This window comes from Falco punctatus (assembly GCF_963210335.1).
Source record: "Falco punctatus genome assembly, chromosome: 3".
In the NCBI taxonomy this organism is placed as follows: domain Eukaryota; kingdom Metazoa; phylum Chordata; class Aves; order Falconiformes; family Falconidae; genus Falco; species Falco punctatus.
Window position 1 is genome coordinate 98,393,705 of NC_137582.1, and position 72,089 is coordinate 98,465,793.

The 72,089-nt window shown below is 45.9% G+C and overlaps 1 long non-coding RNA gene across 1 annotated transcript; it reads right to left on the reverse strand.

Moving 5' to 3' along the window:
- Window positions 1-17,466: 17,466 nt before the first annotated feature.
- Window positions 17,467-49,603, reverse strand: LOC308061190. Its single transcript, XR_013927117.1, has 2 exons — window positions 41,459-49,603; window positions 17,467-40,912 (listed from the first exon to the last, which is right to left on the reverse strand). It is a non-coding gene; the product is annotated as an uncharacterized lncRNA (long non-coding RNA).
- Between the last annotated feature and the right edge of the window lie 22,486 nt (window positions 49,604-72,089).

Consider the following 72,089-nt stretch of genomic DNA (forward strand, 5'->3'; position numbering starts at 1 on the left):
TGCTTGTTGGTTTGCACAAGTGCACATGCCCATATGTTTCTGGGAGATGTAAAACCATAACGTTGCTGCTGAGTAATCCACAACAAAAGCACATGCGGGCTGCATTCCTTGGATTCCTGTACAGTAGACTAATCCACTTAATCTCGCTGCTCGCTTCTCTGGCTGGAATTTCACAGTCTCCTTTGATTTACTGGTTTGTAAATCTCTGATTAAGTGCTTGGGGGTGGGGGGGCATGGGGGATATCATCTTTGAAACTCCCCTCTTTCCTCTCAAATGGTTCTATGGAAAGGAAATGTGAGAGTTGAAATGGGGGTTGGCTGGTCTTTTTTGATCATCGTTTTGTCATCGTCTTACAATTTTTTCAAAATGTTTCTCAGTAGTTTTCTCTGTTCTCTCAGCTCTTCTGTGCTTGGGCAATGTCTCTTTTTTGCCACATGGCAACATTTCTGCTCCCTGACCTTCACAAATTTCTTATGATTTTTTTTTTCCTTTTCCAGTAGTGTTTTCAAACAAAACTGCTAACCAAGATTTGTGGAAGTTATTTTCTTTTCCATTAGCGCACCTATAGTTATAGACAAGGGCGGAACAGGGGAGCTAGACAATTTGTGAAACAAATTGTCAAAAACCTGCTGCCCTAACTAACTGTTAGGAGGCACTCCTATAGCACGGGTATGGATGCAAGATAAATTCCTAGCTAAGCTGGCAGATAAATGAGGGAGCCTGGCCTCAGAAGGTGCTCAGCTGATACAAATATCAATTTAAGACCTGCCCTTGAAATATAAAAGTATAAGTAAATAATAGAGGTGGCTCACCTGACTTAATGAGTCATAAAGGATGGGAAATAAAACACTGTGCTCCCGAAATAAACCCTTCATTTAAAATAATAAATGACCCCAACCCATTGCATCCTCAGCCACCGCCAGCGCCCCGCTTTGGCGAGCAACCAGCGGCGCTGACCCCTGGCAGGCCAACGCTGGCACGCATGGCACCATGTCACGTGCGCGGCTGCTCTGCTCTGCGCAGCTCCGGCTCAGAGCTGCTCCTTCCCCGGCGTGCTGCCTGCTGCCGGCGTGACTCTGTGCCAAAGCGTGGGGGCTCAGCGGAAAATTCCTCTGCAGATCCACACGGTATCTCGAAGGGGGAAGAGCTTTAGGTTGTTGCCTTCCTCCCCCTCCTGCAATCGGGCATCTCACCGAGCAGCTTGCAGGTGTCCCCAGACAGCGCTGCTGGAGGGGAGGACCTGTCAGTGAGGCCAGACGGAACTATCCATCAAGAAATTAATCAGAAAAGGGCTGAGGAAGTGAGCAGGCAAATACACAAACATACGGGCTACCTGACAGTGCAGCATTTGCAGCAGATTTCTCAGGCAGAAAGGATAAAATCTCCCACGCTCTCCAGGGTTGTCCAGAGCCATTTGCAATTAGATCCAAACTGGATTTAGGCAATGGATTTAAGTCTGAGTGGAATCGCCTAGGCTTGGGTCCGAAGATGCCAAATCCCGTGAACTAACCTCTGCCCAAAGTGATGAGAACGGCGCGAGAGCGGCCTCTCTCACAGTGCTCCTGCCATCTGGGCCGGTGCCAGGTCCCAGGGCGCAGAGACGCAGCCCGCTCCCAGGATGGACCACACTGCTGGGATTTCAGCTGCATCCGAATGAGAACTGGAAAACAGATTTCTCTCAGCTTTGGCTGTAAACCAAAGCGAAAGCCACCGGGGCAGAATCAGGCCCTTGGGTATCAAGCTGATCTCATTCAAAAACTTGGAAATTCTTATTTCAATATTTTGGCTTCAGCGTGCCTGAAATGCTCAGAGGAAGCCTCGGGGGTGCTGTGGGTCTCCCCACCCACACCACTTGCCTCCTCCAGCCAACACAACCACAGTTGTCCTTCTGAAGGGCTCCCCAGTAGGATTGCTGCAGCTGAAAGTCAGGAAGATAAGAAGCGATGGGCAGTCAGTGGGAAGAAATAGAATCGTGGAATCATTTAGGTTGGAAAAGACCTTTAAGCTCATCGAGTCAGGATCTCACCAGGCTATTCCCACAGCGAATTGATAAGAAGAGTGATAGCTAAATGCCACCTGAACTTTGGGTTCAAGATGTAGAGAAGTGAACTCCAGTGACTCAAAGGTAATAAATCATCTCTTCCAGACAAAATTAATCCAAGGCTGTCACAGGAGGCTAGAGAGGAAATTTGGAAGCCCCTTTGGAGTGAGTGTCTGCCAAACTGGAAACATATACATTGTGCAATGACCTGTCAGCCCGCGTGAGCCCGTGCTGCTGGGGCGCCAGCCAGTCCCTTTGGCTTTCTGTCCCCGCAGTGCAGGCAGGGCTGCAAAGAAGGGATAATATAGGAGCTCACAGAAAAGTTTCTATCTGGGCGTACAGCTCCTTTTAGGTAAGCACAGGTACAAGTGAGCAAGAGAGGAAATAGGAAAGAGCAAGGTAAGGTTCAGCGTGATGCCAGCCGGTTTAACCAAATCCTTTCTCACGCGTGCCCACAATTAGAAATGAGCGCTTGCTTTCACAATGCTAAGGCTGACCTGTGTGAGCAAACAGCCCATAAAAAAAAATAACCACACCAAAAAAACCTCTGTGCTGCTTCTGGGAGTGTTTTACAGCATCCCAGCTTGCTGGAGGTCTGATGGTCTCTCTTATTAGGACGAGACAAGTCTTTAAGCCCTGTTTGTAGTATCAAGGCAACTGGGTGGTTTGACACCAACTCTTTCATGCCATGCAGCGTTTGCTGGCACTAGGGGCCTGGCCGGTCCCTGCAGTGTGACCCACCGGGTCTTGAGGAGGTTGTGGGAGCTGGTATCCATAGGCTGAAACGAGCCCCCCGCTGCCTCCCCCAACCTCTCTGGCTGCTGAGCAGCACCCACCCTGCACGGCTGGGAAGCGATTTGCAGCGGAAAGGTTATCTTTGCCACTATCAGGGCTAAAGGCTTTGTTTATTTTTAGATTACTCTGTAGAGTCTGGACAGAAAGATGAAAAGAGCCAGCCTAAAGGGGTCTGTGTGGGCCAGATTGTGCTGTGACTCTGAAAACCCAGGGCAGGGAAAATGCGAAGGGATAGGCTCGATCTAGCCAGACTGATTAAAGATGTCTCTGCCCCCACATTTTGAGTGGTGGATGTAATACAGGGGTGGGCTCCAATTCATTTTGGTGCAAAAGCTCTGGCAAATCCTCTGCTTGAGCCAAGGTGGCGGGTGTTGCACTGAAGAGGATGAGACCCACCAGCACAGCCTGTTGTTCTGGCAGCTCGGCAGAGAGCAACGCGTTCCACCTGAGAAGTGCTAAAAACACCTTGAGGGAGATTCAGATTATCTCCAAGTGCCCGGTGGTGGTGGTGAGGTGCAAAATGGAGGTGAGCCTGAGCCCTGGTCTATCTAATGAAGAGAGAGAAACCTTTTTCACCCTCCTGCACTACACATTACGGGAAACATTTAAAAAGTGCATGGTTCGTTGTCATTCAAAGGCCAAATACAAAAGCGATCTGGAAAGATTGTGGCTGGCTGTCAGGCTCCAGTGTTTAGAGCTCACTGGGGATGACGAGAGGGAGCCTGGCAGCTCTAAGCCCTTTCGGTCCTGCCCCTAAGCAGAAAAAAAGAGCGGCACAGGGAGGCAAGGAGAGAAGAGCAACCTTCCCCGTCGTCCCCTCAGGTGTGGTGACAGCAGGTCTCTTGCTGATTGTCAGTGAATTTACTGACTGCTAATGAAGTGGAGGGAGAATTGCTTTTCAGTGACATCCGTACAAAAATATATGTTGCTGAAAACCACTGGCTATTTTTGGAGAATTTTTATCCCCCACCAGATTTAAGCATCATCCTGAGTTTGTTTGGGTTTTTTTTAACGACTATATGTTGTCGTTGTTGGGTTTTTTGCAGCAGTGAAGTTAATAAAGATGGATATCAGCAACAAACTGTCAAGTCCCAAGCTGGAGAGATTTTTCACTGAGTGAAATAGACCAGGGAAAATAAATAATCCAAGAAGTGGTAGAGCTTGTAAATATTGACATGTACAAGCAAGGAAACAGAAGTTGGGCAAAATAAAAAATGGGTTGGGGATTGCTATTTTTCAGATTTTTGCTCGAAAAAAATTCTACATTTACCTGGCATCCTGTCTGGGGAAAAGGTAATATTTTCCCGTTAGAATAGAAAGCTTTAAATGTTTGAAGGGGTATATTGCTGTTTCCCCAAGCCAGAGTCTCGATGTGAAGGTCAGTCTTCCTTCTGATCCAGCCTTTGAGACCACAGTCAGAAATAGCCCTTTTCCCCTGTGACGTGCGTAGGAATATCCATGGAAGACTAAGGAAGAAGGGAAGAAACGCAAGGTGAGAAGCAGAAGAGATCAGAGGGAAACCACTCTTTTCCAACCAGAAAAGGAGTCTTTTTAAGTTATTCCACAAGAATACTTTTTCTCCTCAGCTGGGGTCCAAGCCTGCTGCCCAGGCACTTTGCCAATGCATTGCTCATCCTCAGCTAGCACAGCGAGATGCGGAGCTGCATGGATCCCGTTAGCTGTTGGTCCCTCTTACATACAGGTGACAATTTTTTTTGGCTCCCTGGGGCCTGCCATTGTGATGAGTGGTCGCCACACACCAGCTAGCTAGCTAAAAACGTCTTTAAAACACTTCCTGCTTTGTTTTGTTTTCCTTTGCTCTCTTAAGAGCTCTAAAGAAGTCTACTAGGACTAGCATCTGTAGCTCACCCATCAACCGGTTGGTTACCCACGTCCTCCTTTGCATCGCAGCCCTACTGGTACACGCTCTGCAAAGCCTCTGCACCTTTGAGTAGCGCAACCATACTCAGAGCAAGCCAGCGACGTAATGTTAAAGAGGGTCTTTTTTGAAGTCTTTTAGGGATGGGAAATCTTTTTATTCCACTCTGTTGTAACATAGCGGAGTGCCAGTGGGTGTAAACGGCAGCCGTGTGGTAGCTGGTAGTGTTTCAGCCACTCGTTCTACTTTAGTGGTCAAGTTGCTATAGTTATGTGAGGTGAAAATGAGGTTATTGGGGATGGTGTTCTTACAAGGCAGGCATAAAGTTCTAAATAAAAATTGTTTCCAGATACTCAGTGAAATTAATGGAAAGGAAAGAAGAGTGGTCTTTAATTATTTCAGACCCAGACAGTTAAGGCAGATGTACATCATCAGTCTTCGAAGAATGTCCTGGGGACACAGCCAAGACAGTTGTTTTTTTTTTTTCCCCTGCTATCATTGCTGATTTAATATCTGCACAAGTGCACACGCAAGAGGATGATACGAAACTTGCACTTTTCAGTTCAAGTCTCTGTAAATGACTCCCCCTTGGAGACTGTTAAAAATGTAATGGGGGTTATTGTAGCACACGGGAATCGGTGCTTGAATGCATGTGCCAGGAAGGCAAAGGTGGGCTGACCCTGTCTGTGTTAAGTCAGGGAAACTATGGGGTTGAGCTGAGCATCTAGTGGAAATAAAAAGACAAAACTAATTCCAAGCAGGCCCCAGTGAGCATGTTTTTATCCAAAAAGCAATCAGAGAGAGGAATATGACCTACCAGATGGAATTGCTGAGGCAGAGGTGAAAGTTAGAAACAACAATAACAAAACACGATCAAGTATAATTTTGACAGAACGAAGATATTAGAAAGAAAAGGCCCCAGCGGGCCAGTTTGGCTCATCCCAATCCCAATATTTCATCCATTCTCAGAAGACCCCTGGAGAAGGCGGTGCCACAGCACCGTAAGATGCTAAGGCTGAAGCAGGCTGAGGGCTGCAGTGCCTGCAGCTGTGCGGCACGGCCATGGCCAAGGCTCGCCAGCGGTGGCCTGGCTGGGTTGGTGGGCCAGAGGAGGGGTGGGCCGCTGTTCCTCTTATCCCTACCAAGGCCCCAGGAAGGGGGGCTGGGGGTGCTGGAATCCGAGTCACACTTTAGTTTTCCCTCTCACATTATTCCCTCGCATCACCCATAACGGCTATTGGGAAGCTCAGTGGAGAGACACCGGACACAGACTTAACTCTCAGCTTTCCTTTTGCTATAAAAAGCATTTTGTGTGCTAAGTGAAACTGAGACCCACTTCAAGACTCTGGGTGCTCCCCAACAGATACGAGAGCGCCTGAATGTGAATGAGAATCAGACCCGCTGTGCCTATACATTTTGGTCCATCAGTTAGAGCCATTAATGGTCAATAAATTCACTAGGAAAACTAGAAAAACAAACTGGAGCTGCTGTGAGCAAAGTATGCTGGAAAGAGAGGAGTGTGTTTTTAAAATTTGCCCGGTGTTGGGTTTTCCTTTTTACACCACGTGGCTGGCAATGGGTGCCCAGCACAGCCACCGGTGGGGCTGCGGGAGCGGGGAAGGGTTAGCTGTGCCGGAGGGGATGGCAGCAAGTGGAAGGGTGAAGCTGCAGCAACGTGCAGAGCTCTGTCAGCTCGGTAACGACGGGGTTGTCTGCTTGGGCTTGGCTAGAGACCAAGTCAAGGTTTTATGGTGTGAGTTCATCTGCTGGCTTTTCCCTTTACGTGATGTAATGCTCTCTGTGAGCGTGATATTTATTACACCCAGCTCTGTAGCGGGTACATGTAGTCGTAGCCAGCCTCGGAAAGTTTGGAAACAGCTTCTCAGTCTTATTTGCATCCTTTTGGCTGACCTATGACATAACACGAGGAGGGTCGGTGCTGTGGCTCCCTCCTTTGCACTCCGCCCTTGCCCTCTCCCCCCTCTCCCAACGGTTTGTCAAACTGTCTTGCCTTTATCTCTTCTCGCCGGCTTTGCAACAAGTCACAGGATGATTTATGCCCTGATAACTTCTGCTTTTAAATGCCAGGATAAGAAAAGCAGCCTTTGCAAAAACAACTTTTGTGGGGGTGTGAGGAAACCCGCCCGTCATCATGCTCTGTGGGCGCAAGTGCCATCTCAGGAGGGATGTGGGGAGAGTGAGGCTGGGGGCGTCCCCTCCCCACCCTTACCTGGTGTCCAAAGGGACGCAGGGGGGACACACCGGTGGGAGGAAAGCCTCCCCCAGTCTGAGCTGGCGAGTCCCAGCTGGTGAAGGAGCACAGGGTGTGCATCGCTCTTGTATCTCTGTCCCGATCCCCACTGCTCAGCACCCTGCAGAGCTGGAAGCTGACGTGCTCCTTGGGGGCAGGGGAGGGGGGCCCATGCTGTATGTTTGGGCTGCTGGTGGGAAGGTCTGTGCTTTGCTAAAGGAGGGAAATATTTTTCAGCTATGATACCATTTTCAGCGTTTCACTACAAGCTTCCTCAGCGCTGGGGCTACATGGTAGCCGGGGACCAGGCGGACAGCTAGAGCTGGGATCCTGCCACACTGGCCCCAGCATCGGACACACCAGAGCTGCAACCACGCCGTGGCTCCCTGCCCTTCATTAATTTCTGGCTGTGAGGTTTACCCCAGACCTGCCCCCCAGCACTGCAGCTGCACCAGGGAGGCAAGCAGCGACCTGCCCGGGCGCAGCGGGCCTGTTCCTCGGCTGTGCTGGGGGCACCACGCTGGCAGCAGGGACCTGGCCGGTTAAACGCCACGGGGGCTGCAGCCCGATGGCCATCCGCCAGCGAGCTCAGCCGTGGGCACGGACCTGGCCGTGTGTTTTAAGCACCGTGGAGCGAAACCTTTAAAGCGGCTCCTACTTCAAAGCGCTCTCACTGTAATTATGAGACCAGAAAGGTGAGGTGGGCACTGGCAAAGAGGGAAAGCACAGGAGTACATTTGCAAGATCTAACATATTTTAATTGTTCTTACTAGGTGATTTTTTTTAAAAAAATATTTTTATTTTGCAACAAGGAGAGAGAAGATTTTCCTCTCACTGCCTGACTAGCGTGTCTGAAACCATTATGCCTCCCTGAACAAAAGCAAGCAAGCCGTGCTGCAGCTAAGGCCAGCACACCGAGTTTCCTGAGGGGGAAGAAATCATGAACAAATAAAAATCAGGTGTCAAAATGAAAGCTGAATTCTTACCTTAGCTGAAACCTGTGCAAGTAATACAGTGAACACAGAGCAGGGAACAATTTAGATTTAGGTATAGATTTTTTGCAATTACTTTTTGTGTGGTATATTTGATTTCTCAGAGATTATTTTTTTTTCTCCTGAAGGACATGGTTGTACTTGCCTAAACTCCTAAACAAACTAGTTAGACCTGAGCAGAATGTTCACAGCAAAATATGAAATTAGTTGAAGCTTGCTTGGTTTCAGGTTTCTTTACAATCTCTAAGCTCAGCCCTGGTTCACTGAAAGGTTTGCTAAGGACCATGAACTTTTAGAGGGAACATGGACTGATTTATGAGTCTGCATGAAAATCCATGTGAAATTTGCCTTTCACATGACCACGATGCAAAAATATCTCCTTCCCCCCAGCCCCTTCCTGCAGCAGCGGATAAACAGTGATGGGTTTTATCTCCTGTTTCTGCATCGAGGCTGCCCAGCGCAAGCAACATTTTACTTAATTTCTTATAAATCACCCGTGGTGCTAGCAACAAAATGTTCACAGCTCTGGGGTTAGTTCTTGTGACTTTGTTGCTGCTACCATGAGCCAGGCAGGAAGAAAACAATGCTGGTTTTGATTTATTCCAACTTGACATGAACGCTGTCGTGCACGTTTTGCTCTGCATGACAGCGGCCAAAGACAGACCAGGGGTACACCAAAGTCTCTTGACACACATGCCAGGTCATGGGGGGGCACATCGACGGTGCATCGGCTCCCCTGCTTGGGGAAGTGCCATGGGCTGGGAATGACGTGCCATGTGGGGCCACTGGGGTGTTTGCCACGGTGGAGGCCTGTGGTCCAGTGCAGTGACAACAGCCATGGCACATCCAACACTTGGAGCAGCTGTGAGAGGGCTGGGAGGGGGAAAGGTCACTGGTTTTGTGCTCTTCAGGTGACTTTTGCTGTCAATGTCTGCCACAGGTCTCTATGCTCTCACTGCAGGAATAGTGCATTCTTTTGTTAGGGGTAAGGGATTCCCCGGCCTTTCTTGTTTCCTACATGCATGCAAATGGCTGGATATCGACCTCACACCTTGATGTCTTCTTTCTCCATTTCCAAACTATGTGGGAAAACTTTTCCAGTCATCTGCAGCCACCGAGACCTACCCTGGGCTCAGGGAAGTCCATCCCCTTTCATGCGAAGGGCAGCTCTTCTTCCCTGTGAGCACCACTCACTCCCTACAGCAACCTGTGCAAACGCAGCCGCTGCTCAGGCTGGAGAAGGAGCTGAGTAGCAGCCCATCTCTGGGGAGCCGACAGCGACCTGCAGATCTGCAGCATCAGCCACCGGGGCTCTGCTTGCTCATTTTTAGAGTGGTGTAGGTGGCCCATGGAAAGTTCCCATCTGGCCCGTGTTGCCAGAGAGGAAAGGGCAAGATGCTGCAAATGAAGAGACGGCAGACTGCAACAGCTTCACGACCTCTGGAAAGATATTTGAGGTTAGAAATTCATTGGAAAAATGGCCTGCTTATAGGAAAAGGCCAGGTCAAGTCTACGCCCAAGACACACCTGAATTCCCCTTATCATAGGCAAAAAACACCAGAGAAAGAAAAAGTTGTGGGGTTTTTTTTTGTTTTGGTTTTTTTTTTTTTTATTACCACATGCCTAATTTCAAAACTCAGTTGAAAATTTCTTCTCCGAGTTGGAAATGCCTTTTCATTTCACATTCTAAATTAATTTACAGTAAAACAAATGTGTCCAGTTGTAAAACTTGAGAGGAAACACTTGGAAATCTCCCAAGCATTTTGATTGAGCAACTCTGACTTCTCCCTTTCCCTTTTCCCCATCCTCAAATTTTCACTTCTTCATTTGTTTTTTTCCATTTCTTTATAAGGTAGGATAAATATTAAATATGGCAGCAACTGCAAAGGGGACCAACAACATGATTGTCACTCGGCTCTGCTCAATGGCTACTCCTGCAGCTCGTACATCAGCCAGCAGGATGGCTGCAGTTGCCTGCCCCGTTTCCCTCTGTGGTTTGTCCACACAGATGATGTGGGTTAACCTGGGATCGAGAACTTGGAGCTGATTCTGGGCCCCTCCTGCATGACCCAAGAGCACAGACATGCAGTGCTTATGGGCCAGCTCGCAGGTCATTTCCCTTATTGAGGATCTTTCATTAGGCTGGCCTTGCTCTTGATATATAGCATTTCTTCTGCTTCGGAGTTACTTGTATTACTCCACTGTTTATCACTTTGTGGTTTTATTTTATATTATCCCTGGCCCATAATGACTCATCAGGCTGTGAACACATATAACGAAACTTGAGCTGCATTTTTCTGGCAGAGCTGCAAGCAGAGCTCAGTTCACGAAATTTCCAGCAGCTCTCCTGATCCTGTGTGCTTCATAAAGGTGCGAGTCAATAATTCAAACCAACATCTCACCTGTGCTGAAAATACAATGGCTTTGAGGGCAAATCTGGCTTCAGAAATAAAGGCTTGTAAGATTGCACAAAAAAAAAAAAAAAAAAAAAAAGAACAATTTCAGAGCAGGGTAAGCTGTTGTTTTGTTTGCGTCTACCCAAAATATAGGAGTATTTCACGTTAGAGGAGCTTTCCCCAGTGGGAATGAATGAGAGACTGTAATGGATAATAAATGCTGGGGGTCAGGAGGTTTTCAAACTTCTTTTGCAGCATGTGCTGCCTTTGAATGACTCACAGTCCTTCACCCTTTTCGTTCCAGGCAGCGTGCATCACCTTCCCACCTCTCCCATAAATGAAGTGCAGTGGCAGAGCATTTAAAGTAAGACCCAGAGGGTCTAAGCTGGAGGTTCAAGCCTTCTCTTGGACTCCAGCTGAAGCCCTGGAGATGACCTCGCTGTTTGTAGGTGTCTGGGTGTTTGGATGGGGAGTCAAAGGGATTGGCAAGGATGCAGGCTGAGCATGCCATAAATCCTGCTGGTCTGAGAGGCTTGCTGGCTTAGGAGGACCCTTTATCTTTAACATACAGCTTCCCTCTGGCTGTCACAGCTGTTACTTGATGTTGAGAACATGAGAAGGGATTTTGTGAACAGTGGTCCCAATCACTCTCATAAGAGTTTGGATGCAGGAGCAAGGGGGAACAACCTGACTTGTGCAGTCCTCCAGACCCTCTAAAGCATTCAGCAAGGTCCTGATGAAGGCTTCCATCAGGCTGTATGCTGCAGTTTGGAAGCGCCTGCCCTTACAGCATCAATAGGCTGTGTCATGTATCTTCCACACTGACTCCAGCATCTGCGGTGCTGCAGGGCCTTGTGAGACCTGCAGCCATGCTGCCCTTCCCGTGCACCAGGTCAAATCAGATCCTCCTGGGTGGGTCCTTACACATATCTCAGCCTCACAAGAGCTCCAGGGGACTTAGGGATGATGGAGAGTCATCGGGCATGCCCGGTACCCTCGTGCAGGCCAGATGGTGGATGACCTTGAGGGACCCCAGGTAGATATGTCAGTGCTCCTGGCCATCTCAGGTCTGATCCTTTCCCTATTTCCTTTAGAGGAGAACCATAGTAAGACAGCTGGGTGAAACCAGGCTCTCCAAAATAGAGATGTCCAAAATAAGTAGTCACTTAAAAAAAAAAAAAAAAAAAAAAGATCACAACCTGATCTTTTGCTTCCTCCTGCTCCTACCTGTTAGAGTGAGAATAATAAATGTTTTCTCACTTTACAGAGCAGTTTGACAGTAAATACATTTCCAAAGGTGCTCATGCAACAAGGACCACTGCTACAGGGAGGAGGGAAAAAAAAAGGCTTCCTCATCAGTTTCTATCCCTTTTCTGTAAACTCCCTTAACAGCTATTGAAAAAGAGCCATCAGTTCACACGCCAGCTATCAAACAGGAGGAGGGACCCCATCCTTCGCGGTCCTGCAGGTGTGTTTCCCTCGCAGCCGTGCCCCAGCGGAGCTGTCCCCCCAAGGTAGGGGAGGGGGCCACCCCCCAGCTCTGCATTGCCCTCGGTGGGGGCACAGGCTAACTAGGTCACATCTTGGCGGTCCCCTGGTTCCTCCCACATTGCAGGGAGGCAGGTGGGTCCTCCCACAGTGCTGGGGAGGGCGCTGACAGCAGTGTCCTGAAGCGCAGAAGCCTACGGGGTAGCAGAAAAATAGACACACACACCCCTTGATCAGCTGAATATCACAGGAGGTTTGTTAAATCTGCACATAGTTTTTCCTCTTATGGAAAAGTGCTCAGCCTCCCTCTCCTTTCTGTAGGTGTGAAAACCTCTTCTCTCAGCGGGGTGGTGCTGGGTGGGCGAGCAATGGTGGGCTGCATGCGTGGGGCCATCCGTGCTCGATTCAGCCCGACGTGTGCAAGCAACCCTGCTTCTCTCACATGGCCTTGGTGTGCGGGAGGGAGGGAAGGGGGAGCGGTGCCGAGATGGTAATGTCTTAGTAACTGTTACATTCCTCCTCAGATGGCCCGGTGAGCCATCTTCACAAATTCAATCCGAGAGAAGGTTGCTACATCAAGGAATGAATAAGTAATGAAATGGCCCTCGCTGCTTCCCTGCGCTGCAGCGTTTGCAGCCACGGATCTCGAAGCATCCCAATGCTGCAAAGGCAGGTTAGCGTAATTAGCCTCGCTTAAGGGAGAAGCCGACAGAGGCAGGGGGAGATGTGCTTCTGCAGGCACAGCAGATGTTACCTGGAGATAGCAGAGGTGCAGAGACTGCTGGCCAAGGTCTGGAAGCAGCCTCCTGCCTGCAAACGCAGTTGGGGAACATCTTTGACCTGAAACATGGATGTTTCTTTGTGCTGACAGCCTTACGGGCTGCAGGAAAGGGCAGCAGCCAGCATTCCTGTGGTGGGTCCTCGCCAGAGCGGAGGCTGAGACCCCCTGGGAGCACCGCAGCCTCGTAAGGGTGCTCTTTGGGGCAGCGGGGTCATGCTGAGAGACCCAAATCGCCACGCCACGTGTACCACGGGGCTTGCCGCCCAGAGGCTGATGACAGTTTGGGCTCCTGCTGCAGGGGAGTACCAGCTGGCACCCCAAAGTGGGGCCAACAACCCGACCCGAGGCATTGCCCTTTGAAAACCTGCTGCTGCCGCCACTCGTTTTCATAGTCCTTTCCCCTATGATAGTATAAACAAGCTGTCATCTATTTTTCAATGAAAAATACTTTTGCTTGGCTCGGTTTCACATTGCACTGTTACTATTTGCTGTTGCGGAAGCTGCTGCAGCTATAAATAACCTCACCACAAGCTCCTCTCGTCCGTAAGCTTGAGCGCTGACTTCGGAAGAGGCAGGCGAGATTAGGATCTTGTTTTGAAGGGGATCAGGGTTGTGCTGATGCAATGATGCTGTCCACGGCCCTCGTCTACCCATCTGACCTCCTGCCCCTGAAAAAGCCTCCGGCACTTTACACACAGCTGGGGGGAAACATCCCAGGGAAGGCACAGCCCCTGGTGGCCCTGCGCCCTGGGTGCCCAGGGGTGGGTGAGGACGTATGGGCATGGCTGGCCCCCTCCAGCCCCGCTCGTGCAGGCAAGGCCAGCGGGGAGGGGTACATGCCCTGACGGGGGGGTGAAATCCAAAGGTTCAACCTGTCGTCAGAAAACTACTCACTTCTTGGGCTTTTTTAGCTCGGTTTTCTTCCAGATTGCCAAATTGGACTGGCTCAGGTGAGAGGGTAGGATGAGCCCTAGGTGTGGTGTGAGGGGAGAATGGGGATGGAGGGGGTCAGACCCCAATTTCGGGGTGGCACAGTGCAAGAGGGACATCTTCCCCACATGCACTCGCATCTCTCTAGATGGTTGCAGAGCCCCCGGGCTGCTGAGAAACCAGGCAGCCATCGCAGGCGTGCACTTCGCGGCGGCTCGCTCAACCTCTGGTGCCAACCAAGCGTGAGACACACCAGACAGGTTTCATATGCTCCCCTCTTCCTGCAAGCGATTGCTTTGTTGTCCAGGGCTGTTGTTTTCTCCGTCGGCTGCTCCCTTGCCTTGGCCTCGATCGTGGTGGTGGCTGTACCTTCCCCGGTGCGCTGCTGCTCACCGTAAGCGTGTGCTTTGTGCTGGGGCCATGGTGTGACTGCCCCGAGGTGCAGCAATGCGGTTATGCTCATCCAGACCATTGCCCACACTAGAGTAAATGCTCCGAGCTGATGGTGCCCTAGATCAAGCTGGGAGTGAACTTCAGAGAGCAGAGCTGGTTTTGACTGCAGGCTGAATGAATACGGTGACTCATCTCAGTTCCTAAAAGCAGAGAAGTATTTGTTTCCATACAACAAGAAGAAGCTTTAACTTAACGTTCAAGGTCTCTCGCTGCGGTTTCACATTTATAGCTGGCTGCCACTGAGCAGGGTTGATCCCCCCCCCCTCACCCTCCTGTCCCCAGCCTTGAAAAGTCCTGCCCCTGCCCTGACGCACATCTGACCCCCATGGCAAGCTGACGTAGGGAATCTGACCAAAAGTTATTTTAAAAGTTATCAACTAAAGTTATCTTCTTCCTCTGTATTTTCAGCAGGCTTAGTTTTCTGTGGGCTTATCTCCGGTATCAGGAGTGAGGTGAAGGGGAAGGAGGGCTGTCCTGGGTGGGTGGGTGTGCAACTTTTGGCCACCTTGGCTGTGCCATGTACTGCCCGAGTCCGTGCCACCATCAGCCCCTGCGTGGTGGCCGCAGCGTGGGCAGCGCTGGCCGGTAGCACCGTCCCCCCTTTGCCTGGGGCTTGGGCACAAGGCAAGAGAGAAATGGGCCTACAGATTTATTCCCGAGTCCTTGTGTTTTTGTGATACTTTATTTTCCCAGACAGACAGGATGAGAAACAAATACCACCAAAATACTACGAGAGAGGCTATTCTTGAAGTGTTTATAGCCCAGCCTCGCTGGAGAATGTTTGGCCGCCTCCCAAGACAGCCTATTCTCACTGTGTTTTCAAGCCAGTTTCTGAACTTTCGGGCACTTACCCAAACAGAATCTGGACTTTTTGAAGTTTGCTTATCTCTGTTTATGAAAGCCTCCTGCAAGGGTGAGTCAGGGGAGGGCAGCTGAGGCCAGGGGTGTGAGCAGAGCAGGGAAGCTCCAATGAACTTTGCATGGGCAGCACCTCCGGATGCCCAGCTCGCTCTTGTCTGCCTAAGTTAATGACCAGCCTGACTATCCAACTTGATCTCTTGATTGCAAAAGGCTTTTAAAAGACCTTAAGTTCCTCAAGCATTTTTCACGTATGAAACTGAAGGTCAAACTGATGGGGGGATGTGCCTGATTAAATAAGGAGGGGACGAGCAGAGCTGGAGCTTCAGACCAGCACTCCCCTGCAAACCCCAAGGGGTTAAGGGAGAGCTGTCAGCTCTTGCACACCTCTGCAAAGTAGTGGTTGGCCTCTTCCACTCAGCCTGGCTAAGAAAAGCAGCAGCTGCCCCCCACCTTCCTCTACCCTCTTCTTTTCCAGAAAGTCAACTGTTACTTATTAATCTCGAGGAGATTCTGCCTCATTAGTGCTGGAGAATAGCAAGTGTTTGCTAAATTCTCCGGGTTTTCTTTTTATTCCAGGGTACTTCCTGTGATAGTATCTTGGGATCTCTCTGTTTGCTTTCAGATACGGTGCATGAGAGCTGTATCAGTTTAGAATGAATAAAATCCAAGCCAAAACACGGGTGAGAAATGAGCTGTGCATTTTAGCGAATGTCTGTGAATTTGCCGTCTGCAAAACTACTTTAAAATGACAGTAACTGAAAGCTTGTTTTGCATGTTTAAGGTGAAATACAAACCCAATCAGGGTAAGATTGACTGAAACATATGCTACCATCGAGAAAATCCCAATATATTAAAAAAGTTATTTAATTGCTTGCTCCTATCCAATATCCTTGGTTGCCACTCTCAATTACTGACATTATTAGTCAGCATTATTCTGTTCAAAATGGAATAAAATATTTCCATTCGTTTTGAAGCAACCTAATCACTGAGAAAAAAGATGTTTGAGAATGCACTGAGTGGCCAGGTGAACACAGGGATTTGATTTTATTAATTGGCTATTAGCGTGAACTTCAACATTTTGTAAGCAGCAAGTGATGTCAATGCTACGTTTGTTTAGGCTCATAGCTGTTTGAACTGACCGAGCAACAATAATAAAGCCCTTTGTTTTTAGATAAACACTTTTTTTTCTCCTGCAGGGAGCTCATTTTATTTAACATGTGCCACGAACAAAATTCACCATGTTACTCCTAGTAAAGCATGTCTGTTTAAATCAAGTAAATTAAACGCAATTCCTGAGATTAAGAAGAAAGCGGCTGTATTTTCATTTGGAGCAGCTTGTTTTTTCTAGTTGATTTCGTTACAGTTCCCCAGCGTTATGTAAACAAATAGTTTAATCAGGAACAATGGTGGGGGAATCTTAACTTTCCTTTTTCCTCTATCAGTGGAAATAAATAACACGTAATAAAGACACTGTAATTGTGAAACAATACCATGCCAAAAAAAAAAACCAAAAAACAACCCAAAAAACCACAGTGATTACTTTTGGTTTTAGAAACATGGCATGAACCATGAAGTTCAGAAGCGAGGTTGCAGTATCGCAAAGACTTGAGTGTGGTAACCAGCCCCACTGAAGGCAGAACAGCAACGCACAGGCACGCAGGCTCTTTCCCTGCAAAAACTCCCATTAAGTCCTTGACATAGTTGAGAAACCACAACTGACGTTACAGTCAGCTACTCCTTGGGTTCCTCTCTCCAGCATGAGCAGCGTGGGTGAGCCATACCCTGGCACGAGTGGGAGCCCACGCGCACGCACACGTCGTCCAAAAGGACAGAGTCTCCTGTGAGCACTTCTACCTCAGGGAAAAGATGATGGGAGTAGATACGTGACTGATGTTAGTCATGTTGCTTAATACGCTTGTGGGAGGCAGCAAGATGCTGCTCTGATAAATGCCACGCAGAAACCCATGGATTTGAGCAATCCCTTCAGTTTTGCTCTCGGCGTTTCGTAGGAGCCTCGCGGGAAGGTGCAGTCAGTGCGTCGACTGGTGACAGCAGGAACAGAAATGGATCAATCTGAAACCCTGAAAATCTGAAGCCTGTAACCCAGTTCCTGCCTAAATTTAGCGTGGTGCACTGTGTGACAAGACACTGACTCAGAGGAGTTACTCATATGCTTAAGCCTTTGTAAAGCTGGTACCTTTCTGGGGAACTTCCAAGCTGTTGCCTTAAAAGCTGTCTATTGTTAATTTGTGTGTGTAGCTTCTCTGAGAAGGTTTCGCTGAAAGAATTTTGAATAGAAAGTGCTGTTAACATTCTCATGCCCAGCCCTAATACATCATTTCTGAGTATACTTCATCGCCACTTAAACACTGTGGTTAACTTACAGCTACATCTACAAGTTCTCGAATAAGTCAACTCCTAAATTAAGTAACTTTTTCTCACAGTGTCTTGAATGGGAGAGAAAAAATGTGATTTTTAAACCTCCCACAGAAGTGGTAAGCAGGGCCTGTAAACTTTGCATATGCTCTAAAACAAACAAACAAAAAAAACCTTGGAGAAGGCAATAGAGTTGTTGTTCCGTTCCCCCCCCCCCCCCCCCCCCAGTTTTCTTGTATTGTATTTAAACTTTAAAAATATCTGTATTGACCTGATGTCCTGTGGTTTTGCACTAAGGTTTCAGAGGTGAGCTCCAGGCTTTCTTGTCCCATAATCCAGTGGGGTGCGAATTCTTTATGTGGATGTTTTTGTGGATAGGTGTTTTAGACAAGTTAAATCATAAACAAAGGTGGAGGCTGATGAAAAATTGTTTTCCCCCTGACTCTCACAGTACAGCCTGTTCTCCAGCCATCCATAGAATCTTATGGAGAAATAAGAAAATCTGGTCTGCAAAGCAATAAAAAAGCAGCACATCCATTGTTTTTTTCCTGGCTTCTCAAACCTCTGAAAAAACCCAGGAATTCAGATTTTCTGTAATACAATGAGCAGGGTGGTTTATTTTCCAGATTTTTATGTTTTGTTTGAGTTAAAGGTTTCCTTTAAACTGAGGTGTCCTTAAACAAATCCAGGCACCCCATGTCCAGGGTACGCCCAGGATGCTAGACCTCCCTCACTGGAGGGCACCGCAGAATCTGAATAGCAGCTGTTTTGACTTGTATGCATTAACTCTGTCTTTGAAAGACATGTGCCGCGTCAGCACTCTACTAGTGCCTTCCATCAATTTGTTTAAAGATTAATCTTCCCTTTCGACAAAGGTAATTTTTAAACTTCAGAGCCGGGCAGTCCCTCTGCGCTGTGACGTGATGCAGGGGACATGGGCTGACACCAAGCAGCAGTGGCTCCAAGGGGCTGCTGCTGGTCCTGGGGGCTGGGGGGGACGGGACAGTGGCATTGCCAGGGACCAGCAGAGCTACTGTGGCCCACCCTGATCCAGGAGGGAGCCAACCGGGGAAGCCTGGGGACTCCTCAGTGGAGCCAAGCTGCCGGCTCATCTGAGAGGAGCAGGCAATGAGCTGGTAAAAATGACCCAGTCCTGCTTGAAGCTGCATTTTCACCACTGCATTATGGAGGGAAACAACAGAGAAATGATGGGCCCTTTTCCCTCAGGAACCTGGTTAATTGGTTTTGTTTAAAAAGAGAAAGAAAAGCAAAAAAAAAAAAAAAAAGCAAAGTGCTGACAGGGTATTGTTAGCTGGTGTAGACAGGATTTAAATATGTTTTATATCAGCATAGACGGCGAGGTTCATTCCCTTCTACTTTGTGTGCCCAGGGAAGGAGGGAAAGAAAAACAGCAGGATGAAACTTACTGATAGATTTTAATCCTTCCTGGACTTACTATCAGCTAGGCTCCTGCTACTGTTTACCCAGCTGAGGAGCTTTTTAAATGGGTGTCTCTGTTTGCATGGATCTCTTCCCATTGTGAATAAGGCAATGACTAGACAATGAGGCTGTTACAGAAGAAAGATGAGCTGGCTGCAGCCAACAAATCTTGCACTCTTCATTTACAGGGCTATAATTATCCAAAGTTTTAAAACACAATGCTATCTGCTGAAAGGGACCATCTGGGTGAAGACCAAGACATCCCAATTAAATGATTGATAAGCAGCTCATGTACTGGAGGAGCACACACCACCCATACATTCCAGTTCTAAAAATGACACTTGCATTAACAAACATCTTTAAGGAGTTCACATGCAGCGTGCACTGTGGGAGGGAGGAGATCGAGCGTGTTTGTGTGATTCAAAGTAACGCGGCGTAAATAAGATCAGCCTCAGGAGCAGGGTGGAAAACACTCCCGGAGCACCGTGGTGCAGCACCCGTTAGTGATTCGCATTAGTGATTTGCAGGCTCCCGTGTGAGGGCAGAGTGTTGCTGACCTGCAGGATGTTGCAAGGCAGTGTTAGCATCTGAGGAAGGGGGGGAATAACAAACCTGTGCTCGTGGGAGGCCTTTGCTTGCTAGGCAGGGGAACAGGCTGGCCATCAGCCTGCAGCAGCAGCAGAGCATAGATGTGAGTCTGGGATGGGCGCTGCGGTGTTGGAGAGATCTGCGCTGGTTTCCTCCATCCACCACACACTCCACCTTTGGCCTTGCCCAGCGGTTCTGTTTCCCATCTGCAATGACAAGAAGTCCATCTGTCCTGTTCTGGACCCACCAGTCTTATTGTAAGCTCAGCCCAGCCTTTGCAGAAATGCGTAAAACAATGCCTGACTTACTAGGGCCAGTGTCTCATTTGGCACTTTGTACCACAACAAAAGTGAAGGCAGTTTTGTCCCATAACACCTCCTAGTGCACATCGATACTCTTTTGCATCTCTTCAAAGCAGTAACTTGAGGCATGGACACGTGTAGGGTCAGAAGTCTGACTTGGGGTGCCTGTGGAAAAAATAATGTAACCAGCTGGGGCTGATTTGTGTTACAACAATTGCCCACTGTTGCCATCCCAAGGTTGTAAAGCCAGATGGGATTTTGTGTGATAACCTAAGCCGACCATAAGCCTTGCCTTGATTAGTCATTTTAATTTGCGAAATGCTCTGTCTTGAGTTTTAAGGTATGTTTTAGAAATCCAAGGATACAAAATTTTGTCTCTGTAGCATTTGTAGCGCCCCTGTGCCTAGCCACACCTCCTAGAGTCTGATGTGGCCTGTGGCCTCTCTCGCTAAATTTCTCTTTGACTATTGACTGTTCTCACCCCCTCCACCTATTTTATGCTACATAGATTGAGCCACATGTGTCTTTTAACCAGAATTATTTTCTAATGCTTTTTTCCTTGGCTTTTCTCTGAACTCATCTTGATTTACCAGCACAGTTACCCACAGATGGGCATTCGGATGGGTTGTGGACTTCACTCTCTGTGCCTAAAGAATACATGTGGTGGCATTTTTCATCACATTAGAAATGCAGGCTTGCAGGGGGTACTGTCTAAGTGACTTGTCATCTTCATTTGTGCTTCACTTTCCCGAAATCTTCCTCTTATCTGCAAGCTTTTCAAGTAAGTTTTGTTGTCATCTTTTGTTGTCTTGCCTGTCTGGCAAAAGTCAAATAGAGCAAGGACAGGATTCCAGCTGGGTCTCGATGGAAGCAAACCCACTCGCTGATGTTTTCTCCACTTGTTGCCATTCACGAGCCATGTCTATCTCATGTTTCAAATGAACCATAATAATTCCATTGTTCTAAATTCCTCATGAAAATATTGGTTTGGCATTAAGTTTCACAGAAGCTGAAGTGTGTTATATTACACCAATACTATTACTTTTATAAGCCAAAATGACAGTCTCATCAAAACAAAATTCGAGGAGAGTCAGGCAAGGTCTGTTTCACAAACTTGATTGGCATTTTTAATTATCTTCCCCTTAGTGCTTATTAATTGAATCTTGTATTGGGTTATCCATTATTTTATTTGGGCTGTCAGGATTATAGTTACCTGGGTCATTTCATTTACCCTTTTCTAGCACTAGCACAGCCTTAGCTTTCTTTCAGTCTAACTTCCTTCAGTGTAACAAGGGTCCTTGAAAATTTGCATTACGTAAACTTTTTGAAAATAATCAAATCCCCTTTGTGCCATCCCACTGTGTGTCACCTGTAGAAGTGGACATTCTCCATTGGATGAAGGAGTCAAGTTTGCTTCTGCGTTTCGAGCATCTTTTTAAAAAGTGATGAGATGAAGTCACTTTGAACAAGAGGTCTGGAAGTGCAAACATCCCCAGAACCCACACTGCTAAAACAACCGGGAAGCAAGCTCGTTTGGTGTAACCCTCTACAAGACAGTGCCCAGATGTAGTCAAGAGCTCCAGGACTGTCCTCAGTGTGTATGGAGATAGTATGGGTCAGGCTGTGCCAGGGTGGGCTCCCCCTGACCCCACACGTGCTCCAGTGCTTTGCATCTTAAATGCTTTGCATCCTGGGGGGCTTTGCATCTTAAAACTTTGCTCTGATGTGCTTTCACGCCACACTGTTGTGTATACAGCACCAGCCACACTGGGAAAATATGGCTCTGGGAGGCACCGACACCCCCAGCAGTACAGACAGTTTTGAAGTAATCCTGCCCCCCATACCACCCCCCACCACCTACCACCCCTCAAGGAATTACATCCCAGCATCAGAGGGCCTCCACAAGGTGCCAGCCCATGCCACACAGGTCCCTGACCTGTTTATATGTACCAGCAGAGGTGACAGCTACTGCAGCAGCAAATGAAGTTTAGAGGAGGCAAGTTCTTTGGTAGCCATGTCCCAAATCACTTAGGAGCTTAAATATGAATGTACTTGACTGCCATTTTATCCCAGGAACTGCCAGAAACCCAGGGTCCTCAGACCAAGACTATGTAACACGTTTAGTGTGTGAAACAAGGCCTGATGTCAGTATCAGGTACTAAAAGATGTTTCTGAATGATGACTGAATTTAACAGCCTTTTACGATGCATTGCACTAGCTTAATCTGCAGGTGACAAAGGCATTGATTAAGTGTCATGAGACCAATAAAAAAAGAGATCACACCTGCTTGCCAAGCCAGGTGTAAAAATGCAACCTCATGCAGAGCTGGGGCTTCAAGGTTTGAATGAGCTTTTAGGAAATCCCCTGTGTCGCAGTCTTAAAAAAAGCACGTCAGATCTCCACTTAAGGAAACACACAGGACCGCTGCGGTGTCTCCTAGGAGCTGCTTTCTCCAGCTGCAGGTGGCATTTTCATATGGAAGATACAGCTGTTCCTGTCCTCCCCCCAGCCTTTCCTTTCAGCTTCACGGAGCCGGAGGGATGTCAAGAACGACGAGTGCTTCTAATGATGGAGTAGGCAGGTGCCACTTCAGCACCACCTTCATCTTCAGGTCTGTATATCTTCATGGAGGAATCACTGCAAGCAGATGAACGTTGCTGTGCTCCTTGAGAAGACACTAGCTAGTAGGCTATGGCACTTCTGCTACAGAAAGTGAAGCCTGATTTTCTTAATCCCTAAAATTTTGGTGTCTCTCAAAAAGACAGGTGAAAAGCAACCGTAAAGTCAAATGAAATGCCAGCTATACCTCACTGAAATATTAACATCTTTGCTTTCTGCTTGATCTAAAAGAAACTTCATTTTCTTAATATCAGCAGTAGAGTGGTTGGGCCCATTGGCTTGTTGCTGTTATGGAGGAAAAAATATTTTTCATGTTGATCCAGTTGTTAGACCTTTCTGTTTTCCAGTGGTGAAACCATCTGAAAACACGGCATTTTCCTTACAGTGAGACCTAGACTTAGCTCACAAAGTCTGAACCCTTCCCCAGATTCAAGGTCCAGGTGGTTAACAGTGGGAGCTGGTTATACCCTCTTAGGCACACTGGAGTTTAAGGTGGTCTAAACACGGGTTTCATGTAGCAACCATAGTATTTGGATGCACTCCCTAATTCATGAAAGGCTTGGTGATGAGAAAGGGAGAAGTGCTTGTGTGCCAGCCTTCAGGTTTGTCTAGTTTGTCTTCAGCTCAGACTGGCTAAAGCATTTTCTGAAGGCTCAGCTGTGACCTGCCCATTCTTCATGCATTTAAGACAATTGCAAGGCAATTTCCTTCTCTGTGAAATACTTTTCTGTGCAGATAGACTATAGCTGGAATATATATTTTTTTCTTAGGCTGTTTTCCCAGACTTGCCTCAGATCCTCTCTTTCCTCCAGCAGTCTGTGATACAGCCTGTTTTATCTAATCTGATCTATCTCAACCTTTATGCCATGCTCATCCCCATGGTGCTTGAATGTCCCAACAACCTGCCTTTGTTGCCTTTCTCGCTCCATGAGTCCCACTCCTTCAGTCAAGAAAAACCCAGGGCACCCATCAGATAAGACCAACAAATCCAGCTTTGCCTGATAATTCTAATGTAATCAGCCTGTCCTGCAGCTTGATGGAGAAAAATACCTTCTGAGCTGGGTCCAGGAAAAAAAGGCAATGTCTTTGTGTCCTCCATCTCCTTTGGACAAGTTCTCACATGGCTTGGCTACCCCTGGAGACCGAGGCAGCAAGTAGGCTGAGACCTGCTGCTCTGGTCCACTCTTCTCCACCCTGTCGAAGGTTTGCCATGGACCAAGATCACTGCTGGACCTCCTGAACTTCCCCTGGCAGCAAGGGCTAGTGTTGGCCAAGCACGTGAGCTTGTCTCCCTTTAGTGGCTGGCCAGATCTGGGCTTACTCCGGGGCCATTTCTCTTGCTCCAGGAGTGAGGTCTGGGACAGTTGCTCCAGGGTTTCAGCTGGCTCTGGGATGGAGCCTGTGTTAAGAGCAGGTGGCTGCTGGCTTTCTGGCTGGGTGGCACTGGAGCTCATGAGGACTTTGGGTGCTTGAGTGCGTGTGGCCATGGCTATGCAATGCTTTAGTCCAATGTAGATATGACTTCTCAGGTGATGGGTTCCAGGAAGGTTAAGGCTTCTGAGGTTCTGCCTGGAAGTGGTGCCGAGCTGGAAGGGTCCCCTCGCAGGTGGCTGTCCTGACAAATGCTGATGGAGCATGTCAGTCAGAAACGAGCCGTGTCCATCTGACAGCCCCAAAATCATGGGAATCATTCCATGGGTGCCACTATGAGCATGAGCATGTTTCCACCTGGGAAATCCCTTGCACTTTTGGAGCTGAAGGTCCATGTTAATTGTAATATATGAAAAAAGCCATACAGTCATTTCTGGGAGTCAAGGGCAAAAGCTGAGGTGACAGTTGTCTTTTTCTGAGGTAATTTTTTTTAGGTAATAAACGACAATAAAATGACATAAGCCAAGACACTCTTTAATCTTTTAAGGGGGGAAATGTCTGGCAAGCTTCCCCAGTTGATCTGCTTCTCTTTCCTTTACTACACCCTGCAGCATACATATGTGAGTGGGAAAGCAAGGCACCCAGCGGTTCCTGCATGGAAAGGCTAATATCCCTACCAGTTACCTTCAAGGCCACTCGCTGTTACCGAGAGTATACTTCAGATAGCTTAAAATATTCTGATTTCACCGAGCAGAAGCAGGGAGAGGTGTACAGACTACCCCGTTTGTAGCAGGGCTGTCAGAGCTGAGTCTATGATGGGTGTAGAGCATCTTGCTGTTCCTCACTGTGCTCAGATCCAATTGTCCACTGAAAATGCAACTGTGGAAGAAGAAATGCCGGCACAAGATGCTGCAGCAAGCAAGCCTTTTGTTGTTATTTCACCAATTATTATTTCAGAGAGGGGACCTTGTAACTATGGGTCCTCAAGAATAAAAAATATCAGATGCATGCTGGAGCAGAAGCATTAGTGTTTGATTTATAGCACAGAAGCATTTTCCTCTGCTGCCAGGTGTCTCTTAAGTCTGAGCACTTCTTGCTTTGTTAGATGTATTCTCCTGTAAACACTTTGTTGCTGCAATTACATTTTCCCATGCTGGAAGTCTATCGCAAAGACTTTTTTTTCTGAGGCATTGGCAGATGGCAATTAGCACCCTTCATATTCTTTCCCCATAACTTCAGCAGTTTTTTTGCCTGCATCCACTTAACAGCTCCAGGCATGCCAAATCGCACGCTTTTGGAGGACTTGTTGCTAGTAGCAGATCTCTGATTCTAAATGCCTAAGTATCGTCTGAACTATATTTAGAGCAAGTACATGCCTGCCTATTCATGATCTTTTGTGTGTAGCCTGGACAGCTCGGTGCCAGCCTGCAGCATAATCAGCTTCTCCCTTAGCGTCGAAATTCCACAGCTCTTCAGAGAGGAAGGAGAGAGAAAAGGGTGGTGGGCAGGGAAATAAGGATAGTAATTAAATATGACTTAGGAAAAAAAATCCCTGAATAGCATATTAGCTTTGCTGATTTACTAATGTTATTGCTCTCTTTATACCAGCCGTGTAATTATTGCACACTCATAACTCCTATAGACTTTCTGGAGGGTTTGTACTCTATTGAGTGAGGCTGTGAGCATTGAGGGGTTGTTCTCCTTTTCCAAGACCGCTAAGAAAAGAAAGAACTGACGACAGTTCCTGCTTAAGAGGTTTTCCATTAACTCATGAGGCAGACACCTCTAAAAAATCCAGGTAGTTGTCCTACATCCCTGCACTGGAAAGACATTTGGAGCAACAAGGCCAAGCCTACAGCAGATGTAAGATGATATCAGGGTCCTTGGAATTAAGTTTAACTACAAAAAGGCTGATCATTACATTTATTTTTATCTGAACCCATTGGTGTGCCAAAACATGTAGGTAAAGCCTGAAGAGTTGGGACTTGATCACCTGGGGGAAAAAAAATTCCAACTTAGTAATTTGGCTTTGGCACTTACTGACTTGTATAAATGCTCAGAATTTATGGATTCAAAGCATCAGAATTTTCAAAGTCAGTTTTGTAGGTACTTAGTTCTGCAACATTAGAGCAAGATGTCTCTCCTGCGAGACACAGACAAATTCAACCAATTTTATTATGTAGTGGTAAATAAAAAGATTATCAAACCTACCTGCTTATTCACGTAGATAAAAATAAGTAAACTTGGGTTTATGATTGACTATAGTACTAATTTTTGTCTCACTTGTGAGTGTCTCTATTAAACTTCTGACTCAGCACCTCTTCACAGGGAGACAAACCTTAAGCATTTTCCTTAAAAAGCTTCTTAAATAATAACTGCATCTTCCCCTTGAACTTACAGTACAGTGTATAGGCAACAAAATACAAGACAAACCTTTTCATAATAGGTCATTTGCTAGTGAAAGAAAAATAATGGATAGAACCAAAAAGGTACCTGCTCTGGTTTGCTGCTGTAAAATTTTTCAGCCAACCTTGTTTAACTGGTCAAAGTGAAATCTTGAACCTACTCAGCTGGTCAAAGTGGGTAGATGGAGAAATGGGTGAAGGGCTCAATACCCAACCGCAGAGCATGGGCCCACCTTGTGAAAGCCCACAAATGAAAACCGACTGAAATGCGCATACCACTCCCAGGAAATTGCTCAATTACTAAATAAGAGCACATAACATGTCTACTTGATTTTACTTTTTCTAAATGTATTTGCAGTTGATTTGCTTTGAGAACCAGTGTGGACGTTTCTTTACCTATGCACCGTTGGTTCTCTTTGAGTGAAGTGCGATACTTTTTGCATCTTACTGGTTCTTATGGCGGCATTAAAATGGCTCTGTACTTCCACTGCTTCAGTGGTTGCGCTGCTGCTGGAGGTGCAACTGCATCTGACCTCTTCCAGCGCAGTGGATTGTAGGTACCAGCCTATACCAGCAATACAAGGCGCTGTGCCTTCAGCTGTAACAGACAGCTGAAGTTTTTAATTCCCTCTGAACAGATGTGTGGGGTTTTCCAGCAGAAGGGGGGTGAGGGGGGTGGGAAACAGCCTGAGTTTGCACTTTATACTACAGCCACCTTACTATTTATCCAATAGTTGTCACATTTGCTTCATTGCAAATTGAAGCTCTGGGAATTAAAGAGGGAGGATTTCTGTCTAGACCTTATTGTTGACAGTCTCTGTGGGACACGTCCAACGTCCTAGGGAAGGAGGTCACTTTCTTGAGTGCAGATGGAATAAGGTTGTAACATCTCCTGTTGGCCACATGCCATTTTCCTTCTGTCCTGCTTTGCTTGAGAGAAGTTCAATTTCTGTCTTCTCTGAGTTCCTCTGATAACATAATCTTGTTTGGAAGAGATAAGTATAGCCATTTCACTATTAAAATTGACTGTGTATGATTTTTTTGTGTGTGTGTCTGAGAGTCAGAAAATTGGACATGATTTCTGCGATGTGCTTTGGGAATGGTAGGCTATTGATTAATCTTCTGTCATACAGATTGTATTTGAAAACAAGACATGTCTATAATTCTTTTCTTGCTTGACATTTCTGAACCAAATAAATGAGTTTTATTTGTGTTTTTGGGATGAACTGTTAAGTAGAAAATGTTCTCGTGTTGTCCCCGGGAAAAGAACTAGAAATCCGCAGGTATTAGGACAGCAATCAAAGTGATTTTGTTTCAGCGATGTATGGCCCAAGATAAAGAAGTTAATTTGGAGCCTCAAAATGCTGAAGTTTATGGCTCAGTCCCATCAAGCACAATCAAGAGCAAACAATGAAGTCCTCACCTTGATCTGAATGCAGAAGGCGTTCTCAGCACTGCATGAAACAATCCATTTGATGCTAACCAGGAGGGTGCTACTCCACCACCAATGGGTGGCACAAGGACCAGGGACCATTTCTTGTATTCCCTATGGCACTTGAAGACTGCAGCATCCGTGTATGCTTTATGCACGTATGGTGGGGTATTTTTCCTAGAAATGATAAGTGATGGAGGTTGGAGTCATACTGCACAGATACTGTAACAAGCTTTAAACGTTCAGAAGTGGTTTTGTAAATGTACCAAATGCACTACATTATCTCGAGTTTTGCCTTAACGGCAAGCATATTGGCTGTTGTTCTGTAGCAAACTGTGTTGCAATTGTGGCAAAGCTCAGAGTCAGACTTCACAGAAGAGGAAGGTGGTTTTATTATAAAACAAGCAGATTTTACTTGCTCACAATGCCCTACACGCATATTCACAAGCCTTTTGAACTCTTCAGGAGCTTACAGTGAGTAGGAACTTTCATCTCTCTGTCCTTTCCTACCTCTATGAGTCATTAGGGTTTACTTGTCTTTCATTTCTGTGCCTGGGTGTCTTAAAGCTCCAGCCTTGTTCTTCATCACCATCTCTTAACTGCTGTCCCATTTTTAAGCAGACCATTGTTTTCCCTACCTGGGTCTCCTCGGAAGCTGCACATGGATGTGCTGTCATTTTGATGACCTGTGGAGCTGGGTGCCAGCAAAACCTTCTGTCATTCCTTCTGGTGCTTTCCCACCTTACCATTCCCACTCATTCTTCACAGGCCAACCTTAGCACTTCTATTCCAATTTTCTATGCTTGGGCGCCTGTTTTGAGTTTTATATTTTTTTCTTCAGTTAAAAATCTGCACATAATTTTCTTTGGTAGCGCAATACTTTTATGAAATAATGACAAATTGCTCAACTGTTTCTAGCATTTCCTTAACATCATGCTAATAACCCAGACCTCCAAAGTAACTGTCTCATAGGAGAGATCGTCCTGGTCCTGGTAAAAGCAGTCATAACGGGTGACCGGCCCTTCACAGCAGCAGCTTCAGTGTTCATCCTTCCACAACCTGGAAGTCATTTGAATCAAGACAGATTTGGAGATCTAAATCTGAGGGCTTGTTGTCTGAGTGGACTTTTGTCACCCAAAATAATAATACTTTCTGCTATCCTTGATAGTTGGTCAATAGGTAAGCAATCACTGAAGCAGTGAAGTTGAAAAAGCAGAGCTTCAGGAGCACGCTTTTTATCCCCTGGTCATCCCCAGGGCTGACACAAATGCAAAATGAGCGCCCTTGAATGAAATAATTTTGAGCCCAGAAGGGGAAGCTTCTAGTCTCTGAAATGAAATGCAAGTAACAAAATGTTCCCTGAGCCCACTCAGCTCAGGTGGCACTGGATGCCCATCTGGAAGGAGCTGAGCAAACAAAGGACCAGCTGCGTCATCTGCTGAGAGCAGGGTTATATATAGGGCTTTTTGGAGCAGGAAGAGGGGAGATTCATCCATTATTAAAACATAGATAATAGAAACTTTATGCCCCACTGATCTTGCATTAGACAACATGAACTGAAAGATGAGGTCTCTGCTAATTTAGTGTCTGGTCCTCCTGAGACCGGCTCCCATGTGAGGGGCGAGCAGACGCCACTTGTCTGCCTTACTCTGCCTGATCCCAACCACCTGAGAGGTCACTGCTCCTTCCCTGGCGATGGCCTCCTGTGACAGCTTCGCTTCACTGGAAGAATAAAGCTGTCAGCACCAGGCCATGGCCACAGGACGTGAAGTCAGGCAAAATTAAATGATCTCCACCCACACCAGATAAGTGCTTAATGCAAAATGCACCTCCGACTCTCCTTCAGCAAGCACCCTAACGACAGCACTAGGAGCAGCACTACTCGGTAAATAAGAGCAAGATGGAAAACCCCACAGTTAGCCTCTCTCTCTGGTGCCCCAATAATATGATATGACATGGTCTTTTTCCTATTAACCCATAGGCTTTGAGAGACTCTACCCTATACAATTATAATATAGCCGGTATAGCTACAGACAAGTAGAGGAAAGAATGCTGAACCGGATGGGGCCACTAATCCATGCCTGATGCCGATATTTGACCATATTGACAATATTTGACATATGCCAATATGTGATAAGACCTGCTAACACCCCCTCCCTCCAAACAGTGTGTTCAAGCCTCCCTGCGTTGAAGTTTCTCAGACCAAACAAAACATCTGCTTGGGATACTCCGTAATTGTGGGGTATTTGAGATTCAGGGATGGGGTTTTTTTAACATTTTATGCAATGAGCCAACACGTTTCCTCAAACTGAAACATTCGATTCTGTCCTGTGCAAGGCTAGATTTGTTTTGGTAATCTGTGATTTTGGCTAAGGTCCCGAACCACTGGCAACGCAAGTCCTCAGCAGCTGACTCTGTATGGTAGTTTTGGATAACAAAGCTTAAATAATGAAGTCCGTATCTTTCTCTTCAGTAGGAAAAATAAAACCATCTGAATGGTATTTAAAACAAAAATAGATTGAGGACTTGATCTACTGCAAAATTTGAAATGTGTTTCACTTATTTTGAGTATTTCCAGATATGGTGGTTTCAATTATTCAAGAAAATATGAGCCTGATGTTCAGATAGCAATATTGTTCACTTATTTTTAGTTTCAAGATTTTACTGAGGACAGTAGTAAAAGAATTAGAAGAAAACATCTACTTGTTTTTGTTTCTTATTCACAGCTCTCTTCTAAATGGCACAAGTCGAGCTTTGAGGGTGTTTCACTGAAGTGTTGCAATAAGAGACATTAATTGTACCCAGTGTATATCCCTTAGCAGCAACTACTATTTGAAGCATTTCAGGATGTAGGAACAGATCTCCCCCCTGTGATTAGACATAGAAAGCCTCCCTTGTTCTCTCGGACTGGTGTAAAACGGACTCCCACTGTTGTCGGAGCATCCCTGAACACACACTTTTCCTTCTCAGGGAATCATAATGCCGGAGTGCAGGCAGCCAGGAATGTTTCTTTGATTTCAGGAGAAGCAGAAACAACCCCTGTTGCACTGGTGGATCTTTCCTCCCCTCGTTCTGTATCTCTCTCAAGTTCTGAAGGATATAGTGTTTTAAATAATTGGCCTAATTTCAAGCTTCCTTTCCCACCACTCCCTTGAAAAAGTGTCTTGTCCTTACTCATAGTGACTGTGTGACTATTGCTCTCCTCCAGAACACATTTCTAGGTACTTCTCAGAGCTCTGGTGCATCTGAACTTCTTCCACTAATGCGTTAAATGATGTGCCCACAGCCATGATGTGCTCCTCCTTTCATCCTTTCCCCAGTGCACAGCCACGATGTGCTCTTCCTTTCATCCTTTCCCCAGTGGAAGAGGTGCATAGGTGGAGGTGGGATTTTGCTTTTGAGTTAGAGAGGAAAGGGGGACTGGGAAGGTTTGATCTTTATGTCTTTTTCCTTTTGTTAATATTGATTTGTAATGAGTCAATTTTGAGAAGGCAAAGAACTGAAAAGGGATAATGCTGGTCCTTAGTCCCTGCTGAAGTGTATCCCCCCATGGTAGACAGCCTCTCGTAAAAGTCCATTGCCTGCACAGGAGGCAGACAGGGCAATGCAGAGAGGTGCAGTTCTCCTGCATCTGCTCAGGATGTTACATACCCACGCAGGGCCACAGCCCTGGAAGGACCGTTGGGATTATTTAGATATTTTATGCCATGTGACTTTGCAGACTGGCCGGCAGGTTTGGTCACTCCCCTAGCCAGTGTCAGTAGGAAAATGCGCTATAACGTGGTGCACGAGCTGTGGTTTCCAAAGGGCCAGCGGGTCCATATCCGCTGCAGTCCGTGGGTTAGGTGGAAAGGTGTTCCTCACTCTACTGGTAGATGCTGCCCAAAGACAACAGAGTCAACACACACTCCCAAAACCTCCCGAATTGCCAACTGGCTCAGCCAGCCATGCACAGATAGTGACAGAGGGACCAGCCCAGCCACCTGCACCCAGCAGGGTGGAAGCTTGCTGTGGTCTCACACCGTCTGCAGAAAACGCTGTTGCCCATCTCCCTACGGCATGTAGTGAGTTGTCTGCTCTTGCTGAGCCCTTCCACCATCCTCAGGGGTCAGCTGCAGGTGGTGGCAGGGGGGAGTGTGCTTCACCTCACCTCTCTGGGAAATGTTACAGTGATAATTGTCAGCCTCCATAATTGGTTTTATACCCTGTAGGTTATTTCCAAAGGAGAAAAAAAAATGGTTGGAAAATATTTAAAACAAAATAAGGGTTAGCCTTGACACATGGAGAACTCAAAAAGCAAGGGGAGAAACATCTTGGCAGGCTTTGTCAAGGTTGCCTGTGGCTCGGTGCAGAATCAGAGGCATTAGCAAGGATAAAAACCTGGTCCAGTCTCTGTTTCTGACTTCCTCACCAATGCAAGAACAACATGTTTTCTCGGATTCCATCCTTTACCTCTGTGTTTGGCAATGGGGTGATGGCAAGCAGATAAAAACCACCACAGCAGGATATCTCTTGTTATCGTCTTCACCTTCTAGAAGAAAACCTTCAATTCTTACGGAGTCTGTTTTTATTTTTTCTCATTTATGCAGGCAAGGGGAAAAACCAAAACAAACAGAACAGATTCTTCTTCCCCAGATAGAAAGGTGATTAACCAACACCAGTAGCTGCCAAGCAGGTGTGTACATCAGAGATGATATTGGGGTAGAGAGAAGCTGCCAAAGTTGCTCATTTGTCCATATTTTTAGTATTTTCCATGTGATTAATTAAGGATCGGGTCTTTTCCGTGCACATGAAATTTCCTTTCATAAACCGGTGAAGTTTTTCCACAGACTGAAGGCCAATTCTGATCTCATTTACACCTGTGTAAACCTGGACTAACTCCACTGGAACCTGTCCATCTAATCTAACCTGCCTGTTTTCAAGCATGCTGGGCATTAGGGTATCTGAGCACCTATGCTTATCCCCAGACTTAAACCGGTGTCGCTGGGTTCAGCCTTACTCACCATGTCCTGTCCTTCATATATAATTTATCAGCCAGAACGATGTTAGGTGATTTGCACTCTGAAGTAATCATCACTCGGGCAGCAAGATGATGGATAGGTGGAGGGAGAGCAGATGGTATAAAAGATTAATCAAAAAGCGAGAGTCTGTGCCACTGCCGGTCCATAGCTAAAGATCCTCTTGGGTGTGAAAAATGCTAGAATAATGGTGAGGTATTTGTCTCCTGAATTTGTGCTATTACGAGGAAATCCTTCCACGCTGCACAGGGCTGAAAAGGCAGCTGAAAAGGTTTTTGTGACCTGGTGGGCCAGGTCTCACCGCTGAGCACGGCTGCGTCAGTGTGGCTCAGCCTCCATTGCACTCCGGCACATGCTGCCTTCTGCTTCCCCCTCTTGCATGCCGTTTGCTCCGGCACAAATGCAGCCCAACGCCATTCCTCCCTGGCCATCGTTTCCCATTAATTAGCACCGCCGCTCTCCACGCACAGCCTGCTCTCTCCCTTGCCACATCACCTCTCTCGCCTGTCTGCTTCCTCCTTAGCTGGTTGTCTCCTTCCCCATCCCATCAAACCTCTTCCCTCTGGATGGAGCAGGCATCAGCACTGCTACAAAGCTGCTGCTCTGCTCCCTCTGGCAGTGGCTTTCCCTGTGCCTTTCTTGCAGCCTGATCTCCTTCCATCAAAGATGCTTTACCTTCCCCATTTGCATCCCCTTTCTCTTCCCAAACCAGGGCAGGCCAAATGCCAGGCTGGACCCAAAGCCAGGCCAGAAGGAGGCACGGTGAGGGTCAGGACAAGGAATTAGGAAGCCAGCCCCACCATCAGCCTCACCATCCCCACTGCCACTGCAAAAGGCAGAGCAGAAACCGAGGCTGATGCTGTGAAACTAGACCTGGCCCTGAGATTTAGGCAGGACCAGTGGAGAACCGCTGAAAGTGGTAACAAGAAAAAGCTGCGAGTGATGTGGTACACTAGACCTCAGCCAGCAGCTCCCGCTGGAGCATGGAAAAACAGAGGGGAGAGGAAAGCGTGGATCTCATACCTATGGCCCTGACTGTTAACTCATCAGCAAACGCTGCAGCAGCTGCTATTTGCACAGCTTTAGGGCAGCGAGCGGGTCTCCCGCTTTGCTCCAGACATCAGTGTTGTTTCAGTCACTCTCACGTAGCCTTAGCACTGTGGCATGCTGGACCGATGCCCTCAAAGCCTGTCTTCATGGCACGAAGTGCAGTAAACTTAAGATTGTTACTTGTATTGGGCCACTCATTGCAACTCTGTTCGAGCTGGTAGGCGTTAGTGTGAGCCAGAAATGACTACACCTCAAATTTGTTTTAAATTAAAGCTTCAGTTTTGCAGGAACTTTTTATTGCCCCAGGCCAGAAGAGGGGTGGAATGGCATTCCAGCCTTCCAACATAAACCTGAGCTGGGCAAAGCCCACCGTGTGCTGGCTGTGCAATCCTCCTGCAGCGCTTCCTGTGCAGCTATTTAATTTGGTTGCCGTTGGCCAGCTTTAAAACCTGGGGTTTTAATCTGCTGTAAATTGGTGCAGCTCTACTGAAATGCGGTTTTCAGCCTGTGGTCTGTCGATCCCTAGGGGCTCTGTGGACTGCTTCAAAAAAGCCTGCAAAAGGTGACTAAGAAAAGCAAACCCTACTGTCAATAGGCTTAAATTGCCAATACACGGGCCTTTTTCCTCCAGCCCACCATTCCAAGGTGCCAAAAAATGAAAACGACTGAAGGTCACGAAAGGAGTGCTGTTTTACATGCGCTGGGGATCTGTGCCTGACTGTTCATTCAGCAAAAAATGAGTTTTAAAGAGGTGATCAGGGGTAGCATCAGCAAACGTTACAGCTTAGGCTCAGAGTTCTGTGAGTATTTGTTAAAGAACTCTGAAAGCAGCCTACAGCGCTGCCGCTGCCACCACCTACCTGTAAGCTGGTCTGGGTGAAGAGTAGGGGATAACAAAACACAATTGGAATCATTTGAGTACAATACTTAGGAAAACTGTTGTTCCAAATACTGTTTCAGGAGACCTATGCCCATCTCCAGAATGAAAAATGAGCATTTGAAATAATATTTTAATATGGTTTTATGTAACATAAGCTCAGCTGAAAAAAAAATGCATCTAACCTCTTACTAACTTAAAAGCAGTAAAAGATCTTTCATTCATTTCCTGTAGTGCTACATAATCTTCCGAGTTCTGCGTATTATATGTGTTCTTTGCAGTATTTTATTTATTCTTCTCTTAGAAGTGGCTAGAAGATACATACACTGTTTCAGTAAGGATTTTGAGATTCACTGTTGTTCTGCAGAGCAAGAAAACACTCAGAAAGAAAATTCGGGATTTCTGAAAGCAACAGTTTCCTCAAAGATGTCTAAGCAGCTTCCTTGGAGGCTGCCACATATGTTCTTGTGTTTCTTCCTAATTGTAATTTTAAAATATTACTTGATTTTGTAAAGCATTGTGATTTCACAGAACTGCGTGTTCCAGTGGAATAGGGCACTGTGCAAACCTCTTCAAACAATTCTGTTTCCTTATAGCACTCTGACCATAGCACGGACAACTGTGACAGACTCAGAGCTAGATTCAGATGCCTAACAGAGGCTGGTGCTGTTTGGATCTGGAATCTAAATTCTGTTGGCGATCAAACTCAGGTTATTCTGCTGATATTCTCCAGCACCCAGAGCAGAAAAAAAAAAATTTTCTTGCAGCGAAAGTCTGCCCTCCAAGTCCTGCTCACCAGATTCGAGCAAGTTCCAGTGAGTGCACTGAGCTACATGCATGCGGTGGTGCTGGCAGGGCTCAGCCCTGTGTGAGGAAACGATGGTGCTTTCATGAAGCTGAATTTCCTCCCTCCCTTCATTAGCACTGGGTTGCAACTCCTTGCTTCGTGATTTGCCTCAGTCTTTTCCATTCCCAGACTTCAGGGAGAAACGTGGCCTCCCTATAGCCAGTCATTAATAAGTAAATACACTTTTTTGAAAAGCAGCTGGAAGATTACGTGAGTAGCAGGACCTGATGTGCTCTGCCAGACGAGGGGAAAGCGAGCGAGGCTGCTGCAAAGGGAAAACCATTTTGTAGCAGTGATTCCATCTATGTTCTGTCTTTAACCTTTCCCCTCTCTGAACGTTTGCCATGTGCAAACGACATGCATTTCATATAGATCTAAACCATGCCATATTTTTATATAGATCACCTATGTGTAGTGAGTACCGTCTATTGATGAAAAGCAGAGGTCTGTGTTATTTCATATCAACATATGATCTCAGCAGTATCTACAACATATGCTGCTTACCATAACGTTTGCATGTGCATCCATATGTTTTTGTTCCACTTGGGTTATCGTAGAGCCTTAGGGCCTACCCCATTTGCGTGTTTGGCTTAGATGGATGCAAAACCACCATATGAAAATACAATCATGGAGGAAAGGAAAGGGGACACTTGAAAAATATAGATCGTCTTCCTGCTTTCCTGTCAGTTCTCTGCCTGCATCTGTGTTCATATGCACGTGCTGCTGTCACAGGTTTGCCTGGATTTACTTTTCAGGACAAACAGTCCTAAAGCTGCATCTTGCAGTACCACATGAGGCAGTTCAAAACACGGTGCCTAAGCTTCTTTCACTTGAAATACAGGTGGGGATTCCTGTTTTCCTCTCCCTTTGCTTTAACTTTTTACACTGTCAAATGTGCAGCTACAAGCTAATTTTGCCATCCACATGTACATGAATACTGGCTTTGGAGGCTACAGGGTGGCAAACTCAGAGGATTTTCTCTTCATGGAACAGATGCATTGACAGTTCATAAGTTATTCATGCTCACTGCCCTCAGGGATCCATTTATATAAGCTAGAGAGATATAATGGGTGCCTGCCTATCTCATATGCCTGCCTATCATATAGCCCCCATAACCATAATTGTATACCAATTTATACTGTATCATTGTCACAACATGCTTTTGAGGAAGGGACTTGCAACTGGTTCCAGTTTTCTCAGGGCAAAAAGGGCCCTGGGGGACTTGAGCTGGTTGACCCACATCTCAAGAAGTTCATCCTGGCTCTCTGAAATCCCAGACCAACTCTGTCATCTGTTGGACCTCTGCTACCCTCTGCGCCAGGGTGTGTAAAATCTCCTATCAAACCCTTAACCAACAGAAATCAGCAGATCCCAGCTCGGCTGCCACAACTTCAGCTCCAAGCATTGACCTTGCCATTAAACCCCAGCTCTTTTTTTAAAGGAAGATGCCGTGTTCAGCATGTCCCACCCAGCCTTTGCTTCCCCTTCAGCCACCACTGAAATTTGCAGCTGGGATGGGTCATAGGTCTTAACATCTCCATCACTGGCCAGAGGTAGTGATAGCAATTTTTCAGGTTCCTTTGGTTTGGTTTGCATTTTGTAACATCTCGAATACATTATGCAAAAGAAATGTATGTTCAGGTGCCTTCTTACTTAATACATGTTTCGTGCTACATGCATCATTCCCTGTGCTTTATTTACTGTTGGATTTGCCCGCTTGTCTAAATCAGCTGTGGATGTCCGACTTCCCATTTATACAGAGCAAGAGATGTGCTAGTTATCTCTCAGCCTGGCTGGGCTGCTCCTGTGGAAAAAACTCTAGGGAAAGCTGTGGGTGCACTGTTGAATTAATCAGGAGGAGGAAGTGTTCTTGGAAGAGGCAGCACTTCCTTTCATGCAGGATAAGATGTGGCCAGATGCCAAGGGTGGGGAATGGGGGCACGATTCAAGTTCTAGATAAAGGAGGAAGTGTTTTTCCCCTGTAAAGATGAAGCATTTTTCTAAAACTTGATTTCTTGCGCTGCTTGGAAATCAAGCCGTTCCACCCTTCTCTTTTGCTTTATCTTCTGCTTCAGTTGCAGATTTTCCCTCTTACTCAGCAGTCCAGCCAGTAGAAATGAAATTTCCTTCCTCTTTGAAGCTTGCAGATGCTAGATGCAGAAAAGGGCAGATGAAGGAAGAGCTCAGGCCATGCCCGTTTTTGGTTGCAATTTATCCCCCCAGGCGTGGGTGACAGAGAGGAGCACCATGGCCCTTTCCAGCTTTATGCTCGGTATTACACTACTGGCGTCATCAGGATTTGTTCCATGCTCAAATTTAGCCTCGTCGCCGTTATTTGCTGAAGATCAATAATCCACAGAAGTATGTATGTGTGCATATGCACACGCACGGAGGGATTTATGGAGACAGTAGTGTGTTTCATTACTCCAATCACTACCAGGTGTTTAAGTGTAATAGGGTTACAGCCGGTTTGATATTTATACAGCAGCAGGACAAGAGTTCTCACCCGCCGTGTAAATCCATTTGACTTTGTAACTGTGTGACCGTAGATCTAATGACGTTGCCGTTTCCCACCCACCCCCCATCGCCTTGCTCTCGTTGCCTGCCCGGATAGATTTCCTTTCATTTTCATGCAGAGTATGTCACCGTTTCATAACTCGGTAAATCAGCTTGCTCTTTTGATTCCTCCCACCAGTGCAGCTGTACATCAGAGCAGAGTCCCGTGTCCCCCGGGGTGGGATGCCTGCTGTGGCAAACGAACGAGGAAGCCACCCGAGTTCTGCGCTTCTATTTACTTAGCCTCCGTGTAAAAACACATATACGTGGGGTTTTTTTTAAGCGCGCAGACATCCGCCAGAGCTAGCATTGTTTTCATTGATTGCTGCCGCTGGAGCTCTGGAGGCAGCAGTACTGATCCATATGGAAACAAGGTTTCCATAAATCTGTCAGACTTGAATTCTCTTGCAGAGCCTCATCCGGTTGCTTGCTCCTATTTTCTTTCCCGTGTTTTCAATTCCTGATTGAGTCAAGTTCAAACAAGCCACTTATTTGGCAGTGCCCTTGAAATAAAGGTCTGGTTTAATTGTGCCTCGGAACGCCTGGGAACATAAGGTTTCCTCATGCACTCGGAAAAAGTATAGTTGCAGGTACACGTGCATCTGCTGTCCCATGTCCTTTGGCACACATGGGGTAGAGCTCTCCGGCATACCTCTTTTTAGCATGCGGGGGCTGAGAGCTTTTCAAAGCCAGGGATTAGACCCTTTCTTCTGTTAAGGAGTGGCTATTAGCATTTGATGCCTTCTGTCCTGCCTGCTGCTTTTATGCTCCATTGGCGCTGTTTCAGAAATGACATTATCATGGGATTGAGCAGCTCAGGGGATTGAAAACAGGCGGCAGAGTCTTTCCCCTCCAGGTCAGGAGTTCATCGCTGACCTGGGCTAATACTGGCTGAACATCATTAGCATCTGAAATGAGTTAGGGATCTTCTTCCCAGTCCCTACCAAACAGGGATCTCATTGCTACCCAGCACAAAATTTTGCTTTACTGGACATGCTCTGAGGGTGCTGCAAAGACACCCACAACTAGAAACTGGCCTTTCAGAGGTGGTGCCAAGGCAGACTGGCCAGGTGGTGCGAGCATCATGTGTTGGTGTGTTCTCCGCCATTGTCCCCTCTTGGTCTGCTACCAGCAACGAAGTTACTTGCACAGCCTTGGGCTACGGGGGAAGCCTCATCGTGACATTGCTGAGGGACACCATGAAGAGTGGGAGACTATGCTAGACTGAGAGGCTTGTTCGTAAGCAGAGGTATTTGCAATGTCTGTGTCCAATAAAGCAAGAGGCTTTAGATTTTCACCGCCTGTTCCTGTGTTTCTGAGGAGGATTATCACTGTGAATTAGAAGGAAATCATGTTAATTCATTGTCACCTTTGGGCATCAGAAGATGATGTGGTGACAAAATAGGAAAGAATTTTTTTCTTCAACTGGAGCAAACCACATGATAGAGAATTTGCTTTCCATATGATACAAGATGCTACATAGATACCACATGCCTGACCTGCTCTAAAACCATCTGTCATCGGCTCTCGGCAGCACCCATTTATCTCAGTGGAAGATCTCCTCCAGTTGGTTTAGTGGCCTGCCTGTTTATGTTCATAAACCTAACAGCACCGCAGCTGGCTTATGCAGCTTATTAGGATTGTTTACTGTATTTTGTTGTTTAATCGGAAATACTGATAAGCAATCTAAAAACTAGTGGCTTTTTGAAGCCTTTCATGTAAGAGTGGCATCGGCGTGGAAGCACAAAATCCAGACTTGCAAAGATGCAGCTGAGGGCTCTGTTGTCTTTCACTCTTCCCTTTATTTTTGCATTTTTCCCCTCAGGAACACAGAGTAGCCTTTGAGTTATTCAGCCGTGGTGGGTTTATTACATGACCTTTCTATGTCTAAGGAGGTTTATTCATTTAATTTCTACAAAGCATTCATACTTCAGGTTACCTTCTCTGGCAAGCACCAGGGTGTCAAAGCTGGTGCATTGTGCCATGGTGCATTCCTGCAGCTATTCTGCCCTCCCCTCCTCTCCCCGGCACTGAGCAGTGAATCTCCAGCCAAGCTTGCTTGGTAGCCCACCTTCACGGAGGTCACCGTGTCCGTGGGTGGGGACCTGCCGAATACAGTCTGTCATGGAACCTGTCACTCGGTATGAATCAGCTGGTGGGAGAGCTGGAGTAACCTCTGGACAGCCGTGCAAGCAACCACATGACTCATTCCTGGCACGCAGGAAGGAAAGGGGTGGAAGGAACCCAAAAGCTTTCTTCGGGCTGCGTCACATGTGGCCGTACAAGACAACTCTACCCGGGCAGCAGGTGGCTGTTTGCCTTGCCCCTGCCTTTTCCTGTAATGCTCCCCCCATGTGCGGTACCGGCCTCGTCCCCAGGTACTGTGCTACTGTTTCTTCCCTTTTAATCCTCGCTGAAGAATCAGTTCTCCTGTGATTACCGCAGGAAATGGAACAAACTTGAGTAAGTTTTTGAGTTCTCTGCCCACCCCCTTCCCCTTCTGTATTCTGCACATCTGCCTATTAGATTATAAGTGATTTGTAGAGAGGCTTAGCTTTGGCTGGAGCCTTGTACATTGTCAGCTTCATTGTCATCAGTAAATGCACACTTTACCCAGGCTTCTTGCTTTCTTCTTTTCCTTTTAAAAATGAAAAATCCTTTGAAGCTCTAAAATAAAACTACAAATCCACAAAGGTTTAACTGCAGTGCCTTAAACAGGTACTTTATCCACTGTGCTGTTTGAACTGTGGATACTAGCATTTGTGACAATCTAACAGCGATGCTTTGTCCACCAGAGAAAGCCTAATTGCTCTCCATGACGGCAAATAAATCCGCAGAGATTTTCGAGTTAAAATTTGGATTTCAGACTAGCTGCGCTGTACGATGCACAGCACTACCTCCACAACACAGATTTGTAGGCACATCCAATTTCCTGGACAAAGCCATGTGTTGCCTTTTTGTATTAATATTTATTGATTTGTTTTCTCTAATTGGGGTACTTGTCAAAAGGACATTTGTGTGTTCCGAAAAGAAAAGCAGATACTTTACACTGTGACAAGTTGGGGTGTCGCTGTGAGAATCTGGTGTAACAAGAGAGGAGTGGCCAATTTATTCATCAGGGAATTAATCTTGATCTTGGAAGATGTGCTCCACTTCAGATTTCCTGTATGAATATGAAAAAATCCTTTATTCATCAGGTGTCTTTGGGCACTTCAGCATGACTTAGGTTTGGTTCCTGAGGAATTTGGAAATCTGGGCCCCCGTCTTTCCTTGCCTAAGCTCCCCGTATGAAAAAGCTTGCTTTGTCCAGCAGGAAAGCAGTTCCTGAGTGACTATCAGTGTTTCGCAGCAAAAATCAGGCTTTGCACTGAGGCAATGCTTTGCTGTAAACAATCCCCAAATGTTGCTGGTTTAGGGTCATTTTGAAATTCTGCATGATGGCAGAGCAGCTTGCAAGGGTATATTTAGACAGTTCAGGGCTGCCTTGAAGCTGAGTGGGAATGAGGGAGCACCTAACCATGAGGCGATGCAACCACTTGAGGCTAAAGCAGAGCCCCAGCAGCATGGAGATCTGGGATCTCCTTCACCCTGCAGTGGAACCGAGATGACTCTGGGCAGGTCTCTTGCTATTTCTTTCCGTGCATCAGCAACTTTATGGCACCTTCAAAGGAGGTGAAAGCATGACGGTGGCTGTGGGTTTGGGGCTTACCCCGAATCTGTGCAGATCTCACCCAGGATTCAGCAGGCTGTGAATTTTCGTGTGGTTTGGCTGTGTTGTAGAGCTGGTGGATGTCGCCCTTGTTGTAGAGCTGGTGGATGTCACCCTTGTTGTAGAGCTGGTGGATGTCACCCTTGTTGTAGAGCTGGTGGATGTCACCCTTGTTATAGAGCTGGTGGATGTCGCCCGCACGTCTTGCCATCATTTCGCAGCACATGCGTAGGCTGGCCTGTTGAAGGAAGGCTGGACCTCCAGTTTGTTGAGGTGCATGGAGTGTTAAAGGGCTGACATGCAGAGAGCTTGCCCTGCTAATGGATCAGGATTTTTATAGACAGAAGGGATATGCCGTAGTCGGAGTGGTAAATCTGTAATGACAGACGTTCGTTCTATATTTGTGAATGACCTGATTTGGCATGCAGGCGGTTCATTCTCCTGACAATAATGGAAACATGGTGTGAGACAGACAGAGAAATAAAGCTGTGGTTAAAGGGAAGCTATAAATTTATAAACGTTTTGGTTTAAAGTATTTTCCCCACCTTAATTTCTCGCCTTGTTATAAAAAAAAAAAAAAAAAAAAAAAAAAAAGCCTCTTGAATAGTCTTTGAAAAGCTTTCAGCTCTCCTCCTCCTTCTTTTTCCTCCTCCCTCACCTCCCTCCTAAGCTCCAGAGATGAGTGTAAGACATCTGTCAAAGCTGTGGTAACGGATTTCTCCTGATTTGCAAGGACCCTAGGAATCTGTCAGAGCATCCCTGGCTGCTGCAGTCCCGTCGCTGGGCGATAGCTGCCCTGGGAGGGGAGAGCCAGGCACTGCTGAGGGACAGGCCACTTTGTCCCCATGTTAATGTGTCCCTGAACTGGAGAGAAGGGAAGGGGGGAGCTTCCCTAAAAGTGAGAGTTTGGAGGGGAAGATGCTGCAAACTTTAGGAAACATTAGCAGAGTCTGTCGTGCTCTCGAAGAAGAGCCCTTCTTGCTTTCTGCTCCACTTTTCTCCCTCCCTCCTTCAGGAAAAATTCCTAAACTGCTTTGGCTTGGTACCAACTATTCCTTTGGCCTCCCAGCCAGAAAAGCTCACTGGGGATGGAGAAACTGCTGTACACAATGGTTTGGAGAACTAGTAACACATGCATGCGGTCCAGCCTTGAATTATATGAAATATGGCACATAGCTTTCAACCCTGTTTTGTCAGAGGCCTTGACTGCTTAAAAGCTTTTCAGTCCCTCTCCCGCCTCTCTTACCACCCCCAGCCCCAGTCATTTCCCCCCCCAATAAAATAAATCCCACACGTTTTCTTTCAACTTCCAGCATGTGTGACCATAATTGTGTCTCGGATGCTGGCAGAGCGCCCGAGCTGTCAGCCTCACCCAGGGATGGGGAAGGAGCGGGGGAAGGATGCCTGCTGGATCCACTCGGCTGGGAGGGGGTGTGGGGGCCAGGGGGGTGGGGTGCTTGCTCCCCCAGCCCCACAGAGGGGTGGGAGGACACGATGCTGCCGCTCGCCTGGGACACAGCAGGGCAGGCAGGAATCTGCCTCAGTGGCTGTTTCCTTCTGGGGGAACTGCTCGGGGCCAGTGGGTATAACCGGCAGCAATTAGTTAAATCAAGGGGCCAGTTTCAAGTGAACTAATTACATTGGTGCATTGTACTCCAGCAGCTTGTAATTTTTCTACCCCATGTTAGTACACATGGGTCCTCCCTCGGTAAATGAAGATGCTCTCTGTGTTAGTCACGCTGCTGGATCAAGGAAAGTGTAGCACCGGCTTTGCTAGTGAGCGAGACGAACCTTCTCAGTATCTGCCCCTTTTTGCATGGTCCCTAGCATGGCTATTTATGTTAGTTAATATAAATAAAGGTGTTGATCACACAGATCTCCAGAGAGGATAACTCTTGGAAGTTGCGTGGTACCTAGGGGAACGGTTATCTGTCCTGATGATGACCCCTAGGAACCAACGTGATAGAAAAATCAATTTAATTCTGGAGGAACTTACCATTAAAAGACAACTCATGGAATTTAAGTCTCAAAAATCTATCAGAGATAACAGGCATATACCGGTGGGGGTAGCATCTTCCTCTAGTTCTTAAGATACTCAGTTTCAGTGGATAAGGCTTATAGGAGACTTACGCTGTGATCAGCAGTGAAACAATTAGTCACCATTATCATTCAGCATCAGTACCCACACAACATGAGCCCTCCAAGTGAACATTATTGAGCCGTTAGTTCCAGGTCCTTAAGCTGACTCCTGTATCGATTTGCATGGTAGATGCGTATTTCCCTCTGGTTTGTCCTCAAAAAGCAGGTAGAGGAACAAATGAGGATGCAGTGGGAGAGACGAGGATGCAATGTGGCACCATGGATAGAAGGGAGCAAGTGAGCAAGGACTGAGTGGGTGCATCAAGTTTATTGCATGTGCCAAAAGAGGAACAGCAGGAGAGGTGCTGAGGCCTCCCAGCCCTCATCCTCACACCCAAAGCTTCCAGCTGAACAAAGCTCAGCCACTTTTTCGTGCTCCTGCCAAGAGGATGAGGTCTCGGCTCCACAGCATAACAGTGCTATCAATGTACATTTCTGCCATCATCACTGGCATTTTGCCTTGCTTTACTATGGTTGCAGTAGATCCTGGGTGAACACAAGGAGACTGCTATTCCAGACACTTATAAAACACCGATAGTCTAAAGAAATTACATCCTAAAGGAGCATCTTTTTCCACAAGGACAGCCAAGCAGTGGAAAGGCTTGCTCGCAGATCCTGTGCCGTCTCCATCTTCAGAAGTTTTCAAGACCAGGCTGGTCAAAGCACTGAGCAACCTGGTCCAATCCCATTGCTGGCCATGCTTGAGCAAGTGGTTGGACTAGGGACCTCCTTGGTTCCATCACCCTGCTTGATCCTATGATCTTTATCTGGGGTTCTTAATGTTTTTATCACAAGATTATAAAATGGTTTGGGTTGGAAGGAACCTGCGAGAGCACCTAGTTCCAACCCCTCTGCCCTGGGCATGGACACCTTCCAGGTTGCTCCCAGCCCCTCCAGCCTGGCCTTGGGCACTGCCAGGGATGGGGCATCCACAGCTGCTTGGGGCAGCCTGGGCCAGCGCCTCACCACCCTCATAGTAAAAAATTTCTTCCTAAGAGCTGATCTAAATCTACCCTCTTCCAGTTTAAAACTGCTACCCCTTGTCCTATCACCATATGCCCTTGTAAGATGCTTTTATGTTAAAAGACTGTGCTCTCTCAGCAGGCAGGTACCTGCAGGTAACTTGATGGCATTTTCTCCTGTGCAGGGCCTTCTGAAGGAAAGAGGTCATATCGGTGTAGACAGTCTTGGTTTCTTCTCATCTGCATCTTAGTGACCAGGGCAAGTCAACATTAATTGTGAATATTTCTTAGAAATATTATTTACTAGTAGTTGTGCGCTTTTTCCTTAAGCTCATTCAGCTGTTACTCACTGTTCAGTCACACCTCTGACGGCAGCTGGCAGCAGTGAAGCAGTTATCTTTTTCTCTGATGCTAAATCTGTGTTTTTACAGCCTTTTGTTTCCATCTGATGACGTTACTTTCTTTCCTCACAGATAGATACTTCCTCCACTCTTCACCCTTCCTCCTCCTCACTTTCCCCCCACCCCCCATGCCTCCGGTGCCAGGATGACAGCCCTAGGGCTGCTGGCAGTCCGCTGGCTGTTGCAAATCAAGGACTTTAATCACAGCATGATGCCATCATGTGAGCAAATATGATATTGATGGTGTTTGCTAATATGCTTTTTTTTAAAAAAATGAAAATGTTAAAAATAAATCTTTTAGGGGGATTTTACATACTAATGCATGGTAATTTGAATATGTGCTAATACTTTTTGCATTTGGAATGCTTAATTGATAAAGATTATGTGGATAAAGATCTATAATTAACTGATAAACATTAAAACATTAATAGATAAAGATTTATACTGTTCCTGAGGAAAATGATAAGAGTTTTCCTTCTCAGCTGCACCCTTTTAAAAGGGGTGATAGAGGAAGAAAAATAGAAATGTGGCATTTAGTATGGCTTAAATGTAACTTGCTTTATTGTGCCATTGCTGAATCAAGGTAATTAAACTTTACACAAACTTTTTTTGAAATCATTTTGAAAAAGAGAAGTTAGTTTCAGCCTAATTGTAATACTTCATTTTTTTGGGGAGTCTATTCTGGACCAAGAATCACCATAATCAAGGATCAAAGCAGACAGACAGTTTTCCTTCTGTACTCCTCATCCAGAACTCGACAGAAACCACAGCTTGCATAACAAAAGACTGGAGATTAAAGGCTGTGCAGCCTGTCTTCATGAGACCGAAAATGTGCTCACATATGAGGAAGTCCATCAAAGCTTGTCTAAAGGTTGTATGTGACAGGAAATACACTGATTTTACAGGCAGAGTGCTTAAATGGATTTTCCTACCAAATCAAAAGAAGAATAAGTAGAATTAGAGCCAAATCCACCCACCAGTGGGAATCCAGTAGAAACACCTCCCTTGACTTTGCATCTGGGATTAGTCCACCAGACCTCTGGACCTCACTCCTGCCGATCCCACCATAGACCCACCAGACTTTGCTGCCCCCCTGCTAAGGGGACTGCAGCCCTTAATGCCCAAGGGCTTGGCTTGTTCGCTGCTACCTCTTTGCTCTTGATGATACACTGAACCTTCCTTACTCTTGTGCCCCTGCCAAATCTAGCCTGCCTTTTTTTAATATATCTTGTATGCAGCTGATGTTTTCCTTTCCTTAGCTTTTTTTTTAAGGCTGTTCAACACAGACATCTTGAAATAATATTCCTGCAGAGCAATGCTAAGATGTAATGATCAGTACAGTTCTAATGATGTTGCTCCTTTAGCCTCTGTGCACTAGGTATTTGCGATGTAGAATGTATTTATGATCACTTCTTCCAGCGAAAAGAGATAGTAATTGTTAGTAATGTATGAGCTGCTTACCAGGTTTTTCTTAACACCTGTGTCTTTCGCTGCAAGAATCTACCATTGAGTCAAGACTTTCACATTCATCTAGGCGAGTTCATTCTCTTTCACTAGCTATGTTTCAAAATTAAATTTGTGCCTTCATACTTCTGAATACAGATCTGACAGCCTCGAATCAACTACACTGCATGTGGAAGGTCAGCATAATCCCTAGGGGCTCAGATATTTTTTTGAAAAGAGAGGACACCCCCATCCCACCCCCCGCAGCTATATTTTTTAAGGAAACCAGACTGTCTTGTTAGCAGAGAACCGATGGTGTTTCAGCATCCCAGGACGTGCCACTGCCAATCATTTGCCTTCCCGGAAGGTGAGAGCAGGCATCAGCCACATCCAGCCCTTCATGTTCCAACAGCCATCATCATCCCCACCAGCTCCCTTTCCCAGCACAGCCCTGCTTAGGAAGGCCAGCTGTGTCCAGGCGAATGCCATCAGCAGGTCCCAGCCCTTCCCGAAGGCACCTCTGGTGACTTCTACTGTGTGATGTGATACGTCTGCCACTGTTCTCTCTGACTGCATGCTCACCTGCAAAGGGAAGGGCCCTTCCCACATGAGAAGAATAAATAGAGGTGCAATATTCATGCGCTTGTATCCAAATGAGTCAAAACCAAAGTCCCCAGATTTCTGAACATACAACATAGGCACCCTTCCTTCCGCATTTTGGCTCTCTGCTGACAAAGAACCACAACTCAAGCTCCTTTCATTTTTTTCTTAATAATAATAATAAAAAAAAGCTCCCTTACCTTGAAACATTATTGTGGCATGACTAATTTCACCCAGAAACTTTTTTTTAAAATTCTTGGATGATTAGCTTTATTCGGAAATCATGTCCAAAGCAGGCAGCTATGTTACCTTTGATCTCCCTACCTGTACTTCAAAATTGCAACTTATTTGGCCATGCTTAAGTTTAGCTTTCCCTGGCTCCACTGGCTAGAGCAACTTCGGTTAGAGAAATAGCTTTAGGAAATGTTGATTTAAAAAAAAAACAACCATGTAAAAAAAAAGAAAAAGATCAGTCATACTGCTCTGCTAATTATATTGGCCATATTAATGGCACAGACTGCTCATTTTCAGGCTCTGTTGGAAAGATTACCCAGAGAGGTGTTATTCCCTCAGTACAGTGTCAGATGTCACCCTGTGGGATATTAAAGCCAAGTCAAGATTGTGTTGAAATTTTTTTTTCTTTTGTACAGTAACACATACAGCACTAGATTGCATTAGAAAGAAATCCCTTTGCAGAACAAATGTTAATGCGGGCTGCCGAACGGGAGAGCTTTTCCATAGTTCACTGTTAATGCAAGACCTCAGCTCCTGTGGAACATGCTGTCCTCTAATGAACAGCTCCTTAATGAGAGCGGAGAATCAGGGTTTCACATCTATACGAATGACAGCAAAGTTTGGAAGGTAGAGTTTCTTGTTTTCTTTCTTATCCTTTTTAATACAAGCACTAATTGGCCTTAAATAAACCTGGGTAGAACACAATAGATTTATGATATATTTTGTGAAGCAAAACCAGATCTCAGGCATTCAGAGAAACAGGCTTCCCTTTTATGAGGTAATTATGATTTAGTGTTTACTGTCTCCCTGTTGAGTCTGTAGGTTGCCTTTAAAGTGGCTCTGGGATGAATGTCAAAAGTGGAATTTACCTTTTCAGCATGTAAAATGCAGGAGACATTTATTATTTTCCTAAGTAATATTCTCTGCCTCTAATTTGCTTTTTTTTTTTTTTCTGAAACAACACCTGTAAATTATCCTTGGCGGATAGGTTGCTACATCATCAGAAAATGGTTATTTTGGAAGAGTTTGAGAAGGTTTCTGAGAATGTAGGTATTTCTTCTAGTAGCAGCAATAGTCATGTTCCAAGGTTCACTTCCATCTTCCACTTGGAAATAGGGTTTTAGTTGATTTAAAAGGATGCAAATTATGTATAGAAGGTGACACATTCACACAGGCCTGCCATTGGGTTTGTTTCTTGGTTTTGGGAGGAGGTTTGGGAGCAATCTCCCTTGAGGGTTAAATTTCACAGTGCTGCGACCCAGCCCCAGGACTTCAGCAGGCGCTCGTTCTGCCATGGGGAGCCGGACCAGCAATACGCTCCTGGGAGGGCAACCAACCAGCTTGCTGACACCTCTCAAGCTGAGCTTTTCTGGATGTCCTGGGAGATAACGTATACCTCTCCCTCTCGCACCCTCTGCTTCTTGTCCATTGGATTAACTCTTGCCTTCAGCCCCCCATCCTCACAGCATGCGGCAGCTGGTGCTCAGCAAACCCAGCACCCATCTGCACAGCTCTCCAGAAAGTCCCTCCGAAAAGAGTTGCCACGTTGCTGATTTCCCACCTGCATCATCTATTTTGAAGCCCCTTTCCCTTACGTTCCCTTTCCCGCTACCAAACTCAGAAACATCAACTAGGATTTAGGAATGGTTTAGGAAAAAATAAATAAATTTAGAAACAATTAAAATAATAGAAATTGTGAAGCATTGCAATAGCGTGGCAGCACTCCACATGTACTTCAGCTGCAGTGCATGACGGATTGTGGGCTACGTGTGAATTTGGCAGGACCGCAGGTGTTCGCATCACATGGTTGTGCAGTCTAGGAGATTTCTTCTACTTTACAGTCTTCCAGCATACGCCCTGGGCTGTATCCCCAGCAGCGTGGCCAGCAGGTCGAGCGAGGTGACTCTCCCCTCTGGTCTCCTCTGGTGAGACACCCCCAACCTGCAGTGCTGTGCCCAGCTCTGGGGCCCCCAACATGGGAAGGATGTGAACCTGTTGGAGCAAGCCCAGAGGATGGTCATGAAGATGATCAGAGGGCTGGAGCACCTTTCCCATGAAGACAGGCTGAAACAGTTGGGGTTCTTCAGCCTGGAGAAGAGAAGGCTCTGGGGAGACCTTATAGCAGCCTGCTAGTACCTAAAGGGGCTGACAAGAAAGCTGGAGAGGGACGTTTTACAGGGACATGTAGGGATAGGACACGGGGCAATAGCTTTAAATTGAATGAGGGTAGATTTAGATTAGATATAAGGAAGGAATTCTTAACTATGGGAGTGGTGAGGCGCTGGCCCAGGCTGCCCAGAGCAGCTGTGGGTGCCCCATCCCTGGCAGGGCCCAAGGCCAGGCTGGATGGGGCTGGGAGCAGCCTGGGCTGGCAGGGGGGTGGATCTAGGTGCTCTTGCAGGTTCTTTCCAGCCCAAAAAATTCTATGGTTCTGTTATCTCCAAAAGCCCAGTGGCATGAAAAAGGATGTTTTAGCCCTGACAGAAAATATCAATTAAAAGTCCACAAAAGCTATTATCCTATTATCCTTTGAAACAAAGATGGAAAAGCAAAGAACATGGGCAAATGGTGAATCTGCATCAGCAGATGTGCATAGCACATTGTGCGTAGCAGAGGATGAATCTACCATAAGATCAATAAATCAAAATACCGACTCAGTAAAAAACAGTGTAAAACTCAAGTGGTTTATCCATGAAGATAACTGGTCATATGAGGGAGCCACTGATCAAAAAATGTGCTCAGTGCAGATGGAGGATGAAAATCAGAGTTCTTGCCCGGTATGCTCTGATATTATTTGGCAGAAGTCCTTGAAAATGTACACAGCATTGCTACACACAACAGCAGGTGGTCACCATAGCTGAAGGAGGGCTCTTTTGGAAACCCATGCCACCAAGAACATTTATCCCTTTAGGTGAGAAGTGAGTGTCAGGACTCAAGGCTGCCAAATGCAGCCCAGCTTACGTGTTGTGGGGTAATGCTGCAGGCACACACCCCCAAAACCCAAGGGTATTGAAGGCCTACGTCACCTATGTGGGCCACAGGTTCAGTGCTTTCAAATAAAAGGGCATGAGTGTTTTCCAGTATTTTCAGTATTAGGAGGCTCAGTGACCCTCAAGTGACACACTTACCCATCTATCTCACCCAGGTGATTTGCACCCAAACGCTTGAGCTGCTTCTTTGCCACCACCTGTTGTGCAACCAGCAGCCCGAGGAGTGATCGCTGACTCTAAAATGCTTTAGTTGTGACAAACCCTGATGCAATTACTTGGAGTGATGGACAAGACAAGACACTGGTCGAGCGAGTTTTGGAAGAGTTTCAACTTCTGACATGTCTTGGAAAAATATTCTAGCTGCGTGGGACTTAATTAACGGCAAGGCAATGAATGGTGTTTGGAAAGCCGTGCAGAAGGGGTGCGCTCACAGCTCTGGAGGGTCGGAGGAAGAAGGTGATGCTGTAGCTCAGAGAGTTAGCCTTGGGTGGAAAGCTGTGTTTGATGAAAGAGAAGAGACAGGTATTCAAGAGTTACCTAAGTTGAACGCAGCGAAAAAGGGCAGAGGAAGAAAGTGATACAAATGTAGAATGACAGCCAACAGTAAAAAATCTTTCTAAATTGTTAGAGAAGGCATATTAGCTAATTCTCTTCATGTTAGAAATAGATCTGATCATGAGCTGAAGCTTGAAGATAAAGATTACGAAGATTATTGCAGTTCATCAAGAAACGTAGAAACACAAAAAGCGCAGTCATTTATTTCATGTGGTGTTTTTTTTAAAGGCCCATTGACCCCTGGTGTTGCCTTTCGTGTTTCGTTTCAAATGGAAGTCAACCTTTTGCACCTGAAACTGTTTTGCTTCCCTGTTCCTACACCACCTGTGCCTGATGATGACCCAGATGAACTTTTATTGCCTTCCTATATCACCTACCAGTAGTTTCAGTGATAGCTTTCCCATCTGTCTGCAATGTGTGCTACTTTTTTCTCAGGTGTTATTACTCTTACATTTATTCTTATTTACTTTTGTCGTTTTATAATTAACCATTGTATTTGTACTATTATTGTGTTTTATTTTAATACATTTCTGTGATGATAAGGGTGTATGGGGTGCATGAGGGAGTTTAGTGAAAGGAGTTGAAACATACTGCCCTTACTTTCTGTGGAAATAACAGTGTGCAAATGCTAGCAAATTCTACTATAGAATTCCCTTAAAAATGATGTGTTGGTATTGCAGAGGGAGTGCTGTATGCTAATCCCAATCTTACCAAGCACAACCCACCCTTACCCAGCATTTTCACCCACCTCTTCCTGATAAACTAAATTTTGACAACATGGGAAGGTTTTCCTTCCTGTCTTCTTCCTTACTTGACTTGAGGAAAAAGTAAGAGAAAACCAGAAGCTACAGTGGTTACCTGTTAAAAAAACAAAAACAAAAACAAAAAAAATCTCTTATTTATGTCCTGAAGAGTCTGAGCTGTATAATGTAGATTTAGTGATGGTGTATAAAATAGTGCCAGGTATGCGTGTGTTCTTTTCTTCGGAATAGACATAAAATGCCTGCTCTCAGAGACCACGGTTTCACACACTAATGTACTTCAGGGCTGGTTTTGGTTCACTAAAATACAAGGGAAAACAAAATCCTGAAAATCAAAGTATTATAGGGTTCATATACAAACAAAAAGCAAGTCTATATTACAGAAAGCTAACAATGCAGCTGCTGTAAAGCCTCAGGTTTCTATAGAAGAATTCTGGAAAATCAGCATGACGCTCATAGATGCTCTGTGTACTTTTGTGTGCTGTTAATAATGTAGTTAATGTAGCATCACATCAAGGATCACCACTAAATTTCATCTGAGACATACAGGAACTGGAATGACAATATAAAATGATTTTGAAAAAAAGTAGCTTGTTTTGATGTGCTAACGATAAAAAATAATTCAATGTGCGGCAGAAGTCTGATTTCAAACCATATTCTAAATATCCCTTCAGTGGCTGTAGTCTGGTAATTTATTTCATGTAATAATTTTTTCATTTTTTTCCTAAAATTTCCCTTTATTTCTCTATCAAGCTCAAGGTATAGGTATAGGGGGAAAAGAGAGTGAATATTTTCTCAAAACAGCTTTTCGCTGCTGGCTTTGATATCTGTAGCTCGGATGGGGTTGAACAGACCAGTGAAACTATGTTACGGCAGGAGGACAAGGAGGGATGTTCTCCTGAATGTTAAAGACAAAGCACGGCTACCATTTGGCAAAAATGTTGAACTGTAGTTGAGCGGAGGGGAAAGAGGGATCTTAGGGGCTGTTTAAATAAATTTAAAAAAAAAAAAAAGCTGGAAAGATGGGTGTCTCCATCACATGTGTGGCCAGAGAGGTGACAGGCAACCAGGGGCCTCTGAAAGAGGCAGAAGTGAATGAGAGGTCACATAGCAAAAAACAGGGAGTCAGAGAAGAGCTTTGGAAACCAGGCAGAGCATTTTGATATACATGGGAATATATCGCCACAAATTATAGGAATAACGACGATGCGCACATGGTCTCCTGTGAGAAGGAGCCTTTTAATTACAGCAGACTTAAAATTTTGGAATATCCTTTCCAGAAGAATCTTAGAATACAGTTGTAGCATCTAAAGCAGAAAAGGATTAGCTGGCAAACAGGATAAGTCAAGAACAGAGTTTTAAAATTGTATTATTTTAAAACAAAAAATGCAAAACCTTTCCCAGAGGGCAAATTAAAGCAATGATACTTATTGTTTTCAGTACTTATGTGGTCATCTAAGCCTGTAAAAAGCAACCTCCTAGAAAAAGCCCATCAGATTGCCATGTAACGATGGCCGAAAAAAAGGTATTTTTTAGAAAAGCTGAGAGCAAATATTGGAATGGCTTTATGCGTTAAGGCAATGGGTTTCATGAGGGTGCGATAAGCACAGAGAGAAGGGACAAAGTAAGTGTCCCTGTGTAACTGGAGCCAAGCAATGTCATTCCTAAGAAAATAAGTGTTACTGAATTTCTAATAGCACTTTAGGAAGGCAAGACAAGACCTCAAGTATAATTACTTTTGACATTCTTATTCTGCAAGCAAGCAAGGAATTAAAAAAGAAAAACAGCATCAAACAGAATTTTATCAACTTTTTTTTTCTCCATGCTAAACCAAAACCTGAAAACAAAACATGGGACAAGAAATCTTCAGTGAAACTCCAGACACGGCATTTGGCACTTGTAAGGAAAGCAAAGGGCATGTCAGAAGTCTGACTTTCCTTGTACCTGGGGAAAACCTGAACCCACATTTGTCACTTTCTGGAGAAGTGCTCTAACTATCAGGCTGTACGCTGATGGGTTTGGGGTACAGCGTTGTTCTGTTTCATGTGCGAGAGTATTCACTGGTGTAGGGAGCAGGACACCCTCACGTCTGCATTTCTCGAGGGGATAACAGTCTTCTCCCCAAAACCACCTCCAGCCTGAGCGGCACATGGTAGGCATGCGCAGCCCGCAGCCCTGGGGGCTGGACACACCTGGGTGATAGGGGGGGCACTGCAAGGAATCACTTTTTCTAGGCTTCCTGGGCAACTGAATACAGGCTAGTGGTTTTTAGGAAGAACGATGTCTCTCACTCCCCATCAGGTTGCTTTTGAGGTGGTGGTGAGCATGTCTGGGGAGATGGCAGGAGCCCCAAAGACTATTTCCACGCAAAAGTGAATCCTCGTTTTCCCACTCCTTTGGAAGGAGGACTGTAGAGGACAAAAACATGCTGAAGTACCTTATAAAGGGACAAAAAGAAGGATCCATCACCCCAAGCAGATGATCACCACACAACATATAGGATTAGAGCCTAGACCAGAAAAGCAGGTCTGTGCTTAACCAGGAAATCTTTATGTTCTTCCATATAAAAACAAGTAGAGCTTTAACCGTTCCACTGTATTTCCTTATAAGCAGGTTTGTACAACAGTTCCACCAAAATGAATAAGAAAATAAAGTTCCTCCAGCTTTGGTAACAGGAGCCCACTGGAGATAGACGTTGGCATTAAGCAATAAATACGCTCCCTTCAGGAATGGTGTCAGGGATTTGGAGCATTCTGCCAGGCAGAGCATAGCTGAGTGCCAATTTGTCTGTGCTACTTTCATAGATAATTTGCTCAAGTTCTCAAAACCTTTTTAGTCCCTGACTTCAAGACTGTCTGAAATATCTTCTTTTTTTTTATTTATTTATTACTGATTTTCCACCAGGAATAATTAACTTCATAACCTCCCCAAGCCTGCATGCATGTATGCATGTGTGTCTTTCCTCCTCACAAGTCGACATCCCTGATACATAGATAATTTATGAAAACAGAGTAGATGCTGTTTAATAATTAAGTAATGGATAATAGGAGGTGACTTTTTCCAACAATGTATGGCAGCTTTGAAGTAGAACACAGCCTGAAAGGTTAGTGGCTGTGGATAAATTACATTTAGAAAAAGGAAACCTGAAGAAAGCTGCTACCATCGTGCCGTATCATTAAGTAAATTAAAACGCTGCAAAGGTTCTCCCCCCCACCCCCATCCCACCCACCCCCCGCAATGCATGCACCTCGTTGCAGTACTGTGTGAGCAGCAGTCCTGTGGCAAAAAGCCAACCGACTGCCGCAGACTAAATCACGTAGCATCAACATGGCCTATTCTCTCTAAATTACAGGGCAAACAATAACACAGGTAAAATTAGCCCTGGCTGTAATTATACAGCAGAAGTGTGTCGAGGACGTAGAATGATAAACGGCGAACGCAGAACGTGTTGTGTCGTATCATGTAATCTCTCCTGCTGCAGAGTTGAAAAACAAAGGGAGAGTTGTGCCTTGTTTGTCTAACATGCTCTATATCACAAATTAGAAATCCTTCCTAATTAAGATATTGTTAAATTTCCTTTGTTAACAAATTTTGAACAATGTTAATTAGTGATCATTGATGACATTTTAACAATGTTAATTAGTGATCGTTGTTCATCTAACAAACAATTAGGGTGATTTGCGCTGCAGTTCTCTGGCGCAGAAGTGCATCCCAGAGCCTTCCTGCCTTTTTACCCCCAGGCTGCTTGAGCCGAAGGAGGGCATCTGGGAATGCTAATGCAATACGTAGCCACTCATTTAGCAGAAGCATTGCAGGGAAAATCATGTCTGGCTTATGAACATTTAATAGTTCAAAACAGCTGTAGCTTCACAAGGGTGTTCTCCCCACACAAGTGCTCCACGAGGTCACTTGGGCCATTTTTGCACTAATGTAATATAATACAATACGAAGTACACACAGACATTCATTTCCCACTATTTCATTATTTCTCATCTAGCTCTGGGGGTGGCAGTGGCTCTCGGGGGCCTGAGGTTGTCATGGCGGTTGCATTTTTACTGTGGTGTCACCTTAGCCTAGCCATTCCTGGTCTATGTGCTGGTGAAAGGAGCAGCAGTGGCCACGTGTGCCGTGGTCCCCGTCCCTGCTGTGTCCCTGCTGAACAAGAAGCACTGTCACTTTTACACCACCAGCCTCCGAGTTGCGGTATCAGGCTGATTTGTAAGAAACGTCCCTGAGCAAGAAGGATGTTAGCAGCGAGAGTTATGAAGGGGCTTGAGAAATCAGCTTGTCAGTTAGACCACAGGAGCGCGCAAATCGCCCTGCGCTTCCTGGCACAGGCGGGCAGAGGGCTACAGGTTCTGACAGATGTCAGGCTCGATGCACACTTCCTCTCCACAGTGGTCAAAGCATTATCTCCAGCTACAGCCAAAAGACTCATCTCCTACCCAATGACTTCAGGGGAAGTTGGGTTAGATGCTAGTTCAATTTGGAAAAAAAATAAAATAAGAATGATGAAGACTTGCACTGAAGAAAATGGACAGTCTGGAGGTTGGCGGTGGGCTAATACAGCCCAGGAAACCTCCTACTGTTCTGCTGCCAGTGACCGCAACAGTGGGGTGACCAGAGGTAGGGTCACCGAGCAAGTGCTGGCCAGTAACACTGACAGGGTGTTAGCAGCCGCCCACGTTACCATTGTGTTTGTGCTTCTGCTCCAGATAAGGTTAGATAGCCTGAGTGATAAAATATCAATGTATGGTTTAAGTCAGTGCTCCTATAGCAAGCATGGTCAGTGGACCACTGGAGTAGCTATGCAACGTGGAAGGCTCTTAGCACAGGCTTTGCTGCTGGGGGGTGTTGCCATGCTTACCATAGCACTTAGCAAGTGGCATAAATGCACCTTTCTGTGAGTCTTGCCTAGGCAAAGGGGCTTGAATCCAGCCACATTACAATTTCTTTTCTCATTTTATATTTTTTCTGTGGCATGAATACCTGCTTTCCACCCATGGCTCCGTTGTGTTAATTTATCTGTCTTTTTATTTATGTTCATGGTTTATCCCCTCCGTGATATGAACCCTGAATTGTTTGCATGTTGCTATACATAAATGTTTCTGCAGCAAACGGTAGGTGAAAATGTGTGCCAAACCCCACACAACATCTTCTAAATGTTAACAGTAGGTTTGGAAAATCATTCCTTATGCAAGCCTGACATAACAGAGATGTTCTTGCATTGTCCAGGTTAGTGGATAGCATTGATGTGATTAGATTATAAGGGTGAGCCATTAATCCCTCCTTTTCCTGATTATTATTGACAAAATTGGAGTGTAAACTAACACTAACCTGCTTAGTTCCAGCTACGTTCTCATGAATATAAATGTATCAGTCCATCAAATTTACATTTATAAAATGCCCTTCATTCAAGGACCTCAGAAGGCAAGAGGCAATCAATGTTTTAAAAAAATTGTTAGCCTTAGTTCGGCAAGAAAAATTCAGATTAGGAATGTCAAGATTTTCTGCTGGCACTTTCTGCACTGCAGTTGAGTGGGATACGCTTGAGTTCTGTCTTGCCACTTGGTCTTGTTGTTTGTATGCACATCTAGTGCTAATAAAGCAAAGGATTAGTAGTGCTTGCTAGGCTAATGCTCTGTACCTGGTTTTCCAGCAAAGTAGTGCTCTTTTGACTCACCATTCCCTGAGAATGCCTGTACATACCTTCTCAGCAGACTTCCAGTTGCAAAGACTCTGCATTTCAGCAAAGACTTCCAGTTGCTCTAAAACAAATAGCCATTTAGAGAAGCCACTAAATGGCTGCAGGGAACGGCTGTGAAGCTGCTCGCCTCACTTTCTGCACAGAAATAGAATGCCGGCCGTTGGAGAAGAAGCCAAATGTGCAAATGTGTTATGACAGCAACATGTTCCCAGTTTTCCAAGTCAAGAACCCACAGCTTGGGAGCCTAGAATCACATTTTAAAGAGCAAAAGCACTGAGGTGCTGCAGGGCTCGTCTGTGGCAGGTTTGGGCAGGAGTACCTGGATTTAAACATCTTATTTGGTGAGGTAAGAGAGGGAACTTCTCCGCGCTTGCCTGTGTTTCTGGGTACCTTTTTGTCATAGGGCAGGGAAATTTTATTACCATTTGTATTATGGATTATGATTGTCAGACACAGATCTGAAAGTCAAAATGTATTGATGTGAAAGTCAAAATGTATTTTGACTTTCACGGGGACAGATGGAAATTGTAAACTCATTTTCACCTGTAAAAAATGACCAATCTCGTTGTTAAATTAATTTGTTCTGTTGTTATGACTTTGCTGCGTTCTAGATTCCAAGCAACTGTGATTTCTTTTATCGAAACAGAAGTAGCTATACCTAAGGGAAAGTGGAACTGTTTTGTGAAGATAACGCTGGCAGTGTGTTAGCTGTGGAGGAGTGGGCTATAATTAGAGATCCATTTACACCCAGTGATTTTCTGTTAGCATCTGTAAGTGGCAGTAAGGTGCTGTGTTCCCACCATCCTGTGGATTTACACATTTACTAATTCTTTGAGTCTTCACGCTTCTAAAGTCAGTTGCTTCTGGCATCGTGATGTGACTGGTTTCTAAGCAGGATACTCCCAAGAGCCACAGCAGAAACATGGGACACCTCGGCAGCAGAGAAAGGCTAAAACATTCCCTTTGCACTCGGACTGACTGACTTTCTTTGCTGGTCAGAAGCCGTCAGTAAGCATTACCTGCACAGCACTTCTGTGACCTCTGTCTTGTGCTGCGATAATAACCTAGGCTTCCCTTGTATTAGGCAAAGGTAGCAATAAAAAGCAGCAAGCAAAGGAGGAAAAAGGCTCCTCCATAGCTGATCTGCTCCTTCCCTGTTTCAAATATCTCATACACCTGCTCCTGAAAATTTGTTGGACCCTCTTGCAACTATCCTGAGGTTTGGAGATTCCTGAGTCTGGAGGGAGTAAAAAGTAGGATGAGGGAAGAGTCTTTTTTTAGCCCGGTGTATCTGCCCTATTTATCTGCTTTCACAAAAGAAGGGCTAACACCATCTGTGCAGATACACATTTTTTTCAGATTACACTCGGGACCAAACACATTGGGAGTGAAATCATCAAAGATCTGCAGGACCTCGGTATTTTAGTGACTTGCGCTATGTGGATGTTACAACAGAGATGTAGCACCAATGAGTCTACTTGGCTTAAATATGAGCGGTTGCAGGCAGGCTGCTAGCTGGAAGGATGAATTGCAGCTTCCCTTGATGCTTGCAGTTCCACTGGGCATGGCTGCCATGCACTTTCATGCAAAACATCCAACTTAAATGGAATTGGTTGTTTTCACCAAAAACGATCAGGTCATTCAGAAAATTAATTAAAAAAACCCAAATATAAAACACCGAAAAAACCAAGTCCCAAAAAACCTTGACCCAACCAAAAAACCTTGCAAGTAACTGGCACGTTGCAGTATTTTGTAATAAAGCTTACGTTCTAGGTCATTCCTCAGCTGGAGCATAAAGCACTGGAAAAAATGCAGCATTTGGATCCACATCACAGAGAGAAATGCTGATAAATAGTCAATAAAATTCCAGTGGACATGTATGTTTGTTCTCTTAAACAAGGATAGATAAACAGTGTAATGTAAGAAATCTAAACCAGCTATTTTCTATTTGTACAGAGAGCTACATCTTCTAAATTCAATCCTTTAATCAGTGGCAACTGTACCTCATGGGACAATGAAAAGATGTTCTCCTATGTTTTTATATTTAATGTTAGATACATTTCAGACCATTTATTTATGTAAGACACCAACTTGAAACCTACAGTTGTGTTGTCTGCTCTCCCCTGTTCTTTCTTCTCTCTTGGCTTCGAAGGCTGCTGCTTGGGAAGACATGTGGAACAATCTTCCTGACTGAAATATTGGTATTGTATATTGTTATGAATTTGAGTGGATAATTAGCTTCTAATTCCTCCCAATTGACACTCTCCTGTTCTTCTCTCTTCTGCTCTGATCTGTCTTACCCCAGCTCTACTGCCCTTTTCCTCCCCATTCCCACTTCTATTTTTGTCACATTTTTTCTCTCTTCAAACCCTGCTGCTACGTTGGTCACCCTTCCTTATCTCTTGGTGTCCCAGCTTGCAGCCCTTTGTCCATGCATGGTGCCTCCTCTTCACTTCACCATCCCCTGGCCAGTTCCCAGCTCCCTCCCTCCCTCTCTGTCTGTTGCCCTGTGGTCATCCTTTCTCAGCTTCTTTATTTTCTCTGTTCTTTATTCTCCTGCTGCCACTCAGATGTGTGAGATATGGCTAAAGGCCACCCACCTTAGCAGGAAGGCAGGTACTTTAGGAAGACCCTAGTTAGCTTTATGGTCTTTGGGCTGGCTGGCACCAGCCCATAATAGGCTTTACCAAGCTAGAAAATTAAAATGTAGCATGGAAATGTTCAGTTCCCCATATTATTATGCAAAGTGTCATCTAGTGGCTCATCTTATCAAGAAAATTGCCCCGTGCCATCACAGTTTTCTTCAGTCTTTACAGTCCTGGTCATTGCCTCCTTTCCAGTCAGGAAGGATTTTCTTAAACAATAAAAATATCCGTAATGAGCCTGTGCTCTGAATTATACTCAGGCATGCAATCTCTCACTCTAATTTTCAAACCTGATTGTCTAAATGAAGGCACCCAGTTCTAAATTTTAATTTTCAGACGGGCATTTAGACACCCAAATACCCATTTTCATCTCCTAAGTGCCAATCTGAGCCCCCTAGCACCGCGGGTGAACGGGCACCCCCACTGAAGCTGACGAGTTTGGAAATGTTCTGTCTTACTCAGTGGGATTACGCTGCTGCTCATCGTGCCGTGTCGCCAGCATCCTCCCCGTGAAACTGCTGCTCCTGCGGCAGAGCGTGGCTGGGGACCGGGGCTGCATCCCCGTGTGGCATCCCGCTGTCCCTCGCAGGAGTCCCCATGCTCCGCTGGTAGTTCCCACGCTGCAGACCTTGGGCTGGTTTAACCAGGAACAGGAGGAAATGAGAGGTGATGGAAAGATAACACCAGTGCTTCTGGCTTTGCAGCAAAGTTACCACCTTTGGAGGTGGCCGCTGAGTCCCACATCCCATATGAAGCGACAATGCTCGGAGCATCACCCAAGAGTCCCAGTCTGCAGCGTGGCCTCCTATGACTTGCTCCAAATCCATAGCATGAAGCGCTGCCTCTCTGCTTGAAGCACCTTCTCAGCCAAATTAACAATCTCTAGGACCATCCCAGCTGCTTTGCAAAAAATAATTTAACCCCACACCCCACCCCAGCACCCCACTGCTCCTAGGTAATGACCTGACGGATTCCAAATGGGATTGCAAACCGGGATGCTCCTGGCACAGGTGGGCTGGACAGGCCATGGCAGGCACGAGCTGGCAGCTGCCGTCGGCCAAGCCCGAACCACCCCGAAACAGCCCCAAAATGAAGCTATAAAACGTGTTGGTCGCACACATGGCGCGCCAGCGTCGAGGGCTCTTGCTGCAGTACGTACAATGCACGGGGAAATACGCAGGCGTTTGTGCCATGAAAGCAATCATATTCTTTGTTCCCCACTTTAATGGAAGCCTCCTCCAAAGCACCCAGCAGCTGATTTAAATCACAATAAGGCACTGACTCCGGCTCACAAAAAAACAAGGAAACAGACATTTATGGCTTAAATCTGGTCTGACACCTGACCTTAACTGTGACTGCCAGTGCCAGCAAACAGAAACAACAAAAAAAAAAGGCTCAATTTAAAGCCTGTTCTTGTTAACTCGGAGTGTTAGATATAACTGTGAAATTCCGGCTTTTGTGGGGTTAATTGCATAACTCTTTGCTGTGCTTTAACAAGATGTTTTGAGCTGAATAGCTGTGATTTCCTTTGTTTCTTTCTGTGGGCCGAAGGTAGTTTAAGAGGGGAAATTAGCCATTTAATTATTATGAGTGCAGGAGAAGTAAAAAGACCATATGGTTTGCTGTTGAAATTAGTCACAAGAAACTTTTTTTTTTAATAATATGTGATATTTTTAACAAGCAGATGTGAAGCCACAGTGTCTCCCGCAAGAGCTTTGCCAGGCTTATCTATTGTACCAAGTGCTGCAGGGGGGTATTTTTAGCGCAGGGGGTCACTGCGTGGAGGAAGAGGGTGAAGAGGAGGGGGATGCCAGGCAGGCTGGAGGAACAGCTATGGGATGGCAGGACCATGTGTGTTGGCCACTGAGCCCATCTGCAGGTCCTCCGTGGGGCTCAGGCTCCCAAACCAGCGCTGGAGATGATGCCAAGCCCTGACCTCTGCTGCAGGGTATTTGCTCTGTTACTCGCTGCTTCCAGCATCTGAGCATCTCTTCCCTGGCTCGGGCTGCTGCTCCCAGCAGGCATCCATCAAAAATGCCAGTGCTTCTCTGTTGGCATGCTTCCTGTCCTGATTCCCCCTCCAGTCCCTTGTATACAGCCCTGGAGACTCTTTTTTTCTGTCTTTCTGCAACTCTCTCACCTTTCCAGGCTACTTACCAGCACCGCAGGCTCGCAGTGGCGTACCAGGCAGCACTTGCTTCCCCAAATTACAGTTTAAAACCAGCGGTAGGAACTCTGCAGGCACCGAACGGTGCTGCTCGGTAAGGCAGAATGCTGCCCATCGCCCGATAGGTGTGAGATAAGGACGTGGGGCTGGGTGAGACGTGGGCTCAGCTCCCGGCCCCTCTCGGGACTGAGCTCGGTGGGAGTGGGGAGCAGCTGCTCCTTGCAGAAACACGGGTGCTCCTCCTTCTCCATCCTCCCGGGGGCCGCTGGAAATCTTTGTGTGATATCTTTGGCACCTGTAGCTACAGCGTGTTGACCCCTGTACCTGATAACACAGATCCCATTGCATAACTCTGGAAATTCATTCCTCGCATACATTTTCTGTTTCTTAGCCAGCTTTATACCTTTTCCCCCCCCCCCCCTCCATCTTAATCTCTTTTCCCTCTCATCCTTTTCTTTGTTTCAAGTGAAAACAGAGTGATACCTTTGCCTTTATCCATTGTTTGTTGCCACCTATCTAGATACAGGAGTCATGTTAGAAAGGCACTGATTTTCTCCATAAAAGTCATATTGCCTTCCCGTTACCTTGCCCGGATCTACCTTGTGTTAGATTTTTTTCAGAAAGCAGAGAAATCATAAAAGAAATGGAGACCGGGGGGATATTGCTATGTAGTTTTACAGAAGACCTTCAGAACATTTGAATAACAATAACAACACCGGGTTACTTTTTCACTGGCTCCTGGCCAGACCAATAAAGTACCACCCAGCAAGAAATACTCTGTTTTTGCTGCTAACCCATGCAATCCTTTTGAAGTTCGTGGTTTTGCGAAAAGGGGTAAGTCAGGGCAGGATTTAAGCCCTTCAGGAAATTTTGAACAAAGTGCTTGATCATTGCATTGCTCATGCTGCAGTGCAGGAACTCAATTAGGTTGGCATTTACTGTGTGCAACACCTACGCGCCTTTTCAGGCCTCTGACACTGGAGAGCCGCGAGGCTGGGCTGGATTGTAGGCAGTGCTCCTAAACAGCCCTGCTTTTTTCGAACGGGACCTTCGGGGAGTTATCATGGCTCTGATGCTTTATTTGAACCTTCTTTGTTGAGTTTGTATTCTCCTTTGCAGCCCGAGGGTTTCTGATGCTCCTGTAATACAAACAATAAAGGGTCCTGGTTTGCTTTTCCCTGAACTTCAGGAATTATTTAAGTAGCCTTATCAAGATAATTCAGTAAGATCTTCCTGTTCAAAACCACTCAGCTGAATGGCCAGTGTATCTGTTCTTCCGCTCCCTTTTTTCCTTCCTTCCTTCCTTCCTTCTTCCTCTCTGTTTCTTTACACCGGTTCTAATTATTTGACGCTTAAATGATAAACAAGTTTCAAATAATTAGAGGTGGTATAAAGGACCGCAGCTGGGAGATTTATGCCAGCCGAGCAGTCTGAACAAAGAGCCTTCTGTGGGTATCGTTTTTCTCTCTGGACTTTGAAGCCCTGTTCTGCTGTCTCCACCTTCAAAGAGCTATATCATTTTTAACCCACATAATTTTATTCTCCTTTTTCATACCTGGGCAATGTCACAGGCCCTTATTAAGGAGCAGACCGAATGTCAAAATTTTGTTGTAAATCAGCGGGAAGCCAGTAACAAGTTGGGGTGAGAGGGCTCAAGGGAGGCCCTATACAAGGACCCAAGTCAGATGTGCTGCCAATTCATTAGAAAGGAGTGCTGTAAAAGATAAACCACCTCCAACTTTCTTTAGGACAACTTAGTAACAATAACAACCTTGGATTACTTTTGCATGGGCCCCCAGCCAGACCGATCCTGTCATCTGGAAAAAAAGGTAAACCTGCCCGGCTTCTGCGAATGCTAAGCAGGGTTCTTGTCTGCTGCTGAATTGATTGTGAAAAAGTATGATTTTTTTTAAGTCAGATAAATAAATAAATGCCTGTCCAGGACAAGGATGTGCTGGGAAAAAACCTCTGAGAGACAACATGTCGTTAACAATGCTCTTGCCTTTTACTCCCCTGGCGAATCCGTACGAACTTTGTAAGGAGCCAGGCTGGCCCTACAGTACAGCACAGCCTCCTGCTTCCCTCCACGGCTCAGCAGGGCGTCGTATTCCAGCTGTGAAGCGCTTCTGCTGAATCAGAGCGATGTTTTGCATGCTGCTTTCTAACAGTAGAAAGACGAATTGCAATGCAAAGCTGGAGCATAACCCGGCTTTTTTTTTTTTTTTTTTTCTCTTCAGAGCAGGACTCTCAGCTGTGCCCGTGCGCTCGTGTGTGACTACGTGAGGGGGGAGCGGTGGGTTCAGCACGGACGTGGGTTGGTGCAGACCTGTGGGAATGGCTTGTTTCCCTGGGGGAGCCTCGAGGGCTCTCTGGTTCCAGTGCACGTGGCGATGGTAACAGCATAATAGAAATATATAAATGGTGCCGTATGAAAATACCTGTAACACACCTTTCCATGTTTATCTGTAAAAACTAAGGTGAAAGGCAACAATTCATGTTTAGAGGAACACCAAATGTGATTGCCGATACCTTGGCAAGAAGCAAGTGAGGACGGCTTCAGTTTCTCAGAGAGACGGAATGCTAGGAAGCGTGGCCCACCATCACACCAGCTCTTTTCCTTAAGGTTTTGTTTGGCTTTTCTGTCTGGTTCTGTGTTTGCTTTCTAGGCTGTAGGCTCACTGGCATCTGTGCCGGGTCCTTTAAGGTCCTTTGTAGATCTACTAGCGTGGTGCTGCTTTGCTGCAATGTGCGAACGGGCGCTGTCTGCTGCAGGAGTAGGTATCAGTGGCTATCAGTATTTTCACAGTGAAAAAGGGATGTCTTTGCTTAAAAGAGTATATTCCTCTGCTGAATGTTTCTACCATGACTTGACTTGCTTTGCTTTGCCAGCTGCTGGAGAATCAGAACTGAAAGCAGTGAGTTTGGAAGGGATGCATCTTCCCTTTCCTTCTCCAGGATGAAGCCACAAACTCCCTCTCAGTTCTCTGGAAACACTGTGTTTACACAGCTCAGCACGGGAACATAACCAGAGCTTTTCCTCTCATTTTTCAGCCAGGAAGGATGAGCAACCACACATCAATAGAGTGACAGAAATAGAGCATTTGTGAATGTTGACTGAAACATGGGCACTATGTACAACTGTTTCGATCACAGTAAAACAATTGCCATGAAGATGTGCCATCAACATTTGATTGACATCATCACTTCAAACCCTTTAGCAGAGTTGGGGAGCTGTAAGGCCACGCAGATGGTTGAAAGGAAGAAAGATGAACCCATATTTTCAGAAACAGCAACTTTAATAGCCTATTGCTTTGGCATACAAAAATATGTAATCTGGAGGGAATGTAAGACAACACTATAAATCAGAATATGTGGAGTATTTCTTCCTAGCCAGTGCAAGAAATACGATGAAGACACACACAAAAAAGAAGAAACTTCTACAATAAGCCTGTTAGAGAGTAGCTGTGGAAAGAAGACTGAATTAGAAAACACAAAGAAAGCGAAGCAAAACCAGGGGTATGTGACTAACCTGTGGACTTTGCTGAAGGCAAGAATTAATTTCACACCAGGGAGGGGATGAAGCAGCGTGGCAAACTACACCTGCACAGAGGAGGCAGTGGTGGTAAAGGTGAAGGAGAAAAGGATAAAAAAAAGGAAAATAATAAAAAAAGGTTTTCTCAGCAGGGCAATGCATCTAATGCCACGCTGGTAAGGCTGATGCCTTGTGGGTGCAACACTTGGAAAAATTATCCCATGCTTTACATGGCTACACAACACATCCCAGTAAATAGCTGACTTGCCTGGACCCTGCTGCATGGATCCCGCTATCTGTGCTGTGCTTATCTGTTCAACAACTAACTGCATGTTATAGATGATGAAGCTTAAAGAAAAAGCATTTGATTGCACAACGGCTTGTGAGCGGTGTTAGCTAAGCCCTCTGTTGAGCCTGGCTCTCTGTCACCAGCCAGGGTGACAGCTTGTCAGTTATCTCGAGGGGTACCCAGGGGGTCTCAAAAGGCTCCATGTCTGGCAGATGCTACAAATGCCACCACCGAATCGGTATTTCCATGGGCTGCTGGATGGTGTGCGAGCACAAGAGCACCCTGGCAAGGTGTGATCTAACAAAACAGGAGGATACTGAGAAATTTTTGTTACCAGAGCGGTGCGAAATGATTTCACGCAAAAGTTTTTGTAATCTTGGCCAAACACATTTGCAACATCCAGCTCTTTCTCTAGTAGGTGGTCTGGAGACTGAATTCATCCCGGGGGCCAAAATATGAAATATTTGGGAATTCTGGCAGGCTCCACACAACTATTCATGCTTCTTGTTTATCTCGCAGTGTTTCTTTGCATAATGAATGGGAAGGGGTGAAATAAACATAGCAGTTTAAAACAATAGAGCTGCTTGGATTGAAACATTACTGAGCCTCATTTAGATTTTCAGCAACCGGGCAAAATGGTTACTTTAGAGATAATAGTGCTTTTGAGGTTGGTTCTGTGTCCAAGAGCTCTCTTTCTTCTTGGGGCATTGCTTGGGAGGGAGTAGAAATGCCTTCTCAGGCTTAACTCCTGCCCAGGTCTGTTTTTTTGAGCCCAAAGTGCCACTTCTCTTGCCCTCGCAGCAGACAGAGGATGCCCAGACAAGAGATCCATTGCAAATTCAGGCTGTTGCAAACACGTTTGACCATCAATTTGAGACAAACTTCCCATGATATTTTCCAAGTTGATGCAGACAGTTTCTTTTTTACTATGGGCAGAGAAGTGTCAAAAACACTCAACTTGTTTGTGAACATGTACGAGGCACCCACAAGACTGCACACAAAATAGCTAGAGTGCCAGTGGGCAGCACTCAGGAATACATAGCGGCGTTCTGGGTACTGGCAGAATAAATGGAGTTCGTTGCTGGGACCAGCAAATGGTGTCCTTCCTGCACCTCTTTTGCCCTCAACATTGCTCTCCTGCTTGCAGGGTTTGCACTCCAAAGGGAAAGATCTATTATTGTTCAAGTCACTGTCAGGGGGACAGGCCTCCTCTTGTCTATTTGATGTCCAAGTTCTTGGGCTGTTGGTAAGAAGGGACTCGAGCATCTTTGTTTTCAATTAGTTTTCTTTAACTGAAAGGGATTTTCAATACCCATTTTGGAGTTCCATACACAAAACCACACAGTACGGTTTTAATGCGAATCTGACAGGCCAAATCCTGTTCAGGCTTTAGGACGATGTGGTCCCTCGGGCTTTGATGAGTGTGCGCGCTGCATAAATCTGCATGAAACGTGGCACGCTCTGCTTATTCACAAGCCCAGTGATACATTCTACATTGAGGGAGAGAATCAACAACTTGCATATGCATCCAGGGATTTAGCTAGGCGCATCGCCGCGTACAGACAGCAGAGCTCACATACCCGGGGTAGGTTCTAAGTGCACAGTTAATGGCCACTGCTTGCCAGATCTTCCCACGCTAGGAAATGAAATTATTTCCAAAATTGCAAATGAATAATTAATATCCTACCAAGAAATTAGTATTGTCCTCGATGTGCTCTGAGGTAGCCCCTGATCCTGCAAACAACTGTATCTTCATGTAAAGCAGGTTGCAGGTTCAGGGCATTCCTTGCCATGTCAAATAATCATTAGCTTTTCAACAATACCAGGGGAATTTTTTTATTTTTTTTTCTGCTCGCTTTTGCGCACTGTAGGGCACTTGGATGCTCATTAACATACATGTCCCTTTCAATTTCACTCTCATTTGCACTATGTTAACAGCTACTTTTTCATCTTTGCTCAGACAAATGATGGCCTTTGTAACCAGGAATAAAATTAGTCGCAAATGGAAACCTGTTTTAATGAGGCCAAATTGTTATTTAACTCCAAATGTGTACAATATTTTTTCTCTAAATCTCCTTTAATTCCTCCCTAGTATTAATCTAGTATTAATTATATATCTTGTCATAAACAGGCCTCAGAATTGCTCGCCCCTCCAGAGGAGTTCAAAATAAAGCCTTACACCAGAGCACCAAGCACCATATTAATAAGGGTAAAAAAAAAAGGGGGGGGGGGGGCAAGGGGGAAAGGGAAGCTCCTTTTGTCTAATTTTTCCAAAACTTCTGGTTAAAATATACGAGATCACTGGGATTTATATAGGCAAATTTGGCAGCTCCTCTATATTTACTGAAACCGTGACATAAATCAAAACTGAGACTCTCTCCAAGAATGAGTTGTTATCGGAGTAAGTACGTGTTAGTGACTCACACATGAATAAGGTACTTCTGTTACAGCTGTTTATTAGAGAGGTTTTTTTGGCTACCATTTCTTGCTCTGCCACTGCCTCACTTCGTAACCTTAGGGAAGTCTCCATGTTTTGATTAATTCAAATGATGTGCATATGTATATTTCTGTACATGCATATGTACATACATAACGTATATAGTCGTTTCTTGCTAAAAGAAGGTTTCAAAATGCCGTGAAAGGCGAAGTGAAGATGACATAGAGACTCTGCTTGTTGACGTACTCGCTTTATTTAACTGTACGCCTAAGCCAGAGCTACTCAATGCAACGCGGGCAGGTATGGCGTTACCCACCATGGGTCAAACGGAGTTTTTAGGTGAAGGTAGGTCAGAAGCAGTAACCATCTACCATCGCTCCCCCTCTCACCACCACCCCCCAAACCTAATTATTGACAATAACAAGAAGGTATTGTTTCTTCATTAACCCAGCAGTTCTTGCTCAGTTAGAGAAAGAATTTGGAAAACTGTGTGTTGTTACAGTGCCATCTGGTGATTGCCCTGCACAAGCGGGTGAAGCTCTCAGGTGTTGCAGCAGCGCTGGTGATGCTCTGCATTACTTAGCATACTTCCCCAGGCATCTTCTCATGCTTGATTTCCTTTTTCTTTTTTTTTTTTTAACTCTAGCATTTTAACGCGTAGGAAACTTAAACGGTAATCAAAACATTTTCCAAATGTACTCTTCATCAAGTTTATCAGTAGCAGTTTGATTTTAAGAACTGGAAGGCAAAGCGGTACTAAAGAGAGTGCTTCCCAATCATTCATAATTCATCAGGAGCCTGATCGTGCTGGTGCTGCACTTGGTACCCTGCACCCTTCTGGGTACCCAGGAAGTGCTCTATAGGTGTGTTATTAGTATCCCATACGTGTTGGCATGGCATCTGGCTTTTTCAAGGTGGTAAGCGAACATTATCAGCTGATGCTCCTCAGTGAGCTGTGGAAGCCTTGTCCCTGTGTTACTCATGGGAAAATGCATTGGAGAGGCTGTTTGAGATGAGTCTTGAGCTGGGGATAGAGCAGTGGATGCCCGTTTCTCTTCTCCTGCTTGACAGCAAGAATGTGTTGTCCCTCAGGGTGTGCTCATTTGTGGCTTAATGTGGTGGTGTGATGCTCCTTGGGGGCTGGGCATGCCTCTGTTGTCCTCTTTTCTGGTCACTTCACTCATTTGCCCCTCTTCAAAGTAGGAGGAATGATTACTTTGTTCCTCTGTAATAGCTGAGTATTTGTGTATGATTTTGTTTAATAGACAGGTAAAGGTTTCCCCTGACCTGGGGGGTCCTTTGAGGCTGGCCTTATGTGCAGCATGTAGTCCTCATGCAGATGTGGAGTAGCTACTAGCAAAATTTCACACTAAATAAGCTTCTGAAGCTACAGATCCTTGTCTGAGCTGTTCGCATAACCACAATGGCTGTTTCCTCCACTTTAAAATAGATCAAAACAAACCAAAAACACCCTGTTGCATGCAGAAGACCAGTTTGCCCTCCCAAAGCATCATGTGTCTTACTAATTGGTGTACAGGCATATAAAATTCCAAATGTTGAGTTTAATTAATTATTGAAAAGCAGTAGCAAACTCTTGATTTCACTTCCAACTTCTGGTAATCTGTAGGGGAAAGAACCTGTTTCTCTCTCTGGCTTGTTGCGTTCTCCCAGAGGGAATGCAGTTCCCTCTCCTCCCGTTCGGGTGTTAGTCGTTGTCTCCTCTGAAAACGAGCTGCTCGGTCGGTCCCACGTGCCTGTGACGCCAGCTCACTTTCCTCGCATTCAGCTCAGTTCCCACCTGCTGCGAATGGGGACTGGAGGCAAGAGGCATTTCTGGTCTTTTCCCAAATCCTTCTGAAAAGTCAATCAATGTCCACTCTTTAGTCTACAGGTGAGGGTATCACAGCTCAGGGTGACAATTCCCACTATTCCAGGGAAACCGCATACAGTTGAAAATACCATTTGTACAGTTGGGATCAGTATTAACCAAAGGGCATTTTTAGAAACACATTCCCAAGAGCTAATAAAAATATATGGTATATATGCTTCAAAAAGTGAAGAAAGCAGTCAGAAGCAAAGAAGGTGTGATATCTGCAGGCAGGGCCAACTCTGAGAAGAGTTTGCTGTTTAATTGGCCAAGTTAAACAAGATACAATTAGGGCTAACCTGGTCCCCTGGGATTCATAAAGCCTTACTTGGAAATTTTGGGGAGATGGTGGGGAAGCAGTGGCTTTAATTGTACCTTGTTTAACTTGGCCACTTAAATCACTTACACTTCTCTGACTTGGCTTCTTTCATAGATGTCACACCTTGGAACAGCTGACTAGCCTTTCTTTTTTTCCCTAACATAACTTTTTCTGTATATTAAGTGCTCTGAATCAGATAGAAACCATATTTGTACAGGGGGGAGACGAGTTTCAGTTTATTATATAACCAGATATGAATAATATTTTTAATATAATGGCTCAGGTTCTCTGCAGCTCAAATTCTGGAGAGCAAAATGCTGCTCTGCTGGTCATAGAATCATAGAATCATTTAGGTTGGAAAAGACCTAAGGATCATAAATTCAAACCATTAACCCAACACTGCCAAGTCCACCAATAACCATGTCCCTAAGTGCCACATCTACACATCTTTTAAATAGCTCCAGGGACAGTGACTTAACCACTTCCCTGGGCTGCCTGTTCCAGAGCTTGACAGCCCTTTTGGTGAAGAAATTTTTCCTGATCCCCAATCTAAACCTCCCCCGGCACAGCTTGAGGCCGTTCCCTCTTGTCCTGTTGCTTGTTACCTGGGAGAGGAGACCGACCCCCACCTCCTGCAGCCTCCTTGCAGGGAGTTGTAGAGAGCCATAAGGTCCCCCCCGAGCCCCCTCCTCTCCAGGCTGAAGCCCCTGGTTCCCCCAGCCCCTGCCCCAGCCCCTGCCCCAGCTCCAGCCCCTCAGTGCCCCCCTGCAGTGAGGGGCCAGAGCTGAGCCCAGGGCTCAAGGTGCGGCCTCACCAGTGCCCAGCACAGGGGACGGTCACTGCCCGGGTCCTGCTGGCCACACTATTGCTGACACCAGCCAGGGTGCTGCTGGCCCCCTTGGCCACCTGGGCACGCTGGGGGCTCATGCCCAGCCGCCTGCTGACCGGCCCCCCCAGGCCCTTCCCCGCCGGGCAGTTCCCAGCCCCCTGCCCCCAGCCCGCAGCGCTGCGGGGGGTGGGTGTCACCCGGGTGTGGGACCCGGCACGGAGCCGTGTTGAACCTCCTACGAGTGGCCTCGGCCCATCGGCCCAGCCTGCCCAGACCCCCCTGCAGAGCCTCCTGCCCCCCAGCCCATCAACACTCCCCCCAGCTTGGTGCCGCCTCCAGCTTACTGAGGGAGCGCTCGATCCCCTCGTCCAGGTCATTGATGGAGACATTAACCAGGCCTGGCCCCAGCGCTGAGCCTGGGGAACGCCACTTGTGACCGGCCACCACCTGCATGTCACTGCATTCACCACCGCTCTTGGAGCTTGACCACCCAGCCAGTTTTTAACCAGCAAAGAACACCAGCCAGTTTCTCCAGGACAACGCAGTGGGAAATGGTGTCAAAGGCTTTACCAAAGCCGAGGCAGGCAACATCCACAGCCTTTCCCTCACCCACTGAGCAGGTCACCTTGTCTTATAAGGAGATCAGGTTCATCAAGCAGGACCTGCCTTTCCTAAACCCATGCTGGCTGGGCCTGATCCCCTGGTTGTGCTGTATGTGCCATGTGATGGCACTCAAGATAATCTGCTCCATGAC